The sequence below is a fragment of the Poromitra crassiceps genome (genome assembly GCF_964638095.1).
Source record: "Poromitra crassiceps genome assembly, chromosome: 7".
NCBI classification, from domain to species: domain Eukaryota; kingdom Metazoa; phylum Chordata; class Actinopteri; order Beryciformes; family Melamphaidae; genus Poromitra; species Poromitra crassiceps.
Genome location: NC_139628.1, coordinates 19567263 through 19639351, shown reverse-complemented (window position 1 = coordinate 19639351; position 72089 = coordinate 19567263). Strand labels below are relative to the sequence as shown.

Below are 72089 nucleotides of genomic sequence, written 5' to 3'. Positions count from 1 at the left end.
AGCGGCCCGGCCTCGCGCCCGTCTGCTTGCCGGGGACCCGGCAGTTCCACCTGTGCCTCTCACCTCCCACGACCAGGGTCAGGTCAGCACGGCGGCTCCAGAGCCAACAACCCAAACTACGGAACCCACTGTTCCAGTGCCAATGCCACCAACACTCCCACCTAGGACATGTCCGCCGACAAAGGTCGCCGACCCTGAGCATGCAATAGAGTGCAACGGGGCGGCCGAGCCCGCCACTGGGATACCCCACACTCAGGTAGGCATGGCGAACGTTGGGACCAACAACACGGGGCACAGTCAGCCGGCCGGCATCAACCACCCCAGGATAGCCGGGGTCGAGAGCTGGGACCCCCCCAGAGGGCGGGACCAGCCACTACCTATTCCCAGAATTCACCTCCTGGCCCTGCCCGGGCTCATGGAGACAACTCCAGCCAAGGCCTCCAGGGAGGCCAAGAAGTCTGAGCAAGTGGAGCAAGTGGACATGCCTTTGCGGACGGCGAGGCAGGAGCCCCAGATGCTTCACGGGGTGGCCGTCTCCCTCATCGTCTCGCCGGCAATTCGCTCAGAGCAGACCTATTGCACCAAGAGAGCCTTTACGGAACCGAACCTTGGTCTAGGCGAGCAACCTTACCCCGTCACCGCCCTGCAGCAGGAATCCCGCCCGAGGAATTTGCCCCTCCATCAGTTCGGGAGGATCCATCTTGTCCTGCTCATACAGCACCTATGGAAATGGGAACCAGGCTGGGATGACCCAGTCCTACCCGAGACACTGCTGCAGGCCTGGGTAGAGTGGGAGGACGAGCTACCGCAACCGCAGGTAGCCGCTGCGGTCGACATTACGCGGGGAAGGCCCCTCCCCGCACTCACCACCAGCAGTCGGGGTTGCGGATCCCCCTTCCCTCTTCTCAGCCCAGATCGCTGGCCAGAGACACCCCGACTCCACACGACCGCGGATCAGAGCGAGGAGTTGAAGCCAAGTTACGGTGGCCTCAGGTCGGCTCCCCCCATGCCGGAGGAGTGTACGACCTTCGGTGCCCTCAGCGAGGATGCCACACCGGCGCTCCACGGGGCGGCCAACGAGGCACTAGGGGCAGAGGCCTCCCTCCAACGAGGGCAGACAAACTGCTTCCTCACCGACCCTACGCCGCTGAGTTTCCTCAACTGGAAACTCAAGCCACCAGAACCAGAGGCCCCTCACTGCCGCAGTAGCTGGGCAGACCCCCAGCTCCTGAGCGGCTCCCACGCTGACCTCACGCCGCTGAGGTTCCTCAACTGGAAACTCAAGCCACCAGAACCAGAGGCTCCTCACTACCGCAGTAGCTGGGTAGACCCCCGGCTCCTGAGCGGCTCCCGCGCTGACCTCACGCCGCTGAGTTTCCTCAACTGGAAACTCAAGCCCCCAGAGGCCACTACAGCTCACTACAGCAGTTCTGGGTAGACCCCCAGCTCCCACACACATCCTGGCCAACGAGGACAGTCACCAAATCTTGGCTCTTGTGATGTACGGGACTGGACAACAACGTGTAGACCCGTACCTACACCCGGCCGGTGGCCAAGCGGACCACAGCCCCCCTCACTGCCAGAATAATCAACCAAGCCCTGCCTATACCAGGTGGGACTGGAGGGCCATTCCGGCCATTTCTGGAAGAATACAGATTCCCCACAGGAATCTGGGAGCGGCTGTAGAAAAGGGTCCATAATGACCCACCGTCAGGCCTGTTCTTGGGGCAGTCGATGCCCACGAACCGGCGCGCCAACGACGTAATGACGATGACATCATCAACGATGACAATGATGACGTTGACAATGAAGAGTTCACCTGTGAGGTCATCGGCGATGTCAGGCGGTCTAGGCTGACTGTGATGGCAGACGGGACTTTACGGGATCACCGATGATGTCATAGCTCCCTGGACGTTGTGACATCACAAATGCGGGGATATAAACAAAGTGTTCTGTGACGCTATATACTTCCTTATACTTCCTGCTCTACTTCATAATGTCTACCCTTACCACGACCAAATCCGAACCCGAGCTAAATCCTGGCTGTCTTACAACTGGCCAGGCCCTGGTGACTGGCTGCCTTACAACCAGCCAGGCCACGAGTGGTATTCCTTCAACCGCGTCCGAGGACCATCATCTCTGTGGTTCTGATCGACCACTGCCCGTGAGCCCTCATCTACGATCCAGCACACTTCACGAGGCAAGCCCACAAGCTTCCCAACAGTGGTAATGATGAAGATTTGGAACACAGCTCATCCTTCTGTGGTTGTGTGCGTCCTCATGCAGCCTTTCTGTCTTTGCTGCCATCACTGACTGTGTGTCAGCTGTTAGCCGTGTGTTAGCCTTAGCCGTGGGTTCCCCAGGTGCGTCCACTTAATCATCATGAACACTATCAAGCTGACCAACAGAAGGACGTCACACCCAGGAATCATGGGAATTGGAGTCTTTATCTCCCAGTGACATCACATACAGTAACAAGCTGTGCATCTTATATCAGCTGCACAAATCATTGCTCCATAAGTAATAATAAAAAGGAGGGGAACTAAAGGCAAAAATGGACGTCATCTGGTGTCCGGACCGTAACAATACTTATCAAACAGAGGGAATTAGAAATAAAGGCCTGTCTCTAATGTAAGCCTGCTTCCAATAAAGGTTGAACAAAACACCCCATGTCTTCTCGTTAAGGTTTGCTTCGAATGTTTAATCTTAAGGAGAAGACTTAAAGTGATAATACGGAAGATTTTCATGTAAATAAATGTCTGTAAAGTCACTACAGTATATATATCGTCAAGTGAGTTAACACAATGGTGATTGAGCCTATGGACCATTGATGAAAGCCCTTGCATTTCTCTGTATTGCAAGACTTATGAACTTGTGTCTGTGGTGACACTTTCCCCGCCCCCCAAACAAAAAACCCCAGAAATATATCACAAGCGGCTTCACAGTTCTTGACGTGTTTCGCCTCACCCAGCACCATTGTCCGGGAGGGAGCAGGTAGGCGGAGTAGGAACATGTTTGACTACCAGTGTTGCCAGATGCAGGTGATGGTTTCCCGTCCATAGACTGCCAGAACACACACAAAACGGCACAACGGAAACGACCCAATCTGGCAACACTGTCAACGTCCTACCAGAGTAATATACATGTAGAAGAGAGAGTGGGCCAACGGAAGTCCAAAATGCGTGACTCACGTAGCCTCACGTAGTGGGGGTATAGCCAGGAAGGGCTCTCATGCTACGTTTTAATGCAAAAAATAAAGCTGATAATATACCATTTGATTCTTTAAACATCTTAAACACTTTCAAAAGTACATCACAAATTGTCCATTCTGCTGCAACCCGACAGCGCTGCTTAATTAATGCAAAAATTGGTCCATTGGAGGGAATGAGATGTCGCAACTCTTCTATTATATAGCTCTGCTAACTACCGGAGACCCACTTCTTCTTTTGAGATGTGTGCGCGGTTGGCGTCCAAGCGTTGCATTACCGCCCCCACTGGCCAACTTGAATATATTAAGAAGAAGAAGAAAAAACCCTTCATGTCCCATATGCGATGCAACACTGTGTGGATCTCATCTGCAATTACTGCTCATGGCCATAGGTGTTGTCAGAGACAAGAAAACTGAAATCTTCCATATTATCACTTTAACTCATTGAGTGCCAATGACGACTATCGTCGTCAATTCAAATACTAACGTAGAGTGCCAATGACGACTAAAGTCGTCAATTGCGTTTTTTGACGGTGGGACGTGGATCAAAGCCTGATCCATCTCCTGTGAAAGTATGGTGGATGTTGAATGTGTAAAAGCTATTTTACGGACCCATTAGGTGGCGACAGTGCTCTCCAGATTAGAGAAAGGCGAGGAAAAAAGAGAGAAGAAGTCATGGGGAAACGGAAATCGCATCGGTATGCATCGATATGCATGAAGCATAACGTTAGCTGTGCCTGCAGCAGCCAATCTGCTGCCACAATTGAGCCCCTCCGTGTCCGCTGCAATAGCCCATCCGCAATGGGAGCTGGTGACAAATACACGCGGAACGCTGTAAAAAAACTGGATGTAGCGCACTTTTCAGTGCAGAGCAAACTCAGCAGAGAGCCACCAGAACCACCAGAGACACACCCACGGAGGAGGGGTTTGCAGTTGAGGGGGGGGGGGGGGGGGCCCAGACAGACCCAGACAGCAGGACAGGATTGGCAAACACAAGCTAGAATATCTGATGCCCACCAGCAGTAAATCAAGACCAGCAAGAAGCTGCAACCAGCAGCGCACGCAGGGGCCAGCGCTGCTGGTTGCAGCTAAAAAATATTATTTTGCCAAACAAAATTCCTTTGTTTTGACTGTTTTATTGAAGGAAATTATTTTTGAGGTGTCACATCAGAAAATATTAGCTTCAGAGTCAGTCATGTGCTTGAAATGCTTCATTTCACAAAAGGCTAATTATCTCAGCTTCTAGTTTGAAACGTCTCTTTTTGGTGAAATCAACCTATCTCCTCCGGCTCATAACTAAAGAACGGAAAATGATATCAATAAACTTTGTTTTGCTGATGATAGAAGAGAGTCTCATCGTTCTTTGGGCGTGTTCAGTGTTTACATAGTAATATCACACAATATTCTGTGGGCCTCGAGAAATCACTGAAAACGCTCTGAAACTCTGGCACTGGGAGCGTCCGTTCTCCAAAAGTGGCTGGCACTCAATGAGTTAAGGGTGTTTTGCGCAAGTGATTTTATTTGAAGGAAAACTTAACTTGGACTTTAAGGAAAATCTCAAGGTGTTTTGTGCAACCAGCCCCTCTGCAGCTGAGGTAAATAAAGGCCTGGGCCAATATGAGAGGAAATACGATAAAACAATGCATGAAGCCATGAATGAAAATGCTCTTAATAACACAATTCTGCCTAATAAAGTAGGAGCACCTGTGGTATAGGCTTTCCATATCTGATGCTGGAGGGCAGTATGATGGGTTCTTCTATCCTGTTGTCCCAGATGCCAAACGAGTCCCAGGTCACCGGCCTGCCGCTCCCGTCCGGGTCGAACCGGGGCGTCCCGCCGGCCCGGCGCACGCACCCCACCCCGCACCATGACAGGTTCGCCCCGCACACCGTTACAGGGAGGGTCTGCAAGACAGGGGGAACGATCAGAATCGGCAACTGTCCTGGATTCATGGTTTCACAAGCTGAGAATAAAGCAAAAACACAGCTTTAAAGTGTACATATCAGCAGCGTTTTGGGGGAGAATTAAACAGGACAGCAGTCGTCCTCCACGAATGATGTGGTCTTTGTCTGAACCAATCAGGAGCCACCAGGAGACAACAATAATTTACCTCTTGATATTATGTTTGTACAGTCATGCATGTATATATCTGTGTGGACCGTTTCCGCGGGTCATAGGGTCAGGATTCCCATGTGGACCATCCTGTCTTATCTCTGTTGATGGTCAAATGTAAAGAGGACCTTGTTATGGTGAACTCTGTTACCTGGGGCCTTTTACAATCTGTATGTGTTTCCATCATGTAGCCTAAGGTTGAGGATGTATGTCGCCACGTTTCCAGCGTTAATTTGAAAATGTTAGACAAATCAAACAAGTTGGGTTGCCATCAACTAAAACCACTTGCTTGTGTGTGTATGTGTGTGTGTGTGTGTGTGTGTGTGTGTGTGTGTGTGTGTGTGTGTGTGTGTGTGTGTGTGTGTCAAGTCAAGTCAAGACAAGTTTATTTATATAGCACATTTACACAACCAAGGTTGACCAAAGTGCTGAACAGGCAAATATCAAATAGACACAGACAGTTGATACAGTAGAAATAAAAGAAGAAAACAACATACAACAACAACATACGTAATAGGCACAATCTCAACCCGAATTGAAGGCTAATTGGAATAGATGAGTCTTAAGCAATGACTTAAAAATTCCAAGGCTTTGGGCGCAGTTCTTATATGGATGGGTAGGCTGTTCCACAATTTGGGGGCAGCTACCGCAAAGGCTTGGTCGCCTCTGTTTCTCAATCTAGATCTCGGGACATCCAAGAGCACCTGGTTAGTTGACCTCAGAGCTTTAGTGTGTGTGTGTGTGTGTTTGTGCACATGCGTGTGTGTTTGTGCGTGTGCGCGTGCGCCCGTGTGTGTGTGTGTGTGTGTGCTCGTGCACATGCGTGTGTGTTTGTGCGTGTGCGCGTGCGCCCATGTGCGTGTATGTGGGCGTGAGAGGCAGAAGTGCGGCTCACCAGTATGGTAGTTTCAGGAGCAGGGCGTGCAGACAGGAGGGCCTGTCTGGCCCCAGAGCGCCCACAGCGGACCAGGCTCAGCAGCACTGCAGACGGCATCACTGTCCAACTGACTTCTCTAAGAAAGACAGAGAGAAAGAGAGAAAGAAAGAAAGAAAGAAAGAAAGAAAGAAAGAAAGAAAGAAAGAAAGAAAGAAAGAAAGAAAGAAAGAAAGAAAGAAAGAAAGTGCATTGAAAACTTGTTCAATGCCAAAAATATGTAAAAATGTAATGAAAAAAAAAAAACCTAAGGCTGCTTTCTCACTGGGAATGATTGCTTTCGTTCCATTCCGTTCCATTCCGTTCCACATCCGGGAACGATTGCCCCCCCTGACCTCTCCCCCGCTGGTCAGCTTTCACATTACAACATTTCCTCTGCGCTCGGAAACAGAACGGAGTGCACTTACGTCATCAACTATCCCTGCAGTGGATCCTGTCACGGTTGCCTGTTGCGTGCCCGGGCGCGGAATGGAACGGAACGCAACGTTCACACTCATCAAATGTTCCGAAACTGGGGTCAATTTGGGGACAAGTGTACTCAGGAACGGTACCTGGGTGCCAGTGTGAAAGCACCCTAAGAAAACAGGTAATGTCACTCCTCAGCGGAAATGTTCTGAGGGTTGTCCAAGCAGGAGGAGGCACAAAACCTGCAATGCTCCTTCTGGGCCTGTGCACGGCTCAAAGCAGCAATGTTTTTGTGTTAAAATGTTGTGTTAAATAGAGAGGCAAAGTGACCGCCTACTTCCTGCTTCAGCACTGTACCAGAGATTTTCATCCGCCATTTATTTTCCCATACACATTTAGTAAAATGCTAATGCGTATAAAATAGTTTTACTGGTTCAAACCAAATGGTACAGATATATTTAGAAACAGGAGAGATCGCATAACATTTCAATGGGACCAAAACGTTTTAAAGAAAATATTTTTTCAATGTTTGTTTTGGTCCGAGTGAAATGTTCTATGGTCTCTCCCGATTATAGCATTGGCGGAACCGTTTGGTTCGACGAAGTACAACTATTTTATAAGCATTTTACGAAATGTCTATGGGAAAATAAATGGCGGATGAAAATCTCTGGTACAGTGCTGAAGCAGGAAGTGACGTTCCACTTTGGCTCTCTATAGCTCGATATTCTGACTAGGGATGTTCATTTTGAAAATTTTCCAAAATCGATAATCGGTGAAAATGAACGATCAATTATCGATTATCGATCATATTAATACTTAGAAAATTTTCAATTTTTTCAATTTTTTCATCTTTTTTTTTTTACAAAATGAATGCCTATGGCAGAAAATACGAAAGACAACGTGTTCTCCTCAATTAACTCTTTATTTCAATGTGTCTCCTCTCCAACACTGCTGTCCCCGGCGCATGCCGGTGTGAATTTCCCATGTTTAAAACAGTTTTGTTGGCACAAAGGCCCGTGCCCAGCCAGAAAACTAGAGACTATATGAAGCTCCACCTCACGTTAGTCGGCTGTGCAATGGAGTGTGGCGAGGAGGAACGAATTCCACCCAAACCTAGTCCAAGTTTTTTTTTTTTTTTTTTTTTAATAATTAAAAAATCGATCCAAATGCCACAGGATCGATTCCAATCCTTAACGATCAATTATCGATTTTCGATAATTGATGAACATCCCTAATTCTGACAGCAATCACTGAAAGTGTTTGGTCAGTGACTTGAAACCCCCAACCCTCCACTGTCCTCTATCTCTCTCCTCCATAGTCCTGCATGCAGGGCGGACGTATCTCCACAACCGTAAACATGGCATCATGGATGGCATCATTGGATTTGGGGTGAAAAAATACATAGGCTATAGTCCTTTATAGACATTGCGATCCGACCTTCCGTTTCCCAGAAAATGTCAACTTTTCTCTGATTGGATAGTTTGAGGTCGCCGCTAATTTTTATCCAATGATCCCTGAGTCTCTACACGTTACAGTTGCAGAGATACGTCCGCCCTGCATGCATGACTACAGGAGACAGATAGAGGACCGTGGGGGGTTGGGGGTTTCAAGTTACTGACCAAACACTCTATTTCAGTGATTGCTGTCAGAATATAGAGCCATTTAACACTTATTTTAACACAAAAACATCACTGAATGCACCTTTAAAGGACTTTATTTTGTTTTTTCATTGCTTTGTATTCTACTGGGACCACTGCGCTGCATATACCTGCTAAATCCAATTCCTCGTTTGTAATCTGAAGTGATTACTTACTGTGGCAATTAGAGTGAATCTTGAATAGCTTACAAAAAACCCACTGAAATCCAGAAAATGAAGGGGGGGGGGGGAACTCGCACAACTCTCTATTCAGAGAACCTTCAAAATGGCGGCAGCAGCTCACCTGTTTCTGGAGGTTTTCCTGCAGATTTTCCCGCCTGTCTCCAGGGCAACAGGTGGCCAGAGCGCGAGCAGCTGTCGGTGTCCCTCGCACTGCAGAACAAGGAGGCTCGGCTGGAGGGGGTTTAAACTGAGCTCTCCAGCCCTCCAATCAGAACCCGGGACTGCCCTGACGACGTCAGTGGCCAGGAGAGCGCGTGCGTGTTCTGGCACCGAGCCAGGTGAGATGAAGGAACTCTCTCTCTCCTCTATGTATCTCTCTCTCTGTAAGTAAAAAAAGAAAAATCACTTGTAGGCTACCTGGAATTTAGAATAGTTGTGAAGGTGAGATAAAAAGGAGGGGGGGGGGGGGGGCGTGGCTTATGGTGTATCCCAGAGCAATTTAGAGAGAGAGTGGCATCAGCGTGACTCATTAGCCAATGAACAGCCAGGAAGGGGTCTCGCGCTCCTTTTGAATGCTAAAATAAAGCTGATAATGTCCAATTTGATTACAACAAAAACCTTCAAAGTACAACACAAACTGTCCATTTTGCTGCAACTCGACAGTGCTGCTTAATCCAGGAGCTTACGTCCTGGAACTCTTGAGAGTAAAAAGGTGGTCCATTGGAGTGAATGGAGATATCGTACATTAGTAACTAAAGATAAAAAAAAAAAAAAAAATCCAATAAATAAAGCCTATAGCCCAGGGGTGTTAAACATGCGGCCCGGGGGCCAGATCCGGCCCCCCAAAGGGTCCAATCCGGCCCAAAGGATGACTTTGCAAACTGCACTGAGAAGTCCTTCAATCCAATGTGATGCACTTGTGAAGGCTAAGAGGTAGCAGGTTTCAGGAGCAAGTTAAATATTAAGTCGCCTATTCATGTTATCTATTAATCACTAAATAGTCAGCTATTTTCATTACCTTTGCTTGACTATAGAGAATTGCACCATTGCCATCAATTGTAATCAGGGGTGTAGTGATAAATACAGAGGTGGGTAAACTATCCAAGGTGAGTAGTTACCCACCTTGTTTGCCCTCATTGATTGATACAGTTGAGCTGAAAATAGGTGAGTAAATGGTGACCAAAGTGACCAGGTGGGCAAATTGCGTTTACTTGTGTTTACCCTCGACTACACCCCTGATTGTAATGCACAGTACAGACAGTAGATTATGTGCTTGATGGTATCTGAGATAACCCTACATATTGTATGGTTGTACCTGTCATTCTTTACACTAAGATAAACGGGAAAAATTTGAGGTTTTGTTATTTATAGGTTATTATTGATTATTGATTTTCATTGTCTGGCCCACTTGACACCAAATTGGGTCGCATGTGGCCCGTGGACTAAAATGAGTTTGACACCCCGGCTATAGGCTACAGTACATACTATACATTACATACTATAGGCTATAGGCTACAGTACATACTATACATTACATACTATAGGCTATAGGCTACAGTACATACTATACATTACATACTATAGGCTATAGGCTACAGTACATACTATACATTACATACTATAGGCTATAGGCTACAGTACATACTATACATTACATACTATAGGCTATAGACTACAGTACATACTATACATTACATACTATAGGCTATAGGCTACAGTAGGCTACATACTATACATTACATACTATAGGCTACAGTATATACTATACATTACATACTATAGGCTATAGGCTACAGTACATACTATACATTACATACTATACGATACGATACGATACAACTTTATTGTCAGCAGGCTGAAATTTGTTTTGCATCCAATGGCATTCTCCATTCAAGAGTTACACATGAAAGACACAACAGACAAAGACAAGACATCCAGAACTAATCCACAGAATTACAGAAGGCAAGCAGTTCAAGAGGTTTACCTGTTCTGATTGAGCAGACCAATAGACAGGTGTACAAAAAATTCTTCAGTCTATTGCGTCTAAATTTCAGGACTCTAAAGCATCTCCTGGAGGGCAACAGTTGGTATTATCCATTCAGAACATGCAAGGGGTCCGAGGATATACTGGTAGCTAGTCTAAGCATGCTATAGGCTATAGGCTACAGTATATAAATAGGACGAATCAGCGTGACGTCACTGCCTCCCAGAAATGCGTAACCCCGCGGCAGTTAACTAGTATGAGTTGTGCCAAACAAACGTTAATATCTCAAAAGGTATAGCCTACATCACATCGCTTATACTTTGACATTTTGAGTGAGTGCAGAAGTAGCTCAAGAGTTTGATGTATAATATATGCATGTCATGTTAAAGTTGTGTGAACTGTCACCGTTTTTAAATTGTAAACACGGTCACGGTTTGTTTACCAAAATGCTGCTCGGCTGATCCCTCCTATAGTGACAACTTGACAAGCTATAGTGACTGCATGGTGACTAAAAAAAATTCAGCTAAATATGATAGGCCTACTAGTTTAGACTGCTGACGTGCTTTGGTATGTGGGTACAGACGACACACACACACACACACACACACACGCACACACACACACACACACACACACACACACACACACACACACACACACACACACACACAGATTGACCTGGAAAACCTTGTGACCGGCTGTCTACCCTCCAGATAATGTAGTCATGTCAGGGACCCTGTGTGTGTGTGTGTGTGTGTGTGTGTGTGTGTGTGTGTGTGTGTGTGTGTGTGTGTGTGCGTGCGTGCGTGCGTGCGTGCGTGCGTGCGTGCGTGCGTGCGTGTGTGTGCGTGTGGGTGTGTGTGTGCGTGTGGGTGTGTGCACATGCACCGGCTTCTTGGTCTAATTACATTAAAAACCACATTAACTAGCTACAATTAGTGTATGATCAACTTGATCAAGAATAAACCTAATTATATAATTTAATATCTCATCAATTCTATCAATAAATGACACTATAAGTAGCCTTGATACAGATGCAGTAAACTCGTCATGTCGCCCTCTGCTGTTCAAAACTCAGTCTGGGGTTCAGTAGCCTATATCCCTCCCTCCCTGGTTGTCTGTTGATCAGCTGTTTGCCGCCCTTTCAGCTCGTTTTCCATCTCGTCAAGCCAGAGCCGGCAGGACGGGTCACCGGCCATTTGGTGGCAATGCCAGTCCAAACAGACTTTTATGCTCAACCCAAAACAAATATCAGTAGCCTATTTTTCCCAGAGATTAATCAAAATAAAAAAGTAAAATAAAGTCACATCGTGACACAGGGGGGCGGGAATGTTTCCCCGGATCTTCTACTCCGTTACACGCTCTAAAATATTAGTTCCGACCATAGATCTCCTTAAGATCACGTTTGATCTCTGCAAATGGTAACCTAATAATAATGTCACGTCTTGATCCGACGTCGATTGGATCCGTCAACCTGGAAGCAGGTGGAGGAAATGAATGTTTCCTGGGTAACTAAATCCACACAATCCATATTAGAGAAGGCAGCCTCTAAACAAGTCGCTTGGGACGCCACAGAGACCACATTGCATTGATATGTGGGAGGGGTGTATAGCAATGGGATTTGGGTGAGGGGGGTGTTAAGCCATGCATAGCGGAATCTAGATTCGTTGGACCACTTTTATGACTTTAAGTTAGTTTTGAAGCATTTCTTTTCATCGCGATTTTCAGAAAACGCTTCAAAAGTCATAAAAGTGGTCCTCATTTGTGAAGATTCTCTTGCTGAACACAAATTTGGCCATTTCATACACTTTTGTTAACCACAGACCTTATTTCAGGCATTTCACCAAAATCCCCATACAAAAACCCCATAGATAGGACCGAACCGGAAATGCTAACATCGATCTTCTGCACTCATTTCTGCGGTAGGCTACTCTTCACAGCAACCTTTTGAGGTGGTAAAGCAGGAAGTAACACAGGTGTAATCATTAGCATTATTAATGAGGGTAGCCTACCTACCTGGCACTGGAACACTTAAACCGAATGCATAATGAATGGTATACAGCTGCTTTACTTCCTGCTTTTACCACCTCAAAACGGTTGCTGTGAAGTGGGTCCATAGCTAAACTGTCATGAACTCTTTGTGCCTTTGTCATCTCTTGTGTAGTCTGGGCACCTTTCACCCCGCTTTTTGTCATGGGGGCGTAAACCACGGAACCAGAATGAACACCGGAAGGAATTGCGCCAAAAAACGTATTTGTTGCCGTTAGCTTGACCTCTCTTGCCTCGATTAATTGTCTGATGCAAAGCTTCTGTATTGGCTTAAAAGATGTGAGATTGTGAATCCGCAATGTTTCTACAAGAACTTCTTCAAAAACTTTGTTCGGTACGTCCATCTTTTGTTTTGTTGTTTGCCGTTCTGATACGTTGTGTCTAATTGTCAAGTTAACGTAAAAGTTGACGAGCTATATTTGCTGTTACTTCCTGTCTAGGGCGGGCTCTAGGCCGGAACCAGGCAGGGTGACAAAATCAATTGTGAACGGTTCTCGCCGAGAAGAGCCTGGTGACGCGAGGTTACTCTTGTGTGCTCCTTCCCTCCACACCTGCCTTCAATGTGTCCTCGTAGCCCCGCCCTGCTCTCTGTGCTGCTCACAGCTGCCCCTCATGTGTCTGATTAACTCTGTCGACCCTTTAACCGTTTTGAGGTGGTAAAGAAGGTGTAACCAATGACATTAACGAGGGCCCTGGAACACCTGAATGGAATGGAGCCATCATGAATGGTGTTGGTTACGCCTGCTTTATGTCCTGCTTTACCACCTCAAAATGGTGGCTGTGAAATGTGTCTACATTCCGCCCTTTTCACTTCCCACCCAATTCAACCACTTTGTGTTTTAGGTGATCCAGTGCCAGTGTGAGTACCGGATCTGCTCGCCCTATACCGGATGTGCTCGGCTCGGGGTCGACGACTACAGATGTTAAGCTCTCAAACCACATTTATTTTCAAAAAGTAAAGCTCATGTTTATGAGAAATGGTCCTGTACACTTGAATCATGCTCATTAATGTCTGTATGATTCATATTGTTAATGTATTCATGTTCCCAAAAGTCTGATAACATCAGTAGCTTTGCTTGTTAGTTAATCTAAAGCTGTCATGGCACATTTTGCCCACGTTAATCCCACATGTCCGACATACAGCCAATCACAATGCGTGCGCGAGCCGATCTGGGAGGCGAGCAGATCTTATGCTGCCTTCCAGACAACTGGGACCTTCGGATTTTCTGGCCTCCTATTAGGAAAAGTGCGCTGGAACGACACTCAAAGTGGGAGCTCCGACTTGAAAACTGGGAGAAAAAAATCTACCCCCACTAGGCTGGGAACCAGTTGTCTGACGTCACACAACAATGGCCGCAACCATGGAGTATGTAGTCCAAAGTATTAAGTGCCTAAATAAAATGTATAATAGAGTCTGTTACATTATGTGTCATTGCTGCTCCTCATTTTCATTTAAATATGTAAGGAGGGTGCTCTGCTCGTTGTTAAGCTGTCTTGCTATTTGCCAAACAAAAAAAAGTTTGTTGCGGTCCGCCATGTTTCTTGGTTGCATTTTGCCTTTGTGCTCTGGAATCGTTTGAAGGTGGGGGGTGGGACTTTTCCACTGGGAAACGTCCCAGGTGTCTGGAAGGCAGCATTACACCCACACCGGGGCCCTCGCTAATGCTTTGCGTGCACCTGGGTTACGTCCTGCCGCCTTTTAGACACAAAATGGGTGAATTGGGTGTGAAGTGTCCATGCTGAACCCTGCCTGCTGACTTGTGTGTCCAGTGTTTGGGTCCTCCTTGTAGGCTGCCGACATCGACGAGCTTCTGTCATGATGTTCCATGATTGGCTGTTTGGAGGAGCAGCAGGTGTACCTCATAAAGTGGCCGGTGTTTGTGTGCACATTTCTGTGCAGCGTGGAACCCTAAAGAGCAGCTAACTGCAGATCACAGGTATCTTTACTCCTTACTTGACTCACTGACTTAACATTCGTGCTTGCAGGAAGGTGTAGGCTACTGAAAACAGTGCAAAATGTAGGCTACATATACCCCCCGCCCAAGAAAATAAAAAATAAAAAGAAAGTAATTATAAATTAAACGCGAAACAAGACAAAGTACAAAATAAGTCTATTTGCTTGTGGTGTTGTCGTGGATGTAGGTGAATTCTACTGTTTCTACTGTCTGTCTGGATGATAACGTGACTGGAATGTGAAATGTAAAAGTGACTTGCAGTGCTGTGGTTTGCCCAGTAGATGGAGGCACTGCATTGCACGCATTCTCTCTGCTATGTTGCATTATGAGTTTATTTTATACATCCATATCACACACATGCACACACACACACACACACACACACACACACACACACACACACACACACACACACACACACACACACACACACACACACACACACACACACACAGCAGGGCCCTTTCTGCCTATAGGCATTATAGGCGAATGCAATGGGCCCCCATAACCACCAGGGGCCCCCGTGGGAATAAGAAGAAGTGGACGCCACTTTCTTTCGACCGTGAGTTAAGCTAGCGCTGTAGCAAGGACCCATAACAAAGAAGGATAAAGACATCCCTCACATAGCAGCTTTCAGACTTTGCATTGGGGCCAGACTTTGCTGCCAGTTCTATTGAAGTGAATGGGCGAGAGCAAAACTAGACTTGTTTTTGAGTGTGTTTGGGGGGTGGTTAACATGTTGGTTTTATTGGCTATTGTTTCACAGTTTCGTGCAGAAAACTGCTTCTCTTGTTTTGACGGGGTGAATGGCCCACAGCTATAGACATAGACCAGGGGTTCCCAACCTTTTTTGGCTTGTGACCCCACTTTGACGTGCCAAAAATGTAGGGACCCCAGACGTTCAAAATTTGGTAGGCTACAACATTGGTAACCATCAGTGACATCATCAGTGACATCATCAATGAGGTCACATGTAACAGTAGGCTATGCGTGGTGGGAGTATAGAGAACCGCAGGAATGAGTCCGGAAGTATACTTCCGGGTTCGTAAGAGGAAAAGTGAATGGGGTTTTAGAATGGAGATTTCACTTAAATGCATAAAATAAGGTCTGTGGTTAACAAAAGTTTATGGGAACGCGGATTTGGGTTCAGCAGGATAATCTTCAAAAACGTGAATCACTTTTATGACTTTAGTTTGGAATGTAAATGTGTGTTTTGTTTTATGCTTCAAAAGTTAAGGCATACAAGTGATTAACGTCCGTGAAGATTATCCTGCTGAAGCCAAATTTGCGTTCCCATAAACTTTTGTTAACCACAGACCTTATTTTATGCATTTCAGTGAAATTCCCATTCTAAAACCGCATACTTTTTCCCTGATGAACCAAAATGTCGCAGATTTATGGTTAACCCTAACAAGAGAAGATGACAAGTGGCGCATCATCTCCAGAGTCCCCACCCTACCGCCCCGGGGTCCCCATGGCTGTGGGTCTGACAGGTGCTTCACCCACCTCATCCATGGATTCAAAGGAAACACAATAACTTCTGCTTGTGTGAGCAGATAATCAGGTTCCCTTATTATCTCATCATCATCATCACTCAGATCAGCGTCAGAGTCTTGAAGATCTTCTGGTACAAGGGCCAGAAAATCCCATGGCCTTGAGTTGAACCCAGTGGTGGGAATGGCCAGGTTCTACTCTGGGAACCCTAAGCAGGATGGGGGTCCCTGGACTGTTTTTTTTTTAATTGATTGACTTGTACCATTACAGCTATGTAAAAAACATCTCTTTAAAAAGTTCCTTAAATAAGATTGCGGAGCTCTGATTATTTCCCCTTGATTTTATTCATGACAGACTTGATGACACATTGATATTGACGCAGCTTATTCAGCTTCCAAATACATGTTCTCCTGCTATTCTCTGCTCCTTTCACACACACACACACACACACACACACACACACACACACACACACACACACACACACACACACACACACACACACACACACACACACACACACACACACGTTTCCTTTTGTCGTTTATCTCGCTCACCCTATGTTATTTCCATCTTGCTCTTTGTTAACGGCGAGTTTCTCTCACTGATATTATTCAAACTACATTTATCACCCTGAGATTCTTCACATTCTTCAAAAAAAATTCTGTTGGAGCTTTATTTGCAAATGCCATTAAAAATTAACTACGAGAGAGAGAGAGAGAGAGAGAGAGAGAGAGAGAGAGAGAGAGAGCGCAAATCCATTCTGTTACAAACCAACAAAATAACTGATCTAACAACAAGGTAAACAGTATACAGTAGTAAATAGGACAGAATCGGTTCATCAAGTAAGATACTGATAGAGCAGGAAGGTAATACTCTTACAATACACTACTACAAATACAACAATATTATGAACAATACAGTACATACAGTGTGAGAATGATATAACACAGTGATAAACAGACAGTGGATGAAGTAAAACAGGTCAGAAAGGAAAAATAAAGTAAGGTGGGCCAGGTCATTGTGGGCTGTCTCTCAGTTTCATCCAACATTTACAAAAGTGAGAGACACCCACTGCCCTTCTCCCTACTTCTCTTATCGTGACGTAACAAGTCATAACACAGCAACTCTCTCTCTCTCTCTCTCTCTCTCTCTCTCTCTCTCTCTCTCTCTCTCTCTCTATCCTACAGTCACTTGTTTCATGGTGTTGGATGCATGTCAGCGGCTCTGTTTTGGTCTTTTTGACAGGTGAGTGATATTCTTCGTGCTATAAATGTGAAGACAGATTTATTTAAATATTTCATACATGTGAACAAATCTGTGGTTCATGTCAAAGTTCAAACTTTATTTGAACCTTTTATTTACTGTGTGTGTGTGTGTGTGTGTGTGTGTGTGTGTGTGTGTGAATATATATATATATATATATATATATATATATATATATATATATATATATATATATATATACGGTATATATATATGTGTGTGTGTGTGTGTGTGTGTGTGTGTGTGTTTTTCCACACACACAGACACACACACACACACACACACACAGAGTAGGTCCGGAAGAGCTGGATATTATTAGCACTTCTGGTTTCTACGTGTAAAAGTCAATGGGATCTCTGCATGGGGATTTTGGTTAAATGCATGAAATAAGAACGGTCAGTGGTTAACAAAAGTTTATGAAACAGCGAAGTTTGTGTTCAGGAAGATACCGTAATCTTCACAAATGAGGACCACTTTCATGATTTTCGAAGTGTAAATGTGTTTTTACACGATTTTCTGCAGCTCACTGAGCTGACCCACAATTTGCCAACTTTACATCACTGATGACATCACAATGATGTCACAATGTCTATGACATCATCAGTGATGTCACGAAAACACAATTGCGTGAGTGACATCAGTGATGTCACCATGCCTATGACATCATCAGTGATGTCATAAGATGATTTTGGTCAATAATGATGTCACTGATGAATTCCTAGGCTAGTCTGCTGCACGGGCTCGCCAGCCCTGCAGCTCGACCGCTGTGTGGGATCATATACTCTTATGACATCACTGATGATGTCACAACTTCACATCACTGATGACATCAAAATTGCTCTCATGACATCACTGCTGATGTCACAATGCCTAGGACATCATCAGTGATGTCACAATGGCTATGACACCATCAGTGGGACAAAAATTTAAACAGAGAACAGACAGACAGAGATTGCCCAGAAATGTGGGGTCAGCGAGTGTGGACTGGGGTAGGTGTCTGTGTAGACAGGACGAGAAGATCAAAAATGCAAGGAAACAGTGGATGGATGGATCCAGAAGAAGGCGGTAATACGTCATTAAGGCTGCCATAAAACACCAAAAAGAAGAAGAAGAGGAGATTGCCCACTTGCCCCTTTTATATATAGATAGATAGATAGATAGATAGATAGATAGATAGATAGATAGATAGATAGATAGATAGATAGATAGATAGATGCATAAGTTCCCATACAAAAATCCCATTGACTTTTAACCAGGACGTGCAGGGACTTCTGGGTAAACCTACATACTGAGTCATCCCTGCAGGACTCTATTCTCATTACAGAGAGCCAAAGTGAACGTCACATCCTGCCTCATCATGTGTACCACCATCTGAAAACATATGAATGGTGGTGAACGATCAGACGTTTGAATTGTGCCACTTTGCAAGTCAAGAAAGTTACAGTTTGTGGTAAACCTGTGGCACTATCCACCTTATTTCTAGCTGCCATGATGCCTTTACGTGTGGGTGCTTCTTCCGGTGTAATCCTCCCTTAGGTTTCAGTTTCAGGACAAACTGCAACTTTCTCGACATGCATAGTTGTCTTTTAATTTGACAAAATGTACATGTGTACCCCGTGGCACAATTCAAACAGGAAAAAAGTAACCGTCTGATCGTTCACCACCATTTGCTGGTACTGTACACAGAGCAAGGCAGGAAGTGAAAACTCTTTAAAGTGCTGAGTCATTTCTCCCTCTCCTTCCTTCCTCAGTTTACTTCATCCATGTGGTCTAAAAGTTTGCATGCAGTGTCTCTGGAGTTTTTCTTCTGAATTTTGAAAGCCAGAAACGACTGAGTCACTGGTCACCAGCCATAACAACCACGCAGGCAGACATATTATGGTCTGTTTGTAAAAGTCTTCCTTGCTGTCTTGTTGCCATAACAACCACGCAGGCAGACATATCATGGTCTGGTCTGTTTGTAAAGGTCTGCCTTGCTATCTTGTTTAGGCTGAGGGCACGTGAAAGCCGGACTTGGATCTCCTCTGCAGGAGGAAGAGAGGGAGAGGATGACGGACAGACGCATCTCCACACAGCAGGTGAGACAGTAAAGAGAGAGGAGAGGATGATGGACAGACAAATCTCCACACAGCAGGTGAGACAGTAAAGAGAGGGAGAGGATGATGGACAGATGAATCTCCAGGTGAGACAGTAAAGAGAGGGAGAGGATGATGGACAGATGAATCTCCACACAGCAGGTGAGACAGTAAAGAGAGGGAGAGAGGATGATGGACAGATTAATCTCCACACAGCAGGTGAGACAGTAAAGAGAGGGAGAGGATGATGGACAGATTAATCTCCACACAGCAGGTGAGACAGTAAAGAGAGGGAGAGAGGATGATGGACAGATTAATCTCCACACAGCAGGTGAGACAGTAAAGAGAGGGAGAGGATGATGGACAGATTAATCTCCACACAGCAGGTGAGACAGTAAAGAGAGGGAGAGGATGATGGACAGATGAATCTCCAGGTGAGACAGTAAAGAGAGGGAGAGGATGATGGACAGACAAATCTCCACACAGCAGGTGAGACAGTAAAGAGAGGGAGAGGATGATGGACAGATTAATCTCCACACAGCAGGTGAGACAGTAAAGAGAGGGAGAGGATGATGGACAGATGAATCTCCAGGTGAGACAGTAAAGAGAGGGAGAGGATGATGGACAGATGAATCTTCGCACAGCAGGTGAGACAGTAAAGAGAGGGAGAGGAGGATGGACAGACGAATCTCCACACAGCAGGTGAGACAGTAAAGAGAGGGAGAGGATGATGGACAGATGAATCTCCACACAGCAGGTGAGACAGTAAAGAGAGGGAGAGGATGATGGACAGATGAATCTCCAGGTGAGACAGTAAAGAGGATGACGGACAGATGAATCTCCACACAGCAGGTGAGACAGTAAAGAGGATGATGGACAGGTGAATCTCCACACAGCAGGTGAGACAGTAAAGAGGATGATGGACAGGTGTATCTCCACACAGCAGGTGAGACAGTAAAGAGGATGATGGACAGATGAATCTCCACACAGCAGGTGAGACAGTAAAGAGCAGACCTGGGCAAAAGGCGGCCCGCGGGCCACATGCGGCCCGCGAGCGCCCCCTGTGTGGCCCGCGCTGGAATTGCAAAAAAAAAAAAAAAATTTTTTTTTTTTTTTTTTACAATGCACCTGAATGCAACATGCAAGGTACCCGCTGAATAAGTGTCCAAATGTTCATGTTATTCTGGGCAATACTCCACTTCCGTTATAACATTTCAGTCTGGTATGGAATATCTTTCAGTAATCTTTATGACTAAAAGGCTAAAAGTAATCTAATGTGTAAGAAATGACTGTTCTACATTGAAGTAAAAATGGAAATAATTAACTTGTTGGTTTTGGATTTATTTAGCTTCAAGAGTGCATTTTTGTTCGTGTGACCCTCAACACAGGCTTTGAGAATCCCGGGCCACTTACTGATAGTTATGCTTAAATTAACACTCATATTCTGGTTGATTTAAAGAAAAACATTTTGGCTAGTGCAATGGACAGATCTAATTGGCTGGTAACTTTAAAATATAGCAGCCATATTGGCAGGTGGTCAAAAAAGTTAATGACATAGGAGTGAGTGAGAAAAGGATCAAATATTGGTGTTTAAGACTGAATAATGACATCACAACTGTTAATTTAAAATGAGGTATTCCTCTAAACCTGACTTCAAATGCCCCCAAAAAATTTGCGCCGGCGCCATTCGGCCCCCAACGCTCAGCAAAATCTGGCCCTCTGGTAGCGAGGACATTTTTTTGTAGCCCTCTCTATCATCAAAGTTCCTGGGTTATGGCATGACAATATTTGTTCGGCCCCGGCAACAATCTGGGTTTCTCATGTGGCCCCCCATGAAAAATAATTGCCCACCCCTGGTAAAGAGGATGATGGACAGATGAATCTCCACACAGCAGGTGAGACAGTAAAGAGGATGATGGACAGATGAATCTCCACACAGCAGGTGAGACAGTAAAGAGGATGACGGACAGGTGAATCTCCACACAGCAGGTGAGACAGTAAAGAGGATGATGGACAGGTGAATCTCCACACAGCAGGTGAGACAGTAAAGAGGATGATGGACAGGTGAATCTCCACACAGCAGGTGAGACAGTAAAGAGGATGATGGACAGGTGAATCTCCACACAGCAGGTGAGACAGTAAAGAGGATGATGGACAGATGAATCTCCACACAGCAGGTGAGACAGTAAAGAGGATGATGGACAGATGAATCTCCACACAGCAGGTGAGACAGTAAAGAGGATGACGGACAGGTGAATCTCCACACAGCAGGTGAGACAGTAAAGAGGATGACGGACAGGTGAATCTCCACACAGCAGGTGAGACAGTAAAGAGGATGACGGACAGGTGAATCTCCACACAGCAGGTGAGACAGTAAAGAGAGGGAGAGGATGATGGACAGGTGAATCTCCACACAGCAGGTGAGACAGTAAAGCGGATGATGGACAGATGAATCTCCACACAGCAGGTGAGACAGTAAAGCGGATGATGGACAGATGAATCTCCACACAGCAGGTGAGACAGTGGACAGTTAGGCCTACTTCCAAAAACACAGATCTAATACAATCAACCTTTTTCACAACGACCCCTAATTTAATCCTCATTAGGACGGAGGTGATCTGATTTTGTCTCTCGAACCTAAATCTGTGATTTTCTTTTTGTGTGTCATATATATATCGATATAATTTTGTCCAGAATTCCATGACTATCTGTATGTGCAGAGACAACAAAGAAGCTATGGTCACAACAGTCCTTGTACATTGTGTAAATTAAATAATGCTGAAGTTTAACAATCCATCAGTGTTCACTCCTCATCCGCTTTATAATGATTCAAACAGCTTATATAAACCAAATGAATGGAAACCAAAAGTCCAGGAAGTGTCTTATAAAAGTATATTTAAAGCCATAACATTCTCCTCTAAACTGCATTAGAGGAGGACTGAATCTCAATGTAAATACATATTGCTATGCATACAGAGTCCGGAATATTCAGTGGCGACGCCACAACCCGACATGCACTTCATAGGCAAAGGAAGGCAGAGAGAAACAGAGAGAGGAGGGGTGATGACTTGACTTGGAGCCTACAGGGCTGCCTGTCTGTATCAGCGAGGTCAACCTCATGCAGTGGGTGAAAGTTTGTTTTGACCTCCGTGTGCTGTGGAGCAGAGGGTGAAGAAATCTCCTCCTATGTACAGTATGTGCGTCTCCATTTCTGCATGTGTGAGATGTCTTATGACTAATAACTCATACCATTAATTATGTGTATGCAATTATAGCTTATTGATTATGAAATGCCAATGGAACTTCAATTTTATATGACAATCAGTTTGCTGGGCATCCTCACAATCCCTTCAAGGACCCACGAAACACAAGTTATTTTGCACCTGATCTCACTCACACATATCAGAAAACTGTAAACAGTTTTGCAGGCATTCATTTAGTTTGACAGTGATTGAGAGTTTATTTGACTTAAGTTGTGGACAAGTGATGTTTGTGCATGAATGACATCACCGTTCCACAATTGACCTTGTCATGTGCAAAATAGTGGTTATTCAAGTGTCCCTTGAAGAACCACAGTATTTATTTGCATCTTGTCAGATTCGGTGTAACTTTGAGTCTTTTGGAGTTTTGACTGTTGTTCCTTCAAAATAAAGGTTCTTAATGTTAATTGTAATCTTAATCTGCAGTCTTCAGGCCCGGGCCGGCCGCTGCAGGGGGCCACGGTCAGCTTCCACAACATCCACTACAAGGTGAGGGAGGGAGGAGGCTGCCGCTGCAGGAAGGTCTCCTTCAAAGACATCCTCATCGACCTCAAGTGAGTGAACGTCTTCTCGTCAAACGTTCCTATGATATCTGCACAAAGTATTTCCCACCTATAATACATGAACGAGTGATGAGTGAGTCCGCCTGTTCAAGCCCCTGCCACACTATAGCGACCGGTGTGCCTCCGCAAGCCCACACATTCTGTTAAAGGATCAGTTCATGCAAAAATCAACATTCTGTTATAATCTATGCGATGGAAGGATGAGTTTTTTAGTTCACAAAACATTTGTGGAGTTTCACTACAAAACAATGTTGCGCAATTCTTGTAAACAATTGAACTGGATAGTGACCAACTTTCAAACGTGTAAAAAAAAAAATGCTTCCATAGGCCTAGGCTACTGCAAACCTGGTGTAATCCAAGTCTCCAGAAGCCCCGAGATCCTGGACTTGACTTGAAAATATGTAATTTACACCTCTGTTTTTAGCTGAAATCTGCACTGTGGCCAGGTGCTCCAAGAAGGTGGGCGTCGCATACTGTAGCCTGCTAGAGTGACAATTTCAGCTAAAGCAGAATGACAAACCGCCTGAGCGAGTACACTGCTGTTTCTAAAGCTGCGGCTCGGGACGCAGAAATGGGTCACCAGGCTGTTTCTGATGAGGATGATGAGGGGGGGCTGGTGTTTTTAACGAGCCAGGTGCTCGTCCAGGTGTCCAGGTGTGATGGACTACAAAAAATGTCAACATGGTGATCGTCAACCGAAGATGCTTCTCAATGTCAACGAAGGATCCTCAAACGGATGAATTTCAAGGATACTACGTCGTTGGAGGCCGCCACATTTTTCCGATCTTCACATTCTACAAAGGACATGGGTCACATTCGCTTTTGCTTTAAAGGGCCCTCTAGTCAGTTTCCCTACCTGTACAACCGTTGGTGTTGTTTGAAAACGTTCTAATATACGTTTCATCTGATTCTGCGGCAAAAAAGCGTAGGCAACTTAAGAAGTGAAGGCTAATCGGTTGTTCCACTGCAACATCATGGTGGCCGCACTGTTGTCAAAAAGGCGCAAGAGCTTTGTCTCTTGCCTTCAGTACTCTTTGTCTGCGCTACAGCCGAGAAACCACAGATCCTGTACCAGCACAGATGTAACGTTAGCTTAGCTGCAATACTCATTATTGCTTTATTATCAACAACCGCCCAATGGATTTTAAAGCTGATGCCCTCATGGAAATAATCGTGACTCGCACTGGTTAACAGGCGCAAGTTTTGGTCACTTAGTGGCATATTCAGCCAGGTTTAGCTAACATAGCTAACAGCTAGCTATAGCTATTTAACAGCACAGAGGTAGAGAGAGTGGACAGCTTCAAGTACCTATAGGTGTCAACATCCACCAGGACCTAACCTGGACTAGCCACACCACCTCTGTTGCCAAAAAGGCGCAACTACGCCTGCACGGTCTCAGGCTACTAAAGAAGTTTGGCCTGAGACCCAAGACACTCAAAGACTTCTACAGAGGCACCATCAAAAGCGTGTTGACCAGCTGCTTCACTTCCTGGTACGGGAGCTGCCCTGCGATGGACCTCAAGCGCTGAGGAGAGTGAGGCACGCGGCCCAGCACGTAACAGGCTGCGAGCTGTCGGAACTGCAGGACCTATAAACCCAGCGCTGCCTCAAGAGGGCCTGGAAAATAATCAAAGACTCAACCCACCCACTCAACATGTTATCCTTGCTACCATCAGGGAGACGATACAGAACCCCAAAAACTCGGGCAAGCACGCTGAGGAACAGTTTCATCCCTTAAGCCACCAGACTCCTAAATAATCTACATAAAAAAGGGAGCTAGGACTCTGTTTGTTTGTTTTCTGTCTGTCCGACTGATCACACCATCAGTGATGTCATAAATTCTCTCTCTCTCTCTCACACACACACACACACACACACACACACATATTCACACATATATATATATATATATATGTATATATATATATATATAATTATATTAGGGCTGTCAAACGATTCATTTTCTTAATCGCGATTAATCTTGCGATTAACTATAGTTAATCGCGATTAAACGCATCTTTGTATCGCATGTTTAAAATGCCATTATTTTTGCATTTCAAAGCATTTTAATTAGATATTAATAATTCTTACCAGTGTGTCGTGATTGGGAATCAAATGAATACAAATAAATGTACTTTGTGATCTTGAATTTTAGATTTATTTTCAATTCAATAGAAGTGCAATGTAGACAGGAGGTAACAATGTCTACAAAATATATCTTGAATAGAAAATAAATGCACAATTGTAAACAGTGTACTGTAGTACACGCTCCAGAACCGATACTTCCGGCGGTGGCGCTGTGGAGCAGTCGAAACCCAAAATGACACAGCCGAAGAAGGCTGTGTCTGAGCTAAAAACATTGGCACTTCCATGTGAATAATGGCTCACTTGGAAACTGTGTATATGGATGGTAAATGGTAAATGGACTGCATTTACAGTATATAGCGCTTTTATCCAAAGCGCTTTACAATGTGCCTACATTCACCCATTCACACACCGAGGGCGGCCAGCTGCCACGCAGGGTGCTGGCACAGCCATCGGGAGCAATTTGGGGTTCAGTGTCTTGCCCAAGGAACCACCAACCTGCTCTACCTCCTGAGCCACAGCCGCCCCATGTATATTGATAACGTGTATATTGCGTGAAGCCATTGGAGCCGACCTCCCAGTGGTTAGAGGACCCGCCCATCCGAGACTCTGAAGGAAGAATGAGTGATGAGTCTCACGCTAGCTAGCTGGCCGCTAACTGCTCCGGTATGCTTAGCTTTTAGGTGATCGCTCGCCTCAAACTCGATGTACTTTTACACAAGGTGCAAACTACTGTTGACTTGTCCACTGTGCCATTTGGGAGTTTTGTAAAGTAAAACAAGCCGTTTAGAAGCCTATGCGATTAACGCGATAAAAAAAAAAACGCGTTATGGTCGACCCTTAATCGCATCACGATTAACGCGTTAACGCTGACAGCCCTAATATATACAGTATATATATATATATATATATATATATATATATATATATATATATATCATAATTGATAAGTTAGCACTGATACAGAGGCATGTACAGTAGGGTAAACTGTGGTACAGAGATTACATGTGTGATGACAGTTATATTGCTGGCTTTCTACCCCGGCGAGATGCGTGCGCATCTATGTGATGACGTTGCACAGAAACCCGTCTATGGGTCATGTAGTTTAGGTGGCTACAAACAAAATATTTAAAAGTAATCTCTAGTTTTATGAACTCAGCGAGGCCCTTTCTTAGGCTTCGCTATTGGATATGGTATCCCGGCGTGAGCAATGTTGAAGACTTTTTCATTGGCACCAGTTATGGCCACACCCCTTGCCGGTGAACCCGGCACCCTCAATAAAAGGAGGGCGCCGTCAGAAATTCCGCTCTTTAGCAGTTTCTTTCCATGCTGTGGAGCAGTGAGCCAAGACCTAAGAAAGGGCCCCGCTGAGTTCATAAGACTAGAGATTACTTTTAAATCTTTTGTTTTATTTCATCTCCGCTTCAGCCCTTTCTTAGGCTTCGCTATTGGATAGGGGCGGAGCTTGATGGGTCCACGCTCAATGTGACACATTCCCACAGTGGCCCACATCAGCCCAATATCCAGCGGTATGATGCATAAGAGAGGCTTATGTAGGCCCTACATAAGCCTCTCTTATGCATCATACCCCTGGATATTGGGCTACATTGTAGGGCCGCATTCCCAAGAAGGGAAGACCCGACTCGCCTGGGCGCCTATAGGAGCAGATATGATCTAGGAGTGAGATGCAAAATGACCTCGACACCAGTGTCTAAGGGGAACTCTCCTTTAGACCAGGGATGATGAGCAACTTTGATGATAGAGAGGGCCACACAAAAAATACCTCGCTACCAGACACACAGAGTGAGGTCGGTGGCCGCCAGTTGCCCAACCCTGCTTTAGACGGACAACGGTGCACATGTACAGGAGCTCCACGGGGACTCAACCCCGGGGTGTAATACCCCTGATCCGACCAAGTTTAAGGGTGGGAATTTGCCCGAAGCAAATACACTGGTACGTGTGTAGAATGTCTAATCCAGTGGTTGGCCCCCGCGACCTGTCCTCCCCGAGGCTCGTTGCCTATACGGGGTGACGTGCGTGACCCCGGGAGGGGAGGGGGGACCCTATGTGTAGGTTGAGGGGGGACCCTATGTGTAGGGTGAGGGGGGACCCTATGTGTAGGGTGAGGGGGGACCCTATGTGTAGGGTGCCACATGGAGAGAAGGCCGCCATCCACTACCTGTACAACAGTAGTGAGAAACAGGCTCTCAAGGTACTGTAAGGCTGTGGAATGCCATGAATGAATGCCATGGGCACAACATGCATGATGTAGTTTGGATGTAGCTGAACGACTTTTTGACAGTAGTTTTAAATTGACAAGCTAAAGTTTTTTGAGAGTAGTTTAGATGTAGGCTAGTTTCCTCATCAGTACTAGCCTAGCTATAGGTAAGCTATAGCCAGCTGCTGATGTTCAACATCATGAATGCCACGGGCATGCATGGATGAAAACAGATGTAATTGACATTGACATGACATTTTGAGCAGAGTTCCTTTTTCGTCCTCCAAGTTTGCCAGTTAGCTACTCTGATTTTTTTTTAAATTGTGCTTGATGAACAACCTGATACATTATCTTGAAAATATAAATTGGTTCTAAAAAGGATTATTTTTGTCACTTTTTAGAACTTATTTTTCTATAAAGTTTTACTAACAAGTGAAGAACCCAAAACATTTCCTGGTATCAGTTTGTTTTGAGTCCGTTCATATCAGACCTCTGTCCTTGCAGAAATAAAACCTGCTTTCTGGTTTGAGGCGCTGACTGGCTCTACATGTTCAAACACTCACTGTGAACCTTGGACTGTAGATAACACCTACTCACATGTGCATCTCCAATAAGTATAGCACAATGTCACATACAATAAAGTGCTGTGTGTGTGTGTGTGTGTGTGTGTGTGTGTGTGTGTGTGTGTGTGTGTGTGTGTGTGTGTGTGTGTGTGTGTGTTTTATTGAATGTAATGATTGACCAGTGTGTGTCGTGTCCAGGTGCAGAGTGGAGCAGAGAAGCGTCCTTGTGAAGGCAGGATATTTATTGGAGGTGCTGTGGACTAAAGTTCAGGATGAGCTGTGTTCACTGTCTGCACGTTCAGAGGAGTCATTGTTCCCAGGGATGCTATGTTCCCCAGATTATAGCACATCATCAGAACATGACAAAGGGTCCTATGTTCCCTGGGTTCTATGTTCCCCACAGCACATAATGGGAACCTGAAAAAGATGTTCCCCAGCTCGGTCTGTCAAAAATAGGGCAACATCTGACCCACAGAACATTTGTTTTGTTGTGTAGTTGTTTTGAAGCCATGTTCAAAAAGAAGGAGAAAACAATTATAATATTTATGAAATATTGTATCTTGCATCAGGTAAAGCACTGCACTCTTGGAGTGGCAGAGCGCTCTCTGGACACTGTCGGAGGAGACGGCACAAACAGTCATAGCGAAATGCTCCAACTGTTGACTGATAAGTGCATTAAACAACAGTTAGCTAACTGCTAGCTGCTGCACATCTAAAACCTATTTCTATATATTGTTACAATAGTATGTCTCATCATCTCTGGGCCAAACACCGGACGGCGAAGCGACGCACAACTTCTGGAAGCGCAGTCAGTTTTCCTTGCAGCACCTTGTTAACAGTTTGGCGGTTCAGACCGACCGCGGCTCGGGCGGCTCGCAGCCTGCAGCCATACTTTCCACGTCTGGTCTATTTTTTGCGCGAGCCGCCAGCGATTGTGTGAAGGGCACGAAGTTAGTGTGAAGGCAGGCAGGAAGTTAGTGTGAAGGCAGGCAGGAAGTTAGTGTGAAGGCAGGCAGGAAGTTAGTGTGAAGGCAGGCAGGAAGTTAGTGTGAAGGCAGGCAGGAAGTTAGTGTGAAGGCAGGCAGGAAGTTAGTGTGAAGACAGGCAAGTCACTGGGGCAATCCATGTGGCGATCCATGTGTGGATTGCCACCATATGGTGGACAGGTTTTCTTGCGTTCACTGGGGGTGAGGGGGTGCCGCTGTGTCCCGGCCTGGCCTTCCCTCCCACGCCTTATGTGGGCGGGGGCCGGGTCGGGGGGCATCGGTGCTCTTCATCACTGGTCGAGGGCTGCCGGTTGGTTTAGAACAGCTTAGGTAGGCGATAGATTAGCTACAGCCTAAGGCTGACCTGTTAGTGTTCAGGCTAAAATCAGACTAGAGCAGGGTAGGATAGGCCAGATTAGGCTGTAGATTAGCTAGATACTATGTCCCAGTTAGCTCTGGTTAATGCTTAGAGTAGTCAGTTGTCTGATCTCCCCCCCCCCCCCCCCCCTCTCTCTTTCCCCCTTCCCCCGCTTCTTCCCTTCTTCCCCCTTCTTGTTCTCCTCTCTTTCCATGCTCTTTCCTCCCCCACATCCCACCGCCCCCCCCTCCCTTCTCCTGCTCTCTCCTCCTTCTCCCCCCCTCTGCTCCTTCTCCTCTTCTCCCCTATTTTCCTGAATCCCTGCCACTTCCTGCTCTCCCTTCTCTCACATTCCCCCTGCTCTCCTTCCCCTGCACCCTCCCACCTCTCCTTATCTGCCTCTCTCCTCCTCTCTGTCCTCCCCCCTCTCTCACATTCCCCCTGCTCTCCTTCCCCTGCACCCTCCCACCTCTCCTTCTCTGTTCTCTCCTCCTCCACATTTCCCATTTTCTCCCCACCCTCGCCCTAATCCGGGCCCGTATCCTACTCCCTCCCTCCACCCTAGACCCTACCTCTACTCTACCTCCCCTGTACCCTTCCACCTCTCCTTCTCTGTTCTCTCCTCCTCTCTGTCCTCTCCCCTCTCTCACATTCCCGCCGCTCTCCTTCCCCTGCGCCCTCCCACCTCTCCTTCTCTGTTCTCTCCTCCTCTCTGCCCTCTCCTCCCTCTCACATTCCCCCTGCTCTCCCTCCCCTGCACCCTCCCACCTCTCTGTTCTCTCCTCCTCCACATTTCCCATTTCCCCCCACCCTCGCCCTAATCCGGGCCCGTATCCTACTCCCTCCCCTCCCCCAACCCTAGACCCTACCCCTACCCTGGCTCTCCCTCCCCTGCACCCTCATCTCTCCTCCTCTGTTCTCTCCTCCTCCACATTTCCTATTTTCTCCCCACCTCCCCCCTCTCCTCCCTCTCCCTCCCTCCTCCACTCTCCTGCTTTCTTCAAATATTCAAATGTTATCTTTATTCTGTATATTCTTGTTACTGTGTGTTAGCTAGAATCAGCTAGACATACTTTCTGTGAAGCCCTCTGAGACATGCTTGTGAATTAGGGCTATATAAATAAACTTGACTTGACTTGACTTGAAGTTAGTGTGAAGGCAGGCACGAAGTTAGTGTGAAGACAGGCACGAAGTTAGTGTGAAGACAGGCAGGAAGTTAGTGTGAAGGCAGGCAGGAAGTTAGTGTGAAGGCAGGCAGGAAGTTAGTGTGAAGGCAGGCACAAAGTTAGTGTGAAGGCAGGCAGGAAGTTAGTGTGAAGGCAGGCAGGAAGTTAGTGTGAAGGCAGGCAGGAAGTTAGTGTGAAGGCAGGCAGGAAGTTAGTGTGAAGACAGGCAGGAAAGTTAGTGTGAAGGCAGGCAGGAAGTTAGTGTGAAGGCAGGCAGGAAGTTTGTGTGAAGGCAGGCAGGAAGTTAGTGTGAAGGCAGGCAGGAAGTTAGTGTGAAGGCAGGCAGGAAGTTAGTGTGAAGACAGGCAGGAGGTTAGTGTGAAGGCAGGCAGGAAGTTAGTGTGCAGGCAGGAAGTTAGTGTGAAGCCAGGCAGGAAGTTAGTGTGAAGGCAGGCAGGAAGTTAGTGTGCAGGCAGGCAGGAAGCTAGTGTGAAGGCAGGCAGGAAGTTAGTGTGAAGGCAGGCAGGAAGTTAGTGTGAAGGCACGCAGGAAGTTAGTGTGAAGGCAGGCAGGAAGTTAGTGTGCAGGCAGGCAGGAAGCTAGTGTGAAGGCACGCAGGAAGTTAGTGTGAAGGCACGCAGGAAGTTAGTGTGAAGGCAGGATGGAAGCTAGTGTGAAGGCAGGCAGGAAGCTAGTGTGAAGGCAGGCAGGAAGTTAGTGTGAAGGCACGCAGGAAGCTAGTGTGCAGGCAGGCAGGAAGTTAATGTGCAGGCAGGCAGGAAGCTAATGTGAAGGCAGGCAGGAAGTTAGTGTGCAGGCAGGCAGGAAGCTAGTGTGAAGGCACGCAGGAAGTTAGTGTGAAGGCACGCAGGAAGCTAGTGTGAAGACAGGCAGGAAGTTTATGTGAAGGCAGGCAGGAAGTTTGTGTGAAGGCAGGCAGGAAGCTAGTGTGAAGGCAGGCAGGAAGATAGTGTGAAGGCAGGCAGGAAGCTAGTGTGAAGGCACGCAGGAAGCTAGTGTGAAGGCAGGCAGGAAGCTAGTGTGAAGGCACGCAGGAAGCTAGTGTGAAGGCAGGCAGGAAGCTAGTGTGAAGGCACGCAGGAAGCTAGTGTGAAGGCAGGCAGGAAGCTAGTGTGAAGGCATGCAGGAAGCTAGTGTGAAGGCAGGCAGGAAGCTAGTGTGAAGGCAGGCAGGAAGTTAGTGTGAAGGCAGGCAGGAAGTTAGTGTGCAGGCAGGAAGTTAGTGTGAAGGCAGGCAGGAAGTTAGTGTGCAGGCAGGAAGTTAGTGTGAAGGCAGGCAGGAAGTTAGTGTGAAGGCAGGCAGGAAGTTAGTGTGAAGGCAGGCAGGAAGCTAGTGTGAAGGCAGGCAGGAAGTTAGTGTGAAGACAGGCAGGAAGTTAGTGTGAAGGCAGGCAGGAAGCTAGTGTGAAGGCAGGCAGGAAGTTAGTGTGAAGACAGGCAGGAAGTTAGTGTGAAGGCAGGCAGGAAGCTAGTGTGAAGGCAGGCAGGAAGTTAGTGTGAAGGCAGGCAGGAAGTTGGTGTGCAGGCAGGAAGTTAGTGTGAAGGCAGGCAGGAAGTTTGTGTGAAGGCATGCAGGAAGCTAGTGTGAAGGCAGGCAGGAAGCTAGTGTGAAGGCAGGCAGGAAGCTAGTGTGAAGGCAGGCAGGAAGTTAGTGTGAAGACAGGCAGGAAGTTAGTGTGAAGGCAGGCAGGAAGTTAGTGTGAAGGCAGGCAGTTAGTGTGAAGACAGGCAGGAAGTTAGTGTGAAGGCAGGCAGGAAGTTAGTGTGAAGGCAGGCAGGAAGCTAGTGTGAAGGCAGGCAGGAAGTTAGTGTGAAGACAGGCAGGAAGTTAGTGTGAAGGCAGGCAGGAAGCTAGTGTGAAGGCAGGCAGGAAGTTAGTGTGAAGGCAGGCAGGAAGTTAGTGTGCAGGCAGGAAGTTAGTGTGAACGCAGGCAGGAAGTTCGTGTGAAGGCAGGCAGGAAGCTAGTGTGAAGGCAGGCAGGAAGTTAGTGTGAAGGCAGGCAGGAAGTTAGTGTGCAGGCAGGAAGTTAGTGTGAAGGCAGGCAGAAAGTTAGTGTGCAGGCAGGAAGTTAGTGTGAAGGCAGGCAGGAAGTTAGTGTGAAGGCAGGCAGGAAGTTAGTGTGAAGGCAGGCAGGAAGCTAGTGTGAAGGCAGGCAGGAAGTTAGTGTGAAGGCAGGCAGGAAGTTAGTGTGAAGGCAGGCAGGAAGCTAGTGTGAAGGCAGGCAGGAAGTTAGTGTGAAGACAGGCAGGAAGTTAGTGTGAAGGCAGGCAGGAAGCTAGTGTGAAGGCAGGCAGGAAGTTAGTGTGAAGGCAGGCAGGAAGTTAGTGTGCAGGCAGGAAGTTAGTGTGAAGGCAGGCAGGAAGTTCGTGTGAAGGCATGCAGGAAGCTAGTGTGAAGGCAGGCAGGAAGCTAGTGTGAAGGCAGGCAGGAAGCTAGTGTGAAGGCAGGCAGGAAGTTAGTGTGAAGACAGGCAGGAAGTTAGTGTGAAGGCAGGCAGGAAGTTAGTGTGAAGGCAGGCAGGAAGCTAGTGTGAAGGCAGGCAGGAAGTTAGTGTGAAGACAGGCAGGAAGTTAGTGTGAAGGCAGGCAGGAAGCTAGTGTGAAGGCAGGCAGGAAGTTAGTGTGCAGGCAGGCAGGAAGCTAGTGTGAAGGCACGCAGGAAGTTAGTGTGGAGGCACGCAGGAAGTTAGTGTGAAGGCAGGCAGGAAGCTAGTGTGAAGGCAGGCAGGAAGCTAGTGTGAAGGCAGGCAGGAAGTTAGTGTGAAGGCACGCAGGAAGCTAGTGTGCAGGCAGGCAGGAAGTTAGTGGGCAGGCAGGCAGGAAGCTAGTGTGAAGGCAGGCAGGAAGTTAGTGTGCAGGCAGGCAGGAAGCTAGTGTGAAGGCACGCAGGAAGTTAGTGTGAAGACAGGCAGGAAGCTAGTGTGAAGGCACGCAGGAAGTTAGTGTGAAGGCAGGCAGGAAGCTAGTGTGAAGGCAGGCAGGAAGTTAGTGTGCAGGCAGGCAGGAAGTTAGTGTGCAGGCAGGCAGGAAGCTAGTGTGAAGGCAGGCAGGAAGTTAGTGTGAAGACAGGCAGGAAGTTTATGTGAAGGCAGGCAGGAAGTTTGTGTGAAGGCAGGCAGGAAGCTAGTGTGAAGGCACGCAGGAAGATAGTGTGAAGGCAGGCAGGAAGCTAGTGTGAAGGCACGCAGGAAGCTAGTGTGAAGGCAGGCAGGAAGCTAGTGTGAAGGCACGCAGGAAGCTAGTGTGAAGGCAGGCAGGAAGCTTGTGTGAAGGCACGCAGGAAGCTAGTGTGAAGGCAGGCAGGAAGCTAGTGTGAAGGCATGCAGGAAGCTAGTGTGAAGGCAGGCAGGAAGCTAGTGTGAAGGCAGGCAGGAAGTTAGTGTGAAGGCAGGCAGGAAGTTAGTGTGCAGGCAGGAAGTTAGTGTGAAGGCAGGCAGGAAGTTAGTGTGCAGGCAGGAAGTTAGTGTGAAGGCAGGCAGGAAGTTAGTGTGAAGGCAGGCAGGAAGTTAGTGTGAAGGCAGGCAGGAAGCTAGTGTGAAGGCAGGCAGGAAGTTAGTGTGAAGACAGGCAGGAAGTTAGTGTGAAGGCAGGCAGGAAGTTAGTGTGCAGGCAGGAAGTTAGTGTGAAGGCAGGCAGGAAGTTCGTGTGAAGGCATGCAGGAAGCTAGTGTGAAGGCAGGCAGGAAGCTAGTGTGAAGGCACGCAGGAAGCTAGTGTGAAGGCAGGCAGGAAGTTAGTGTGAAGACAGGCAGGAAGTTAGTGTGAAGGCAGGCAGGAAGTTAGTGTGAAGGCAGGCAGGAAGCTAGTGTGAAGGCAGGCAGGAAGTTAGTGTGAAGACAGGCAGGAAGTTAGTGTGAAGGCAGGCAGGAAGCTAGTGTGAAGGCAGGCAGGAAGTTAGTGTGCAGGCAGGAAGTTAGTGTGAACGCAGGCAGGAAGTTCGTGTGAAGGCAGGCAGGAAGCTAGTGTGAAGGCAGGCAGGAAGTTAGTGTGAAGGCAGGCAGGAAGTTAGTGTGCAGGCAGGAAGTTAGTGTGAAGGCAGGCAGGAAGTTAGTGTGCAGGCAGGAAGTTAGTGTGAAGGCAGGCAGGAAGTTAGTGTGAAGGCAGGCAGGAAGTTAGTGTGAAGGCAGGCAGGAAGCTAGTGTGAAGGCAGGCAGGAAGTTAGTGTGAAGACAGGCAGGAAGTTAGTGTGAAGGCAGGCAGGAAGCTAGTGTGAAGGCAGGCAGGAAGTTAGTGTGAAGACAGGCAGGAAGTTAGTGTGAAGGCAGGCAGGAAGCTAGTGTGAAGGCAGGCAGGAAGTTAGTGTGAAGGCAGGCAGGAAGTTAGTGTGCAGGCAGGAAGTTAGTGTGAAGGCAGGCAGGAAGTTCGTGTGAAGGCATGCAGGAAGCTAGTGTGAAGGCAGGCAGGAAGCTAGTGTGAAGGCAGGCACGAAGCTAGTGTGAAGGCAGGCAGGAAGTTAGTGTGAAGACAGGCAGGAAGTTAGTGTGAAGGCAGGCAGGAAGTTAGTGTGAAGGCAGGCAGGAAGCTAGTGTGAAGACAGGCAGGAAGTTAGTGTGAAGGCAGGCAGGAAGCTAGTGTGAAGGCAGGCAGGAAGTTAGTGTGAAGACAGGCAGGAAGTTAGTGTGAAGGCAGGCAGGAAGCTAGTGTGAAGGCAGGCAGGAAGTTAGTGTGAAGACAGGCAGGAAGTTAGTGTGAAGGCAGGCAGGAAGCTAGTGTGAAGGCAGGCAGGAAGTTAGTGTGAAGGCAGGCAGGAAGTTAGTGTGCAGGCAGGAAGTTAGTGTGAAGGCAGGCAGGAAGTTCATGTGAAGGCATGCAGGAAGCTAGTGTGAAGGCAGGCAGGAAGCTAGTGTGAAGGCAGGCAGGAAGCTAGTGTGAAGGCAGGCAGGAAGTTAGTGTAAAGACAGGCAGGAAGTTAGTGTGAAGGCAGGCAGGAAGTTAGTGTGAAGGCAGGCAGGAAGCTAGTGTGAAGGCAGGCAGGAAGTTAGTGTGAAGACAGGCAGGAAGTTAGTGTGAAGGCAGGCAGGAAGCTAGTGTGAAGGCAGGCAGGAAGTTAGTGTGAAGGCAGGCAGGAAGTTAGTGTGCAGGCAGGAAGTTAGTGTGAAGGCAGGCAGGAAGTTCGTGTGAAGGCAGGCAGGAAGTTAGTGTGAAGGCAGGCAGGAAGTTAGTGTGCAGGCAGGCAGGAAGCTAGTGTGAAGGCAGGCAGGAAGTTCGTGTGAAGGCAGGCAGGAAGCTAGTGTGAAGGCAGGCAGGAAGTTAGTGTGAAGGCAGGCAGGAAGTTAGTGTGCAGGCAGGAAGTTAGTGTGAAGGCAGGAAGTTCGTGTGAAGGCATGCAGGAAGCTAGTGTGAAGACAGGCAGGAAGCTAGTGTGAAGGCAGGCAGGAAGCTAGTGTGAAGGCAGGCAGGAAGTTCGTGTGAAGGCAGGCAGGAAGTTAGTGTGAAGGCAGGCAGGAAGTTTGTGTGAAGGCATGCAGGAAGCTAGTGTGAAGACAGGCAGGAAGCTAGTGTGAAGGCAGGCAGGAAGCTAGTGTGAAGGCAGGCAGGAAGCTAGTGTGAAGGCAGGCAGGAAGTTAGTGTGAAGGCAGGCAGGAAGTTAGTGTGAAGGCAGGCAGGAAGCTAGTGTGAAGGCAGGCAGGAAGTTAGTGTGAAGGCACGCAGGAAGTTAGTGTGAAGGCAGGCAGGAAGTTAGTGTGCAGGCAGGAAGTTAGTGTGAAGACAGGCAGGAAGTTAGTGTGAAGACAGGCAGGAAGTTAGTGTGAAGGCAGGCAGGAAGTTAGTGTGAAGACAGGCAGGAAGTTAGTGTGAAGGCAGGCAGGAAGCTAGCTGTGAAGACAGGCAGGAAGTTAGTGTGAAGACAGGCAGGAAGTTAGTGTGAAGACAGGCAGGAAGTTAGTGTGAAGGCAGGCAGGAAGTTAGTGTGAAGACAGGCAGGAAGTTAGTGTGAAGGCAGGCAGGAAGTTAGTGTGAAGACAGGCAGGAAGTTAGTGTGAAGACAGGCAGGAAGTTAGTGTGAAGGCATGCAGGAAGTTAGTGTGAAGACAGGCAGGAAGTTAGTGTGAAGGCAGGCAGCAAGTTAGTGTGAAGGCAGGCAGGAAGTTAGTGTGAAGGCAGGCAGCAAGTTAGTGTGAAGGCAGGCAGCAAGTTAGTGTGAAGGCAGGCAGGAAGTTAGTGTGAAGGCAGGCAGGAAGTTTGGGTGAAGGCAGGCAGGAAGTTTTTTTTTTTTTTTTTTTAACCTTTATTTATACAGGGGGAGTCTCACTGAGAGCAATGCTCTCTTTTTCAGGAGTGCCCTGTTCACATTCACACACACACATTCATACCTGGAAGCTGCCCAGTACAACCACAGTCTGATCTGCTGGCCACTGATCAGCTCCACTGGAGCAGTTGGTGTTAAGGGCCTTGCTCAAGGGCACCTCAGTGGTGGTAATGAGGGAGGGGCAAGCGCTGCCTTTTCACTTTCTCCACCCTGATTTATCCTGCCGGTCCCGGGGATTGAACCGACGACCTTCCGGTCACAAGCTCGCTTCTCTAACCATTGGGCCACCACTGCCATTAGTGCCAGTTAGTGTGAAGGCAGGCAGGAAGTTAGTATAGGCCTACAAGTTGGGCAGAGCAAAACAGAACGCTTCTGGCTACTGCTCGAGCTGATCTGACGCGTGCCACCGCTTTCTGATCCAGTGTGTTTGTGACGCAATGCTTTCATCCTCCACACTGTCGACAAGCTCGTGGGGGAGAGTTTGTATCATATATTGATAAGAAAGTTTGTCTTTTATCCTTTTTAAAACTGACCGTTGACGTTCATATTCATTCATACAGAAAGAGCTACTGATACTACAGCTGCGCTCTCATTTTAGTGTAGAGCGTCGGACTGGATTTACGAACGCACCCAGATCACTACCGTTCAGATGGGTTTATTCAGACTCTGCAGCACTTCCTCTTTTAGTTTTGGTTGGTTTGTAACGGCACTGAGACGCCTGACAAATCTCAGTGCTCTAACAGGAGGATGGTTCAGAAACGACCCTAAAGCACAGCTTTACTGTCAGCTCTTTGTCTCGCAGGTCATCCGCTCGGCTGTCATTGTGTAACTTTCACTTCCTCTTCCCTCTGCAGTCACGCAGCCTTCAGGTCTGCACGTCATGTTTAGCACTTCGCACCGTCATGTTTAGCACTTTGCACCGTCGTGTTTAGCACTTTGCACCGTCATGTTGCACCGTCATGTTTAGCAGTTTGCACCGTCATGTTTAGCAGTTCACCGTCATGTTTCGCAGTTTGCATTGTCATGTTTAGCAGTTTGCACCGTCATGTATAGCAGTTTGCACCGTCATGTTGAGCAGTTTGCACCGTCATGCTTAGCAGTTTGCACCGTCATGTTTAGCAGTCTGCACCGTCATGTTGCACCGTCATGTTTAGCAGTTTGCACCGTCGTGTTTAGCAGTTTGCACTGTCATTTTTAGCAGTTTGCACCGTCATGTTTAGCATTTTGCACCGCCATGTTTAGCAGTTTGCACCGTCATGTTTAGCACTTTCCTGTGTCATGTTTCAGTTTGGGTTCATGTGGGTCTAAAGCCCATATGGCACACGAATCAAACATTCTACAACAAACAGAGTTGTTTGTTTGGTGTGACATGGCTGTCTTTCCTCGTTTGGGGATGTTTGGTCAGGTGGGTCGCAGGAGATTTTATTTGGGTCGGCAAATAAATGAGCAGCCTTTCTTCCACAGCCTTTCGTTTAAAATGTGTATATTTACTGAGAGGAAATAAGAACAATGAAGACTGTTAACGCCTCCTAAATGCATTTATTTGGTCTAATTTATAAAGCATTTGACGTGGCATGTTTTCAATAACATATATATAAAATGTATATCACTTCAAAATGAGTGGTTCACCTATTCAAGAAAATAAGGTGCACAACTGGCAGTGAAAAAACAGTGACACTTTAGCCACAGCAAAATTAGAGGAAACACAGGCATAAAGCGGCTCATTCATAAAACTTACCGGCGTGCCAGCCATCGCGTTCTCATGGTTTTGTTATCTAGCTAACATAGTAGCAGCTAGCGGTAGCATGTTTACGTTAGTGTCAGCGTGTTTGTGACAAAAGAAAACCGCATTGTCATGGTTGCCGTGTTAGAAATAAGATGCAGTCATGTTTTATGAGATTGCAGAGTCATGACAGAGCTTGGGAGGAAGGCCTGACACATACGCACGCACGCGGGTGCACACACGCATACACACAGGCAGACACACACACACACACACACACACACACACACACACACACATATTCAATTCTTATGAAAAAGTAAACTGGTAATGAGAATGAATTCCGTGTTTCTCTCGCTCTCTCTCTGTCTCTCTGTGTGTGTGTGTGTGTGTCTCTCTCTCTCTCTCTCTGTCTCTCTATGTGTGTGTCTCTCTTGCTCTCTCTCTCAATTCAATTCAATTCAAAGGGGCTTTATTGGCATTATAAGATGCATCTTACATAGCCAAAGCATACATTAGCAACACAATTACAAATAATCAAAAACAGAAAACAAGACATCTTGTTACCCAGTAACATAAATCACAAAATCTGAAGATATTCTAAGAGGAAGAGAAAATAAAATAAAATGGAATGTTATAAGATATAATATAATAAAGACTATTGTTGACCGGAATCTATTCAGAATAATAACAGAACAGTAGTAAACGGGCAGTTAAATGGTGATAGTGCAAATAGTGAGCAATTACAGTATATTAACAAAACTCCAAAGAATCTGTAAATAACCGTTGTTATTGTGACTCTCTCTCTGTCTCTCTCTCTCAGTGGGATGATGAAGCCTGGTCTGAACGCCATCATGGGCGCCACGGGAAGCGGCAAATCATCGTGAGTGTGGTGTGTGTGTGTGTGTGTGTGTGTGTGTGTGCGCGTGTGTGCGTGCGCGCGCACGTGTGTGTGCATGGTCCGTGGGAGAGAGGGGAAGCCAACATTGGTCCCATGCTTTGCTGATTCAGATTATTTGTTAACCTCTGTGTGTGTGTGTGTGTGGGGGGGGGGGGGGGGGATTTCGCATGAATTAAGGGGAAAATTGATGTACATTTGAGGATCATTTTAAGGGATTACTGGTTTGTAGTGGTTGAGGGTGGAAAGAGTACCAAAAAAATCTACTTAAGTAAAAGTACTGTTACTTTCATTACATTTTACTTAAAGCCCCAATCAGTAAGATTTTTGACATTTTTTACTGTAATATGCTTTTTAGTCATAGGACATGATAGATTGACTTGTAATAGGGAGACTCTCGCCTTTATTTATCCCACACCGCCCTCCATTGGCCAGCCCTGGGACTAAGCAGTTTGTCTGCCACGTCCCGTGGCAAAAAAAAATAAAAAAATAAAAAGATGCGCGCATGCGCTGTACAGTGGAAGCGCTGTCTTCATGAAAACAAGGAAGTAACTCGGTGCGGATTTGCTACGAAAATGATGTTTCACGTAACTATGGATTATTATTTCATCACGTGGTGAGTACCCAACATCACAACATGTACATAGAGCTTTCTGCCGCTGTGTTTTGTTGACTTTGAACGGCGATATCGATATCGATACTAATGCACGCAGAGGGCGCAGTTTCCCCAATAGCAAAACTTGGAAAAGTTGCTGAATGGGGCTTTAAGTAGAAGTCAAATTACTGGTTTAAAAATCTACTTGAGTAATAGTAAAAATTTGGTCATTTAAAATGTACTCAGAGTAAAAGTTACTTAGTTACTTAGTTACTACTCGTCAATGTATTCTCGCTGCTTTCTGACTGACCGTTGTTCAACTTTTGGTGAAGAGTTGCGTTTGGTTTTGATGGCGGTTTGCTCTACGTGCGCGTCATCCAGAGAGGTCTTATGATCACAGTGCTTCCCACACACATCGTAGCGCCCCTTCCCTCGTTGTGATGATGTCATCTGGCGATTTCTAGTGACTTTTTGATCAGCCAATAGTTGCTTTCCTTGGGACTGTCTCCTTGGCCGAATGGTTAGCATGTTCGACTTTAGAAGGCCCCACACCAAATACCCGGGTTCGATTCCCTCCTACAGCCATGTCCACTGCAGGGGGAGGTAGTGTGACTACTAACCCGGGTATATGAGGGCACGCTGGCCCTTGGCCAATGGGATTGTCCGTTAAAAATTTGTTACAAGGGTCAATAGATTGGACTGTTTTTGGTGCACAGTTCACAGTAAACTCGGGGAAACTTTGGATGTATTTTACTCTGTACTCTGAGGCTATTTAAAATGTATCAAAGTACATTACTTCTAGCAAAATTTACTTAAGTGAAAGTAAAATTACTGATTTTAAAAACTACTAAAAAAAGTACAAGTACACAGAAAAGCTACTCAATTACAGTAACTAGAGTAAATGTAATTAGTTACTTTCCACCTCTGAGTAAATGTACTTCAGTTATTTTCCAGCTCTGTTGATGTCATCACTGTGACAAGTTTCAAGAGCGTTACACTGTAAAATATAAGATGCCAAAAGTCACAGTGCAAAATTATTTGCATATTCTTAGTTTGTGAGTGAATTCAGATGCAGATATACTTCGATCTTACATTATGCACTATTGTGAATGAACTCTGTGTTTTTAATAGTTTCTATATTAAATCCTATGTTTTTCCTAAATCTACTTTGAACCAATCTAAGTCACAGAATACTTTATCTTGGTTATCTTACCTCATCGCTGCTGCAGTCAGATCACTGCTAAATTGCAGATGTGATTGTTAGAAATGTGGTTCAAAGCTTCTGCCAGACTCTTGGTTCATCTTTCAGAACCTCATTGGCATGTGTGCACAAAGGCTGCATGGCTGGTGATACACTAACAAGTCAATACCCACACAAATCCACTTTATACATTGCAGACGTGAAATTTGGTGCAAACTTTAACCAAATCTAAGTAACAGTCAGAGTATTATCTCTTGGTCTGTCATACCTTACGTCAGTTCAAGACCTCACTGCTGCTCTCTGCTGGCGTACAATAACACAACTTACAGAATTCCATCACAGTCAGTGCCAAGGGTCTATATTAAACAGGCTGATGTCATGTTGTCATTCAGGTTCCTGGACGTGCTGGCGGCCCGGAAGGACCCGTCCGGCCTGACAGGAGAGGTTCTGATCGACGGAGCGCCGCAGCCACCCAACTTCAAATGCCTGTCTGGATATGTGGTCCAGGTAGGAAACCTCTGTCCCTGATCCAACATATTCTAACTCAAAAGTTTGTTCAAATGTTAAACGTAGCTTACAATTGAAATGTGCTTTGAAAACGCTGGGAATGAATACATTTATATACATGTACATATTTTATAAACGGATCAATAGAAAATGTATCGCACAAAAAAATAAAACGTTGGGAATTGAACCCCATCAGTGGCAATGAAGGCAACTACGACCAGAACGCCTACTGGTTTTATCCACCGTGGCTTCAATTTCACACGTTGTGGGAGTTCTATAGAAGCCTAGACTACCCTGCACATTGTGGGAGTTCTATAGAAGCCTATTGGACTACCCTGCACGTTGTGGGAGTTCTATAGAAGCCTATTGGACTATACCTGCATGTTGTGGGAGTTCTATAGAAGTCTATTGGACTACCCTGCACATTGTGGGAGTTCTATAGAAGTCTATTGGACTATACCTGCATGTTTCTGGGAGTTCTATAGCAGTCTATTGGACTACCCGGCACATTGTGGGAGTTCTATAGAAGTCTATTGGACTACCATGCATGTTGTAGGAGTTCTATATAAGTCTGTTGGACTACCCTGCATGTTGTGGGAGTTCTATAGAAGCCTATTGGACTACCCTGCATGTTGTGGGAGTTCTATAGAAGCCTATTGGACTACCCTGCACATTGTGGGAGTTCTATAGAAGTCTATTGGACTACCCTGCACATTGTGGGAGTTCTATAGAAGTCTATTGGGCTACCCTGCATGTTGTGGGAGTTCTATAGAAGCCTATTGGACTACCCTGCACATTGTGGGAGTTCTATAGAAGTCTATTGGACTACCCTGCACATTGTGGGAGTTCTATAGAAGTCTATTGGACTACCCTGCATGTTGTGGGAGTTCTATAGAAGTATATTGGACTACCCTGCACATTGTGGGTGTTCTATAGAAGTCTATTGGACTACCCTGCATGTTGTGGGAGTTCTATAGAAGTCTATTTGACTACCATGCATGTTGTGGGAGTTCTATAGAAGTCTGTTGGACTACCCTGCACGTTGTGGGAGTTCTATAGAAGCCTATTGGACTACCCTGCATGTTGTGGGAGTTCTATAGAAGCCTATTGGACTACCCTGCATGTTGTGGGAGTTCTATAGAAGCCTATTGGACTATACCTGCATGTTGTGGGAGTTCTATAGAAGTCTATTGGACTACCCTGCACATTGTGGGAGTTCTATAGAAGTCTATTGGACTATACCTGCATGTTTCTGGGAGTTCTCTATTGGACTACCCGGCACATTGTGGGAGTTCTATAGAAGTCTATTGGACTACCATGCATGTTGTGGGAGTTCTATAGAAGTCTGTTGGACTACCCTGCATGTTGTGGGAGTTCTATAGAAGCCTATTGGACTACCCTGCATGTTGTGGGAGTTCTATAGAAGCCTATTGGACTACCCTGCACATTGTGGGAGTTCTATAGAAGTCTATTGGACTACCCTGCACGTTGTGGGAGTTCTATAGAAGCCTATTGGACTACCCTGCACATTGTGGGAGTTCTATAGAAGTCTATTGGACTACCCTGCACATTGTGGGAGTTCTATAGAAGTCTATTGGACTACCCTGCATGTTGTGGGAGTTCTATAGAAGCCTATTGGACTACCCTGCACATTGTGGGAGTTCTATAGAAGCCTATTGGACTACCCTGCACGTTGTGGGAGTTCTATAGAAGTATATTGGACTATACCTGCATGTTGTGGGAGTTCTATAGCAGTCTATTGGACTACCCTGCATGTTGTGGGAGTTCTATAGAAGTATATTGGACTACCCTGCATGTTGTGGGAGTTCTATAGAAGCCTATTGGACTACCCTGCATGTTGTGGGAGTTCTATAGAAGTATATTGGACTACCCTGCACGTTGTGGGAGTTCTATAGAAGTCTATTGGACTACCCTGCACGTTGTGGGAGTTCTATAGAAGTATATTGGACTACCCTGCACGTTGTGGGAGTTCTATAGAAGTCTATTGGACTACCCTGCACGTTGTGGGCGTTCTATAGAAGTCTATTGGACTACCCTGCACGTTGTGGGAGTTCTATAGAAGTCTATTGGACTACCCTGCATGTTGTGGGAGTTCTATAGAAGTCTATTGGACTACCCTGCACGTTGTGGGAGTACTATAGAAGTCTATTGGACTACCCTGCACGTTGTGCGAGTTCTATAGACGTCTATTGGACTACCCTGCACGTTGTGGGAGTTCTATAGAAGTCTATATTGGACTACCCTGCACGTTGAAACATGATGAAAAACCCAGTGTCTTAACTAGTGACACCAAGGGGTCCTGACCAATCGTCAGTATTTGACCAGTTGAGAGAACGGGTTGACAAACTGACAAACCTGCTCCCTCCATCAACCCCCCCCCCACCCACCGCCCCACCCCCTCCAGGATGATGTTGTCATGGGAACGCTGACGGTCAGGGAGAACTTCATCTTCTCTGCAGCGCTGCGTCTCCCCTCCTCCGTGTCCCAGAGCGAGAAGGAGGACAAGGTCAACCGGCTCATCCAGGAGCTGGGCCTCAACAAGGTGGCCAACGCCAGGGTGAGTGTGTGTGTGTGTGTGTGTGTGTGTGTGTGTGTGTGTGTGTGTGTGTGTGTGTGTGTGTGTGTGTGTGTGTGTGTGTGTGTGTGTGTGTGTGTGTGTGTGTGTGTGTGTGTGTGTGTGTGTGTGTGTGCATGCATGCGTGCGCTGATTTTGGGGGCAGGGCTTAACATTAGGGTTATGTTAAGGTTAAGGTTAGGTTTAGGCCAGTAGCAATCTGGGATCCCAGAGTCTATTTTGATTTGAAAAATAGACTCTGGGACAGCCCTACCTTTCTTCCCAGCTTCCTGTACAGAGCGCCTCTCCTGCCACCGTCTCTTCCTTTTCCGTGTCCGTTTCTAATAACGTTAAGGCAAAAACACACCTCAACTCGTCTCACAACAACAGTGGAAAAGGACTGGAGGTGTAGTTGTTGTGACTAGTAGTATCGCCAAAGTCGCTGTGCAAGTTGCTATTCAGACTGTGTACAGTGGAGCACGGACACGGAAAAGGAAGTGACAGGAAGCCGGGAAAAAGGTAGGGCTGTCCCAGAGCCTATTTTAATTTTTCAAATAAAAATAGACTCTGGGTTCCCAGATTGGGCCAGTAGAGTAAGTCTCCAGGGAATGTATGTACTGTAAATATAGGCTACCCACAAAGTGACCTAAGTAAGAGTGTGTGGTTGTGTGTGTGTGTGTGTGTGTGTGTGTGTGTGTGTGTGTGTGTGTGTGTGTGTGTGTGTGTGTGTGTGTGTAGGTGGGCACCCAGCTGATCCGGGGTATCTCTGGCGGCGAGAGGAAGAGGACGAACATCGGCATGGAGCTGATCATCGACCCACCTGTGCTTTTCCTGGACGAGCCCACCACCGGCCTGGACGCTAGCACCGCTAACTCTGTGCTGCTGCTGCTCAAAAGGTACACGCGTGCACACACACACACACACACACACACACACACACACACACACACACACACACACACACACACACACACACACACACACACACACACACACACACACACACACACACACACCATACTTGCCAACCCTCCCATTTTTCCCAGGAGACTTGTGATTTTCATTGCTCTCTCCCTGTTTCCTCTCGATGTTAACTTAACTCAAGTCAAGTCTAGTCAAGTTTATTAATTAATTAATTTTGTCCTAATTCACAAGCATGACTCAGAGGTAGGGATGCACCGATCGATCGGCACGTGACCGGAGATGGCCGATTTTCACGTGATCGGCCTCAATCGGTGATCTGCGCCGGTCACTCTAAAATGCTGATTCTGTGAGCCGATTTTCAAGTGACGTGTGCGCACACGAAAGCAGCGAGACCGAGACGGATGAGTTGCAGCCAAAACAAAAGCTGCCACTACACACATGCCACAGCATGTCTTCGTCGGTGTGGAGCCGCGGAGGGGCAGGGTAGGTTGGAGTCCACGTCCAGTCTGAGCGGCTCGCTTCCCCTTCCTCCTCTGTCTCTCGGCACACGCAACAGTCAGTCAGTGCCATGGGCACACCCCACTGCAAACGCTCTCTCTCTGACTGTCACTCTCTCACCGTCCCCTCTTCCCAGACCAGCATCCACATCACCGCTGCCTGCTGCTGCTGCTATCTGTCACTCACGTTGTAACGTGCATACAGCCAGGAGAGGACTTATGTTTCGTATTGCGAATAGAACGACGAACATAATAATAAAACGCATCCGCCACTCTGTGTGTAAACTACGATATTCAAACTGAGTCAACTCAAACTCATTTCCTCATCTAGGCTACTCAATAACAGCCAAATCCACAACTGTAGAGTGGGCATGGCTCCGAAGGTCTCTGGGCTCCAGAGCTATAGGCTACAAACTCCTTGTCCATGGATAACATTTTGATGTTTATTTATTTTAGTTTATTAGTTTATTTGGCAGGGACATATACAAAAAAAAAACATTAAACCCCATAGGGGAAGAGATGCTTTGTAACAGATTTAGCCATAGGCTACTTTCCATCTGAAGCTCCTGTTCTGTTGCACCTTTTTTCTTTTGGAAAAGTAAATGCATGATAGCTGTGGGATATACTGGAATTAATTGTTTTATATTCATTGTATTTACACAAAAAAGAAAAGCTCTGTCCAGTAACCTGGAACACTTTTATTTTGAGATGTTTTTGAGTGAGATGTCCTACCTCATGCAAATGATAAGAAATGTGACATGAATGTTAATTTTCTATTAAAGCAAAGTAAAAAAATAACCCGCCAATTATTGTTCTTAGAAAAAAAATCGGAATCGGCAAAAATCGGTATCGGCAAGTCAGACTATTCAAAAATCGGAAATCGGAATCGGCCAACAAAATCGCAATCGGTGCATCCCTACTCAGAGGGCTTTACAGAGAATATGTCTAGCTAAAACTAGCTAAGCACAACAATAACAATACTAGTAATGATAACATGATTGAGCAATCTTATATTAGAAAGGGACAGAGGGAGGGGGAAGGGGGGAGAATGGAGGGAGAAGGAGAGAGCAGGGGAAGGGAGGGAGGAGAGAGAGAACAGGGTATACTGGGTCAGTTTCGAAACATGCTAATGTATATCACAATATGATACGTATAGGCAAAGTACATTTTAGTAATCCAATTATCATATTATCATATATTACAATTACCTGGCAATATGATGCCACTGAATAGACAACAAACGATTAGTCTGACATCCATCGCCGAGCCCTATGGGGCAAACAGCTGTTACAGTACTCATTCCATCTGGCCATCCCGCTGCAGCGGCCAGTTAGTACAACAGGGCCAGGTTTTCCTGGCAGGGAAGTGGGGGGGAGGGGTCAGGGAGCTTACATATATCTGGCATTCATTTATGGCATTGTTTTTCATAATTAGATGTTAAAATCATAACAATATCCCATCAGCTAGACACCATAATGCAGGATTTATTCATTTTGTCCTGGGGGTTTATTTTAACCAATTGAATTTTGATAATTATGGAATGTGCTTCTGCTGTTTTATGGGGTTTTTGACAATGTGCCTTTATCCTTGAAACGTCTCTCTCCCTCCCCCTTCTCTCTCTCGGTCTCTCTCTCTCTCTCCCTCACCCCTTCTCTGTCTCTCTCTCCCTCCTGCTTCTCTCTCCCTCTCTCCCCCTTCTCTGTCTGTCTCTCTCTGTGTGTTGTTGCCTCTCTCTCTCTCCCTCCCCTTCTCTCTCTTGGTCTCTCTCTCTCCCTCACCCCTTCTCTGTCTCTCTCTCCCTCCTGCTTCTCTGTCCCTCTCTCCCCCTTCTCTCTCCGTCTCTCTCTCCCTCCCCCTTCTCTCTCTCTCTTGCTCCCCTTCTCTTTCTCTCCCTCTCCCCCTTCTCTCTATGTCTCTCTCTCCCTCCCTCCCCTTCTCTCGCTGTTGCTCTCTCTCCTTCTGCCTCGTCTCTCTCCCTCCCTCCATCCCCCCTTCTCTCTCTCTCTCTCTGGCACTCTCTTGCCCTCCCTCTCTGTCTTTGCCTCTCGCTCTCTCTCTCTCAGGATGGCAAACAATGGTCGCACCATCATCCTGTCCATCCACCAGCCTCGGTACAGCATCTACCGTCTGTTTGACAACCTCACCCTGCTGGTCAACGGCAAACAGGTGACGGTCACACCAGCTGCTAGTCTCACGTAGTCTCACATGGCCTCACGTAGTCTCGGTGGTCTCACGTAGTCTCACGTGGTCAGACTCAACACAGACAGAGCGATAGGGCGAAAATTCGCTCGTCGCCCGAGATGAAATATCCCAACTCGAGCGAAATTTTGCTGCCAACAGTCACTTGCTGCTTAACGCTGTTTGGCTGCCGTAACCCCAGAGTATTTATTCATTCTTGCATCCGGGGAAACAGTTGTGTTGTTTGCGTTTTCATCCTAACGTTAGAGTTGTGTGCTGCTTGTTTCTTGACAGTGAAGATCTCTCTCGAAGCTCGCTGCACCCCGCCCACATCTATCAGCGGGCCGACACAGGTGCTGCCAATTGTGCACAAATAGTCTATAGAGTATGAACTAGGGGTGTCACAATATATCGTCCCACGAAATTTCGCGATAGTAAAACGTCACGATATGTATCGTTGAGATGAAATCTCATATCGCAAAAAAAAAAAAAAAAATCAAAACTTTTTTTTTTTTTTTTTTTTTTTCAAAAATAGACTAAGAAACGTCTTTGTTTGTTGAAGTTCAATGTGTGGAAAGTAGTTCAGTTGAACAAGTCTCTGAAGAGACACATGAGAAGTTATACAGGAGAGAAACCATTCAATTGAGTTTCTGGCAAAACTGTTTACTTGACAGGAAAAACTGGAGATGCATAAAAAATAGACTAAGAAAAGTGTTGTTGTTTGAGTTTGAAGAAAAACTGAAGATGCATAATGAGAATGTATACTACTGATAAACATTTTAGTTCAAAGTAAATCTAAGTGACGGTGTAACTCATTCTATTTCAAGATAAGCCTTATCTCCAATCTCATGTTTTTTCTAGTTGTTATTGTAATAACAATTTCCCACAACAGCATGTTTTGTATCTGTGCATTTCAAATAAAATACTACTTTTCCAGTCATATATTGTTATTATTCAAGTTTAAAAAAATATTGTTAAAATCGTATCGTATCGTATCGTTATCGTGAACCCAGTATCGTGATACGTATCGTATCGTGAACTGAGTGTATCGTGACACCCCTAGTATGAACACCTCGGCCCGAGGGCGGCGCTCTGAGTATGAACACCTCGGCCCGAGGGCGGAGCTCTGAGTATGAACACCTCGGCCCGAGGGCGGAGCTCTGAGTATGAACACCTCGGCCCGAGGGCGGAGCTCTGAGTATGAACACCTCGGCCCGAGGGCGGAGCTCTGAGTATGAACACGTTGGCCCGAGGGCGGAGCTCTGAGTATGAACACCTCGGCCCGAGGGCGGAGCTCTGAGTATGAACACGTTGGCCCGAGGGCGGAGCTCTAAGTATGAACTAGTTTTACAATTATTGAGAGTTGATTTGAGTTAATGAGTTATTAATTTGAGTTAGTGTGGACCAGTGATGTCACTGGTCCACACTTTAACACTCAATAACTGTCAAATTAAATGACAGACTTCAAAACCGTTTACAGTTTTCTGATATACTACTGATGTTCTAATGATACAAAGCTGGTTGAAAATGGGCGGAGTGTTCCTTTAAGAATCGATGCCATGGAGCGTATTGTTGACTTTTGGATTTCTAGCTAACTAACCAGCAGGCTAATTGTTCAAACCAACTGATGTTAATGTTAACAGTAGCCTAGCGACTCATAGCCACTAAAACTAGCTTCTACTAGGGTTAGGGTTAGTTAGTAAGGCATAATTGAATAATATCATTATCATTATTGCTATTATCATTTTGTAACAGGTTTACCATGGTCCAGCACAGAGCGCACTGGATTATTTCTCGGACATAGGTAGGGACATGACCTTACATTTTAATCATTTTATTTGTATCTGGGTTTTTTTAACCATTATCAAACCATTACCTAATCCCAACTGTTAAAACAAATCAAGACAAATCAAACAAACTTTTTTTTTTTTTTTACAAAACAACTTTGATGCTTAATCACCCCATAGGCCACAACAGCAGGCTGTAAATGTAACTTTAACTCCATTTCCCAGGATACACCTGTGAGCCTCATAACAACCCTGCGGACTTCTTTTTGGACGTCATCAACGGAGACTCCACCGCCGTGACCCTCAACAATGCAGACAAAGAAGGTAGGAGGCTGTGTGTGTGTGTGTGTGTGTGTGTGTGTGTGTGTGTGTGTGTGTGTGTGTGTGTGTGGGTGTGTGTGTGTGAGGGTGTGTGTGTGGGTGTGGGTGTGGGTGTGGGTGTGGGTGTGGGTGTGGGTGTGGGTGTGTGTGTGTGTGTGTGCATCTGTGCGTCTTTCACCGGCCGTGGTGCCTTCTGTCTCCACCCTCACTCTCTTGGACATTTGAACTGGAGGGTGAGGCGCCTATAGGCTAAATCTCACCCACACCACATTGTATGAGAGTTAAGTTATTTCATACATACAACAAATTGGTGAATACATTTAGAGTCCAATCTAATCTAAAAGACCACGTATATTTCTGGAAATCCTAAGTACAACATAACTCAATTTTTATGTCTAATATTTGAAGTTAAAAAAAAAACTTTTTTTTCCAGGTTTACATGTCAACCCAGATCCAGATCCAGAGTCTACCTCCACACAGGGAATCGAGGACAGACTGGTTCATGAATACCGAACCTGCAGTCACTACAAACAGACCAAGACAGAGCTGGGTAGGTATGAGAGCAAAAAGGTCACAGGTTCGATGCCCGAAAGAAGTCACAGTCAGTGTGGCAGAAGCCTGTTTGTGTAGAAACATGATTTTATGAGAAAATATTATATGATGATTGATTGATTGATTTTTATTAAATGTGTCATGCACTTGACAGTGCCCAGCCCTCATGGGCTTACAAGACACACAAATGATACATTATACAGTACAACATACGCCAACGCCGCAGTAATAAAACTAAATCACAGCATAACATAACATACACCATATCAGCAAAACAAAATCATTACATCATTTTCTGAACAGAACATTTTGCCTTAACTCCCATGCCTGGGAAAGAAAATTTCCAATAAAGAAAGTGCCTTTCTTAAAACACAACTCAAGTTTTTCATAATCGTCCATCTCAAAAAAGTCATCATAAATAGAGGACATTTTACTGAACAGTATCTCCCTTACCTCATCATAGACAGTACAATAGAATAGAAAATGAATCTCATTTTCAATTTCACCCAGGTCACAGAGCAAACAAAGTCTGTCTTCTTCAGGGGTAGCATTAAACCTACCAGTCTCCAGTGCCAAGGGCAACGTTCCAGATCGTAACTGTGCACACAAGGACCTTTTTCTTCTGTCGAGATGGAACTTGACATAAGGCTCTACAGAAAAACTGTCTTTTATAAGACGGTAGGTTCTTAACTTAGGCTTAGACCATAAGTCAACGGACCATTTATCTTTATACAAAAGGAACATATTACTCATGGTCTCTCGGATGTCACAAACTAATCTATTATGGAAAATAAATGATAAATCATTCGCATAGAATAAAGACATACTGTAAGTTCAGTTGTCCAGGGATGTCTATGGGCAATGTCCCAGTTAAATATCTGTTTGGTCAGTCTCTGATCAGACATCCTCACAAGTCTGTTCCATAATCGCTGCATTTGACCGTGATGTCTGATGTTTGGAGATTCCCATCCCATATCCCCACTGATGGCCAGAACTGATGTGCATTTATGAACTCCTAAAAAATAACGGATAGCTCTATAATGCACAGTATTACAGCTTAGGTGTTCCCGGGAACCCCAAACACCAGAAGCATAATCCGACATAGGACAAACACATGAATTATACAGTTGCGTGTAAGTATGAAAACCAAGATTACTACAATATTGAACCTTGTTCAATACAGATCCCAGGGCTGTGCCCGCTGATTGAGCTAAGACATTAACTCCCTCCTTAAATGTCATATGCTCATCTAGTGTTAAGCCCAGATATTTATACTGATCTGTATATGCTAATACTATTGATCCAAAATTAAATACAAAAGAACTCCTAGGCCTTATATATATATATATATATATATATCTGACCCAAGCCAAGACACAATGAGCAGGTTTAAACGCAAGGTGCGTTGTTTTATTTAAAGTCTCAAATCAGGATCTTCCCTTATCGGGGCAGGTTTCAGAATGACGTGAAGCAAATTAGGCTAGGGTTAGCCTGCGGGCCAACGCAGGGGAGTTTTCCCCTCAACGTTTGCCAGGGCTCCGTCCTCGGTTACGAGCTCCAGTAGCGTGCCTGTGGGCGAGAGGAGACATGAGCGGTCAGAGCACAGCAGACAGCCAACCTCATATGCTTAAGGAGAGGAGTGGAAATAGTACATACCGCCCGACAGCAAAGAGAGGTCCCGTCTCGAGGAGAGCCAGCCACACAGTGATCATTCAGAGCCGCCCTGTTAACTAGTCAGACTGATTAGGAATCTGTCTCAGCTGGGTGCGCCACGCTTGACAGCGCGCGGCTGTCAGCGCTCCCACTGATTCAATAGGTAATTTGGGAAATACCTCTCATTGATGACGAGGCCCAAACAGCGTCTCTGTTGGGAACCCCAGGCTCTGATGTCACTGTGGTGGCTGGTCGTCCTCCCCCTCTCACCTGCTGGGGGGTAAGCTGCCGAGACTCCACAATATATATATATACGGTACCGTAAATCCTCTAATAGTGGCCTTTACTCCATTAAAGGCCTCTACTCTAATAATGGCCGGGGGCACTGTCTGCACGGACAAATAAAGGCCTCCCTCCAATACAGGCCTCTCTGATTTGTTTTGTTGCCACAGGGCGTATTTTCACTGTGAAGCTGAATCTGATTCTTATTGACTGTGCTGAAAACTGGCCAGTCTGCCATTTGTTTTGTTGTTATGTGACATTGGGCACATTTACCGGGTATGTTATATTTTGCTAATACCTGTGGTATTCCAGTTTACTGATCTGATCGTTATTAAGACAACTTATCGTAACTGTGAAGTTAATTTATTTGCTTTGTGTTTGGTTTTCTGCAATATTTTGCAATAAAAGTCAGGAAATTAAAGGAGTATGTCCATGAGAGTTTAATATTAAGAAATAAAGGCCTCTACTCTAATATAGGCCTCGCTCCAACAAAGGCCCGCGGCTCTCTGCGGCTCAGTAAATAAAGGCCCCGGTCACTATTAGAGGATTTACGGTATATATATATATATATATATATATATATATATATATATATATATATATATATATATATATATATATATTATAGATTTTGGCTGTTGGGGTTTCATCAGATTTTAGTCAAATAAAGCATTGGCTTTTATTATGTGTAAAGATTATTGTGAAATTTGAATGCTAAATATAGTTTTGAAGTTCATAAATTCAAGGCGCCTACACATGATATTGAGAGGTCTGCACTTTTCTCACCACAAGGTAGAGCAATCTGGTGAGCGGAGCGCAAATCTGCAGGACAAGAGGCGAGCAGTTATCTTCTTCTGCTCTGATTGGTTGTGCTCATGAAAGGTCAGCGATAAGTAGCTCAGCGTTGAGATATGAAAAAACAAAAAACTCCAAGGCACTCTCCTTTAAAAAAGTTAAAATGCCTTTATTTAGATGGCAATGTCATTTTAGACTTTAAAAATCAACTTCGACGCGTTTCGGCATCTAGCCTTCTTCAGGAAGTCAATAGTCAAACAGATCTCCTGCCCCACCGGGGTCTTTATGTAGAGGTGTTAAGCCAATGGGAGACTGCCACAGAAGGTGCTGTTGGTTAGAGGGTGTACAAATACACAAACTCCAATAGATGGCAGCATTCTGGCCTACATTATGTCAAAAACATACAAACACTACACAAACAACACAATGGTTTTGAGCCACAATGTTGAGCAGAAACTGAATAAATAAAACAACAACATGAATAAATCACAATAGTAATACATTTACATCAGAACAATGTTTACAAATCAAAAAATAATAAATGTTTACAAAAAAACAGTGGACGTGGATGTGGTCAATGCCAAAAGCCTGTAATGTAGATGGATTGCTGTTGTGGAACTCCAGATAATGTCTAGCTATAGGGTATTTTAAATTCCCTGTACAAATCGCATAATCATGCTCTGCTAGTCTGTCCTGTAACCGTCTTTTGGTTCTTCCAATGTACAACACTTTGCAAATAGGTTGAGGCCACGTCTCGTCATAGACGCTGGTTAGCTGGCTCAGCCTGGCTGGGGGCGTGGTCAGGGTGGGGTAAAAACCCCCGTTCTATCCATTCAGCAAATTTAGAATTTAGCTGATAGCCCAGCCCAGGCAGACACGATCGGGGATTTAACCACCGCAGTAAACGCACATCTGAGCAGACGTCTTGTGTTCTGCTCTAGAACCCCCAAACCTGTAGTTTAGAGCCGCAGCACCGTCTTTTGGTGGGTCAGCCCATGAGATATATGGGCGGTTTTACCCCACTCGCGCGCCAGCCGTTTAACATTTTGTGGGCGTTCCCAGACATGCGGACTGTCTCTATCGGGCATTCTAGCCTGTAAATAACAAAGGAGGTTTTACAATTGATGAAGTGATTGATTGTGAATTTGTTCTGAGATGTAAAATTGACAAATGTCTTGGTCTGTACGACATTTGTGCAGCGGTTACAATGGCCACATTTGTAGGAGCCCTTAGGTTTTGGACCCAACCATGTGTGTTGGGTGTTTGGTGAAGATGGCTGTGTACCAGTTTATCCTGTAAAGTTGGGCATCTTCTGAAACTGATTAGTGGTGGCTCAGGGAAGACCTGACTGAGCATACCATCGCACTGTATAATACTCCAATTTCTATTTATAATCCGTTTGATGTTTTCTGCCTCTGTACTGTATGTTGTGACAAACACCACTCTCTCTTTTGTTTGTGTAGGGACATTTCTTTGTAGTAAAGATTGTCTGTCTAGGTGTTTGGCTCTAGTGTAGCTTTCTCAAGGGTAGTGTTACTATAGCCCCGTTTTTGAAAGCGTAACACCATTTCCTTTGATTTGGTCTCAAAATCCTTTTCCTGGTCACAGATTCTCCTCACTCGTTGAAACTGGCCATAAGGTACATTGTCCTTGAGCTATTTGGGATGGAAGCTATTTGCATGCAGTATAGTATTCCTGTCTGTTGGTTTTCTAAATACAGATGTATGTAGGGAACCCTGATTGTCTTTAAAGATCGTGAGATCTAAAACATGTATTCTCTCCTTACTGTAATCTAGAGACAGCTTAATGTTGGGGTTGATACTGTTTAAAAAGACATGGAAATCTTATACATGTAGCTCAGTCTCTGACCCAGACCAAACCAAACAGACATCATCAATGTAACGTCCCCACCAGATAATGTGCTTAACACATTCACTGCCAGCAGTTCTTTTTTTACTGTAGGTAGCTTCTGCCAAGGTTTTTTTTGAGGATTCTGGCTCATCTTTCAAGAGCCGAGGATTATTTTCTGCTAGGATTTTGTGAATACAAAATATCTCAAAAGAACTAATAGAATGTGTGCTTTCTCTGTCTAAAAGAGTTAGTTTGTAGAGTTAGTAGTTATGGAGGCATTAGCAGTTGAATACAGCATGGTTTCAGCGTCTGAAAATTTAAGCTGAGATAAATGGCTTTTTGTGAAATTCGATAGAACAGTCACTTTAACCATTTATTTTTGGCATCAGTAAGACGTCAGACATCTAAACAATAGTTTTGAACAGTAATTTCCTCCATAACAGCAGGAAACCCCCCTCTCCTTCAAACTCCTCCCTCCGTGGGCGTTCTCCTCCTCCCTCCTTTGCTCTGCAGTGGGTGTGTCACAAGCGAGTTGCTGCTGCCTGTCTGCTGCCTGGCTGCCCCTCGTCGGGCGAGTCTGGATGGGCTCGCTCGTTTCTTGGGGTTTCGGTTGAGAGCTTTGATGAAGCTTTTGCGATTCTGGGCTTATTTATGCTGCGTGTTTCAAAGTGTGCACCCAGTCTATTTTTGGAACCCCCCACCGTTGTGCGCCACCGAAAGCGTTTTCGCCAAACCATTCTACAGTATGAGAATGGTTTCCTCGCGCTTTCCCCTGCAGTTTTGGCTCGGCTTCTACTCTGGAGAGCACTGTCGCCACTTAGTGGGTCGGTGGAATGGGTTGTACACGTTCGGTGGCTCTCATATTTTTATAGGAGATGTAAAAGGGTTAGATCCACGTCCCACCGTCAAAAAAAAAAAAAAAAATTTTGGACGAGATATCTCGTCCACGGCAGTCAACCGTTGGTTTCTGCTTGACGAGATATCTCGTCCACGGCAGTGAACGTGTTAAGAAAGATATTTCTTTCGTTGTTAAACACAAAGTCTTCTTCCCATTTACCCAGGTATAGACCTGCATAAGATGGACTATAACAAGCCCCCATAGCACATCCTTTTAAACATTTTTCAGTGTTGAGATATGTTTACTTTGAGCGCAGAGCAAAGTGGCAAAATCGAGCCGTGCGCGTCGCCAAGGGTAGTGCTGCCGCCTAGTGGATAAGCGCCGCTCTCCCCCTATAGGAAAACAACGGGACAGCGTGCGAACAGCTGTTTCACCGTGGATCATGTGTCGGCACCTTTAGGGTGACGAGCAGAATTAGCTTACTTTGTCAAACTTTGAGACCGTTTTTTCTCAAAAACATAGTTTGGAAACAGTCAAGGGGTGCGTCTCACTCAATCTTTGGAGTACAACGATAATTTTGATATCAGCAGAAAGCTTACGTTCTCCTGTTTCCAACGCTGTATACAACTCAAAATGTGTGTGTCCCATCAACAGCCATGTGTCCCGTGGAAGCGTTTGAGAAGACACTGAACCCTTACCTGCTACCTTTCCCATTTGTTGAGGATCACAGGATGTTGAATTAAGTACTAAATAATTCTGAGGTACCCTGTGGCAGGTATTGTCCATTCATCAATACTTACACTTAGAGCGAAAGTTGTCTTCACATTCTTCAATGCGTTAGAATCGGACAAGGATGCACCATGTCCCTAGCCTGTTAGAATCCATGTCCCTCACATTCTGTTTCCTTCTGCCGAGCCCTCTGGCCTCCAACCTGGGGTGGGCATTTCAGAAATGAGAAAGTGTATGGGCCAAAAAGGACCTTGCCCCTCATAGTTGACATCGTAATCGGCCAAACAGTAATGGCGGCTCCCGTGGCTCTGCGGCTCCCGAAGCAAGGAGCGGTAACCTTAAAGGATGGCCTTACCGGTAATCGACCCATTTTGTATCATTAATATTCTCTGTAATAGAAGCACATGGGCAGCCTTTATCTTCTCTCTCTGTTTACCTCACGGAGAAAAATGCTCTTGCTCCTGTCAGGCAGAAACTCCACCCCGCCAGCTGCAAGTCATTAAGGCTCGTTAAGGCTCTCAATGTGATTCTCCGCGGATGTGCTCATACTTAAAAAATAAAAATAAACAATAACAGCCGCCCTCGGAGCAGATTCCACGTCTCCAGCAGAACTTCCGCAGCTCCATTGTGACGCGTTATGATGTAAAACGCGTCGGAACAGAACGCTTTGCCAGAGGAGGAAATGGGAGATCTCTGTGAGGAAAACAGAGAGAGAAGGTAAACACTGGCCATGTGCTTATATTACTGAGATTATTAATGATACAAAGAGGGTTAATTACCGGTAAAGCCATCCTTTAATGTCCGTAGAGTTTACACAGCCGTAATTGCAATTAATCGGTGGAAAAGACATTTTCGCTGTTCTTCCAAGTGGATTTGGATTGGACTGATTGGCTAAATGACTGGATTTTGCGACGCTGACAACTCTGTCAAGGCAAGTACCCGACCCACTGAAATGACTGTGCACAGATCACATTATCAGAATGCTTATAGCCAGGCTACACTTTCCCCCTATATTAATGGACAGCATATCAAGTTGTTTGCGGATGATATCATCCTTTTGGCTTCAACAAGACTATGATCTCTGATGCATAGAGTATGACTTGTTAACACCAAATTCCGTGTTGGTGGCATGTAAAGTGTTGAAATTTGGTTTTGCCGGCATGAAACAGTTATGTGAGATCTTTGTCCCTCACTGATGATCCCGAGTTCTGAGTTCTAACTGGAAAAATTTGATTTGCGAATATAATCAGACGAAATAAAAAAAAAATCCGCGGGGCAGCTGACCTCAATCTTCTTATAGGGTGAGTTCAATGATGTTGGATTCAAGCTGCTGTTTGTCCACGGTGAGAAGAGTCAGCTGAGAGGTTCCCATGTGGATGTAAGAATATGGATGTAGGAAACAGGCTTCTTAAATGACTCAAAAGCAAAACAGCACCTTTGGCGCTCTTTATCGCTTTCAGAAAGAATCATTCTGGGTAAGCCGACGACCACGCGTCCTCCCTCCAGAATCGTCACCTACAACACCAACTTCCTGACCCAGTTCAGATGGGTTCTCAAGAGAACTTTCCGCAACCTCATGCTCAACCCTCAGACCTCCTTCGCTCAGGTAAAAACACCTCGCTACTTCACTTTCCCTGTCATGTCACTAACTCAAGTCCACTCAGTGCAGCAAAGGACAAGAAGGACATCAGGAAATTAACCAAAAAAATCACATTTTCTTTGGCAGTTTCACCATATTCTCGTTTTCTGTCACTTTCCCTTAGTTATCAATGCTTTGCTGCTCTTTCTCTCTTGGCAGTAAACAGTCACAATGCATTCTTCTCTTTCTGTGTTAGAATAGTATTCGGTTTTGTATTTACTTGAAAATGCCTTACTGACTTACTTAAGTGTATCCAATTAATTTAGCTCATCATATGGGATTGCAAATACTCACATATTCCCAAATCACATAGTGATAATTTACCATATTCACTATAGATAATTATTACATTGATGTATTATTACTGACTGTATTGGTATTCTGTGTGTCTGTCTAGATAGGGGTAACGATCTTCCTCGCTTTAATAGTAGGCGCCATTTTCTTTGACGTCAAGGACGATCAGAGTGGGATTCAGAACAGGTATTCTATTAGATTCAATTCTATTCTATGCTATGCTGCTTTTACTTTATCCACTAAGGTGGTGTGTCCACAGGAAGCTTATTTTTTTGGAGCTGCCAGGACCTTCCTGCAGTGCATTCTCTATGGTTAGGATGCTCTAGCAGCGCTGCTCCTCCCAGCACCACACCTGGCGTTTAAGCGGTCTCTGTGGCTAGTGTTCTTGCGTGGAGCACTCTGGGTGCCTCAAACAGAGAAAAGCTACACTTTTTGGCGAGGCACGCGGCTTATCAATGCCACTTTTTTGACCGCAACAAATAAGTGCTCCACGTGTGCTGTGTGTCTGGGCGCGTTGGAAGTGCTCTGGACATTTCCAAAGCACACCAACCTGAAAAAGCTGCTTCCTGCGGGCATGGCCCCTAGGCCTAACACTTTATTTCTCTTGGGTTTGGCATTCATCAATTGTATAAATATTGTTTATTGATGACATGTTGTAACTTAGTTTTGAGTGTTATTTATTTATTTGACAAAAATTCTAATTTATATATATTATGTTATATATTTAATAGCAGCAGCAGTAGCATCCTACTTGTTGTAAGTAGTGCTCTTTCTGTAATTCTGTAGTTGTATCATGGTAGGTTGTTTTTGATTGTTGCGATCAAACTGCTTGATTTTGCGATGCAATTAGCAATGTTTTCAGTAAAAAAAAATGTTCTCTGTAAAATTACGGGAACTGGCAAAAATTGCAAGTTAAGGATTTCTGGTGGTTGCCCCCCGACGCCCCAACGACTACCTAATGGCAACTTTTCTCAAAAATCACAATGTAATTGTTTTACTTTAACTGGCAAAAACTGCAAGTTGAGGAACCTGTTTTAGTATTTTGCCGTTTTGCAGAGAAATCGTGGGAATTTTGAAAAATTGCCCCTGCAAATGATGGCGGAGATTGGTTGAATTTACGTTAATTATTGCGAATGCAATACTGTCCTGGAGGGACTGATTATCTGTAATAAATCTGCTTTTCTGCTGTCTGTCAGGTTCGGTGCTCTCTTCTTCATCACCATCAATCAGTGTTTCAGCTCCTTGTCATCCGCCGAACTCTTCATCGCAGAGAGGAAGCTCTTCATGTGGGTCACACACACACACAAACACACACATGCATGCACGCACGCACACACATGCACGCACGCACACACACACACACACACACACACACACACGCACATGCATGCACACACATGCACGCACACACGCACACACACACACACACACACACACACACACATCCATGCACACACACACATCCATGCACACACACACACACACACACACACACACACATCCATGCACACACACACACACACACACACACACACACACACACACACATACCCCTACACAAACCTAAAAGGATGTATTTTCAACATTATGTCTATGACAGCATTTTCTTGTCTCAAATCAAAGTCAGTTGCTTTGTTTTTCAATACATCGTATGGTGTTGACATGCAGCATTTCGTTTAGCTTTTGTAAACACTAAAGGATAATTTCAGTATTTTTTAACCCCGACCCTATTTTCATATTTTTCTTAACACATTGACTGCCAGCCCTTTTTTCAATGCTGTAGGTAGGTTCTGCCAGGTTTTTTTTTTAGGATTCTGGCTCATTTTACAAGAGCCGAGGATTCTTTTCTGCTAAGATTTTGTGAACACACAATATCTCAAAACAACTAATAGAATGTGTGCTTTCTCTGTCTAAAAGAGTTAGTTTGTAGAGTTAGTAGTTATGTAAGCATTAGCAGTTGAATACAGCATGGTTTCACCGTCAGAAAAACGGCTTTTGTGAAATTCGATAGAACAGTCACTTTAACCATTCATTTTTGGCATCAGTAAGACCTAAACAATAGTTTTGAACAGTAATTTCCTCCATAACAGCAGGAAACTCCCCTCTGCTTCCAACTCCTCCCTCCGTGGGCGTTCTTCTTGGCTGCAGCGGCCGTGTCACTCACAAGCTTGTCACCAGTCTCACTGCTTTGCTGCTGCTGTGCGGCTGTGCCTGTCTGCGCGGCCGCTCTTTGAGGAAGTCTGGTTGGACTCGCTCGCTTCTTGGAGTTTTGGTTGAGAGCTTTGATGAAGCTTTTGCGATTCTGGTCATATTTATGCTGCGTGTTTCAAAGTGTGTTCCATCCGTAATCTATTATGCAAATTTGCAATCCCGCACTGCCAGCAATCAGCGCGAAAACGAAAGCGTTTTCGCCAATCCATTTTCATGAGAATGGCTTCGTCACACTGCTTTTTGCTTGCCTTCCTCTAGTCAGGAGTGCACTGTCGCCACTTAGTGGGTCGGTAAAATAGATTATACACATTCAATACCTCCAATTCTGGTATAGGAGACGTAAAAGGGGTTGATCGATGTCCCACCGTCAATTTTTTTTTTTTTTATGTAAGCCGAGATATCTCGTCATTGGCACTCAACGTGTTAATGTGAGAAGATGTTTTTTTTTTTTTATTGGTGCAGTTTTGACATAGATGACAGCCGCTTTGCCCACATGCCCCTCCGGCATCAGCAGCCTGCACGTACGTCCACTAAACAAGCTTATTTTAGCAACGGGCACAGGCTCAGATTGTTATTGTAAAAGAGAGAGAGAGAATGAACGCTTGTATTGACCTTGCAGCAGCGTGTTTGTTCACCCACTCTCTCTGTCTGCTGCTCGCTCCTCTCTGTCTCTCCATGGCCACGCCTCAGTTTGGATTCGCGTTACTCCGGCTCAACGAAATACGGGCGGCCATCAAATTTGAATGCTTCGTCCATCTTCTCGAGATCAGCGAAATGTTCAGCCATAGCTTCCGAAATCTTTTAGCTACACTTTCTTTTGCATTACCCCAAGCGAAACATGGCAGCCCAACTGTAGCTGATTTTTCCTGCCACAACACAACTCTTCGCGAGACTTTCAGGCTTACACAGTCCAGAGCCATTGAAGCAGGCAGATAGAGGTCAATGATAGGAGTGCTTCCACTTCTCTCTGTATCATATAATAACCAGTGGCAGCTGGTGACTCAAAAGATTGGGGAGGACAGGAGGAAAAACCAACCAACGAGTTGACCCGAGACAAAACCTATTAGTCTATATGGCTGGACTGTGTGTGATGGGTTTATACGGGTGTGTATCTTATATTTACCTCTCAGACGACACGATACGCATCTCCATAAATCGTCTGCGCTACAATTACAAAATTGATACAGTTGTAACGATTTGATACAGAACAATATAGCAGTAATCTGATAGGATTCGATGAATCTCAGATATGCTGCAATCCAGTTTAATTCATTATGTGTTGTGATGTGACATGTCATTTCCCAGAATGGCTTAATGCAGCTCATTGGTTATTGTTGTATTTTAATTATAATAACCTTTTATTTTTGCCTAACACTATTATGCTGATGTGGTGAAATACTGTGACTTATAGTGACATACGGCACAGTATTCTGAATCTAATTGAAACATTTATGCTTAGACAAAAGTGTTATTGCCAGCATCATCCATTGAAAATCACTGGGCATAAGAGACTGGGTTTTGTATTATCGAACTAGCTGCTGGCTAGCAACGACTGTTGTTGTTATGTATTCAGATATCGGCTATTCTCTCTATCTCTCTCTTTCTTTCCCTGTCTCTGTCTCTCTCTCTCCAGTCATGAGTCTATCAGCGGTTACTACATGGTGTCTGTGTACTTCCTGTCCAAGATCCTGTCTGACATCATCACCCTGAGGACCATCCCCACCATCGCCTTCACCTGCGTGGCCTACTTCATGATCGGTGGGCAGGAAACACATGGGCCCATAGAGCAGTTCATACAGCCCTTCAGAATAAGATACAAGCGAGGGCGTCTGGGTAGTGTAGGGGTAAAAGCACTTTCATATAGCCTACCACTGTGAGACTCGGGTTCAATTGCCAGCAGCAGGACATGCTGGCAGGGTGGAATAGCGTGATCCTCTCACGCGCTACGTCCTGCAGGTGAAACTCCTCGCTGTCAGATGAAAAGAAGGACAGCGGGGTAAATTGGCCAAGTGCAATTGTGTGTGTGTGTATATATATATATATATATATATATATATATATATATATATATATATATATATATATATATCTTCTTTCACAGGTTTTGGTATAACAGAGAGACTTTTATCCTGAAAGGCTGTGTGATGTGTGCTACCATTAGCGTTAGCTCCCAGCTCCTTATTATATTATATATATTATATTATATTATATTATATTATATTATATTATAATACATTATATTAGAGAGACTTTTATTCTGAAAGACTGTGTGATGTGTGCTAGCATTAGCTCCCAGGTCCTGTCCAAGTCTCAAGCAATTCAAACAAACTAGAGTCTAGCCCTGCAGCAATAGAAACCTCAATAAGTTGTCCCCGTGTGTGTGTGTGTGTGTGTGTGTGTGTGTGTGTGTGTGTGTGTGTGTGTGTGTGTGTGTGTGTGTGTGTGTGTGTGTGTGCGTGTGCGTGCGTGCGTGCCTGTGTGTGCGTGCCTGTGTGCGTATGCAGGTCTCAAACCCACAGCAGAAGCCTTCTTCCTCTTCTGGTTCTCTGTGACCCTGGTCTCCTACACAGCCACCGCCATGGCTCTGGCCATCTCCGCCGACCAGACGGTGGTCGCCATCGCCAACCTCTTCATTACCATCGGCTTCGTCTTCATGATGGTGAGACGCACGCACGCACGCACATTTTTTTTTTAAACAAATCTGACGCAAACACACTGGAAAAGGAAGCAGTGCCGCATGTAAATTCAGCTCGAGCAGGAGACTGACTGTTCACACCATAAGTGTGCTTTGCTCCGCCCCGTCACAACTTGTACTGACTTCCTGCCTGGCTGTAAAATAGACCTGACCGGTCTAATCTGTTAACAAGGACGCTGAAATGAAACTGCCTGCGCTTCCAGACGCTTCGCCTCACTTCCATTTCCAGTGTGTTTGGGCTGGGAGGATGCATGCCCCTGGACTCTGCCCCTGGCCTCAGCCCCTGGACTCCATTACTCCCCTTGTAGAGTGCCAAAGTCACACCCTCTTCCGGCTTCTGCATACGGCCTAGGGATTTCATCTGGCCTTATCTTTTTTCAAAAATCCTTGTGAAAAACAGTTTTACTTGGTCGAAATGTCTATGGAAAAATTAAGCGGTTCCAAACCTTTTCCGACTTGTCGCCAACTTGAAAATCTCACAAATGTTTGCGACCCACCAGCGTTGGGCAAGTTACTTTCAAAATGTAATATGCTACATAGTACTAGTTACTTTCATTTGAAAGTAATAAGTTACTTTACAATATTACTGTCTGTGTAGAGTAACTTTTTACTTATTCCACTACTTTTGCATTACTTTTACCAAAACAACAGCAGCAGCAGAATGACATCGCCCCCCCGGAACCATCTCGAAAAAGAATTTCAACCCCCTTGAAGTCAGTGTAGACAATGCAAAATGCAATTGTATTATTTTCCTTTTCTTATTGTCATCTATAGTGGTTATTTGCATAAAAACACAGGAAATGATTGTATCTTTATTTAAATAGGTGCTTTGATTAAAAACATTTAACTCAATTTGTAAGTTGAGTTACCGGTACTTGACAAAGTAACTGGTATACTGAACTCCTATAAGTAATAAGTTATATTACTGAGTTATTGTATTGTATATGTATTTTTTGTAATGAGTTACCCCCAACACTGTGACCCACAACTGACCATAAACAGTACGGAGGATAATGCGTTCTCAGAGCACTTTTTATTTGAACAATAAAAGGAGCTGTCCATCAGCACCACACTGACAACAGAAACTAAAAGTGAGAGGCTGTCTGCAATAGAGAGTACCGCAGGGATGACGTGTTTTTGTAGCATTACCCAGAAATCAGCGCCCTGGCTGCTGGTTCTTGGGGAAAAGGCTTTTTGTATGAGGATTTTGGTTCTGCCTGAAATCTCTACTGAATTTTTCCATTGGTTGGGGGTGAAAAGAAACCTATTGTAGGCAGAGTTCCCAGCATGCTCTGGGCTAGATGTGTTTATTAACGTGCTTTGGGAGGTTAGTTAAAGGACTTCCTCTTCTATATGCGTGATGTTAGTTATCTGCAAGGTTATGTGTCGACTAATAGTGCTGTTCTGCATGTTAATTACATTTCAACATTGTGAAGCAATGTTAGCACCATGGATGAGTCGGCTGTGCAGTTCAGTGACCCCCTCTGAGATGCTGTGTGTGGGCGAGTGAGTGTGTTCTAATGCAATACACAACATGTCCTGTAGTCTGAGATGCTGTGTGGGCGAGTGAGTGTGTTCTAATGCAATACACAACATGTCCTGTAGTCTGAGATGCTGTGTGGGCGAGTGAGTGTGTTCTAATGCAATACACAACATGTCCTGTAGTCTGAGATGCTGTGTGGGCGAGTGAGTGTGTTCTAATGCAATACACAACATGTCCTGTAGTCTGAGATGCTGTGTGGGCGAGTGAGTGTGTTCTAATGCAATACACAACATGTCCTGTCTTGTGTTACATGGGGCGCAGGATTTGCTAATAAAACGGAGATCTTCTCTTTTTGACTGTGCTTGTTGCAATATTTCCCAAACCTTTGATTGGGTGGGCAAGATTCATGTCTGAGTGGGCATTGCGGTTTCATAGTGACGGACGGGTTTGAGAGCGACACGCAGGGAGCGGAAAATAAATCCATTAATGGGTTAGGGTTAGGGTTCTTTTTTTGGGGGGGAGAATGGCCTGCCTGTACAGTTGGGCCCCTAAACTCTAACCTAAACTATACCTAAACCTAAACCCTCTCTCTCTCTCTCTTTCTCTCCCCCACCCCCCTCTCTCCAGATCTTTGCAGGTCTGCTGGTGAATCTTAACTCTATTGCTAGCTGGCTTTCTTGGTTGAAATACTTCAGTATACCACGATATGGGCTCGCTGTAAGTACACACGCACGCACAGCACACCCACACACACACACACACACACACACACACACACACACACACACACACACACACACACACACACACACACACACACAGTGATACTGGTCTGTCTCTTCAGGCTCTGCAGGTGAATGAGTTTGTGGGTCTGAAGTTCTGTGGGCCCAACAGCACCCTCATACCACCCGGAAACCTCCCGCCCGGACTCAAGTAAGACACACGCACACACACCAATCTTACTTCACTATTCCCTGGACTGGAGACTTATCCTAACCCTAACCATAGTCTGACTGCCTGGAAGCAGGCTGTGCGTCTAAGCTCTGCCACTGGTGCCCAGCATTTTAGTCGGCAGCGGAAGGAAATCCCTTTCCGCTCCCTGCAAGCTCTGCCATTGGCTCCGACCATTTCACTCGGAGGGAAGGGGAATCCGTTTCCACTCCCTGCGTGTCGCTCTCAAAGGCCTCCACCGCTGTGAAACAACAACAACGCTAGCTACCAAGCTAGCGTTGCGACATGCTGAAAATGACACGTTTTGACGAATATTTGGATTGTGCAATAAACAGGTCTGCTTGGTACTTTCGGTGGATGGATGTAAAGATAACGGAGCCTTTTTCCCCCGGTAGACCAGAGTGAGAGTAAGAGGAGCCAGACACTCACTCTCCTGCACTGATACAGTGCAAAACGGAGATAGTCTGGCAATCAATCAATCAATCAATCAAACAATTTATTTGTAAAGGGACAGTGTATTAATCAACATTTGACAATCAGTAATGTAAATGTACCCGAGTTCATGTACCATTCATCGGCAGTCCCTTTGCCCGGTGTTGATCGGCATCCTAGAATAAAAAAAACTTGCAATCGAGACTAAAGCCTAGGATACACTAGACAACTTTCAAAGTCTTCACAGATTATGAAAAGATTGGGGAGTATACCTCACCTGAAGATATAGTATACCAATCCTGAAGATTTTTTATGACGACTGAAAAACCGGGGGTCATACACTACACGACTGCCTCAGACGAGGGAGCACACGCCACACGACTTGTCAGGGCAACTGAACCCAACTTTAAAGGGGCGGCTGTAGCTCAGGAGGTAGAGCGTGTCATCCACTAATCGCTTTGGATAAAAGAGGTCGGTGGTTCGATCCCCGCCTCCTCCAGTCTGCATGTCGAAGTGTCCTTGGGCAAGATACTGAACCCCAAATTGCTCCTGATGGTGTGCCAGCACCCTGTGTGGTAGCCTGCCGCCATCGGTCAATGAATGGGTGAATATACCTACTGATTGTAAAGCGCTTTGGATAAAAGCACTATCTAAATGCAGGCCATTTACCATTTTACCATAAAGCAGAGGTTACACTATACGATATTTCCCCTGATTTTACACAGGATTTCCAATGGGCACAGTCTGTCCTGGTTTACTCTATCTGCAGCTGTTGTGCCAGTCATTACCGAAAATCGGTTAGTGGTTACTGGGGTACAGATTCTAATCGTCAAGTGTACACTGCCCCGCGACGCCAGTCAGAGACACAACGAGTATATGAAACATGTTTGAATTCCAAAGCCGATTCTGGACACAATCGTATAGTGTACACTGGTCAACAACTCACATGCATATGGATCCCAACAATATCCAATGAAAAACTATGAGGCAATGAGGCAAAAACAGTCAAATAGCTCGTCATTCTTCATACAATCGATATTTCTGATACCAAGGCACACGTGAATAATACAGGCACGAGTGCAATGTCTCAATTACAAAATCAAAGACGACACGCTAAAGCAGTTTGCTCACAGTTGTCAAGTCAGCCAAAATAAAATGGAAACTTCCCGTTACAACTTTCAAAATAAAAGTATATACCATTGCAACTTTTTGTGTGTGATCCGAAATACCCCAATACCAAAATTAGGAAATAAAGAATACATTTGCATAGAAACCTGTTTTACATTTAGCATAATGGTGTGCCTTATAAAAGTCAATTTTAAACCGTAGTGAGTCATGCAGTAATACATGAACGCTTTCATTTTGAAAGTAAAATCGTCTAACTTCCGTATGGTTAGTAGCCACGAAAGCTCATTGTTTTCACGTGAGTTTGCTGGGTTCAGTTGGGTTCAGTTGCTGTGAGAAGTCGTGTAGTGTATGGTCCCTCGTCTGAGGCAATCGTATAGTCAGTGTATGACCCCCAGTTGTTCAGTTGTCATAAATAAATATTCAGGAACCAGTCGGGTAGTGTATAGCCTACTCCCCAGTCTTTTCATAATCTGTAAAGATTTGTAGTTGTCTAGTGTATAATAGGCATAATGCAGTGAACTCACATGACAACAAGAGCTCTTGCAGCTACTGACCATACGGGAAGTTTTACCTTCAAAATAAAAGCGTAAATGTATGACTCATTGGCTTTTCGAAGGCACAACTTCATTTACAACAGGTCTCTCCGCAAAAGTTTTCTTTATTTCCGCTTTGGTACTTGGGGCATTTCGAATCACACAAAAGAAACGGTGCAATGGTATTTTCATTTAAATTTTATTTTGAAGGTTATAACCAGAAGTTTTGGTTTTATTCTGGCTGGCTTGACGCTGCTCAGGTGCTATTTTTAGTTTTGATGTTGTAAAGTAATTGAGTCTTCCATGTATTTTATTCGCGTGTGCCTTGGTATCAGAAATTTTAATATAAATGTATGAAGAATAACTAGCTAGTTGACTGCTTCTTGGTGTGGACTAAACACTGGATTAGCTTGACTCCATCAGCTGAATACTGTAGCGACCCAGAGTTTGACATGTCGGTGGCGATTATGACGTTACGTGAAGGCAGTAGTCTCTTAAAACAGACTGTCTCATCTACATCCGGCGAATGCAGCTATACAGTCTGTACGTTACACCCCCAGAACATGCACAAGGAAGTTGGGAAAAAAACCTTCAGACAGGAAAGAAGTTCGACGGAATCCGACCAATCACGACACGTGTGTCCACGAAAAATGCGGCATATTGGATTCTGATTGGACTATATGAGCGGAAGACCCGCCTTTCTACTTCCCATTCCGGTTGGTGCATGATTCTCCCCCACGAAGTACAGACGGTATGGCGGAAGCATTTGAAAATTGCGGAAGCCAAGAGACTATGAAGGCAGCGGACCAGCCAGTGTGTAGGGGACTTCCGGTCTCGGGTGGGGGGCCAGTCTGAAGATACGAGGAAGCGGACTGGACGTGTGTGTAGCTAGGAGCTGTGTGTGTGTAGCTAGGAGCTATGAGTGTGAACCGCGGGAATAAAGACTGTACCAAGTATTGCCTCTTCTCCTCCTCATTAATGATCCCGGGAGCGGATTATTACAATAGTTTTTCAATATTGACGGGGGATCGCACATTAGAGTTGTTGGTGAGTTTACACACGACAGACTCCAGAATCGGTGTAGAAATTCAAACGTTTGATATAATCATTATTGTGCCTCCGACTAGCGTTGGGAGGCAGTACACACTAGAGTTGACGATTAGAATCTGTACCCCTCATACACTTACAGATTTTGGTCACGCCAACTGCCCACAACAACTGATGACTAGTGTAGACAAAGACAGACAGAGCCCAACTGGGACTAACCTTAAAGTAAACTGAAACTGAAGTAGATATTAGCAGAGCTCTTTTTAGGGCTGGGCACACAGCTCCACAATAGTGAAGAAATTTGCTATTGGGAGACGAGCAATGGGCACGCCCTGGGTTATACCCAGCTTGTGGACCTAAAGGGGGAACGTCTGCAAAGGGGCGTGTCAGTGGTTGGTGACACCAAAGAAGAAAAAAACGTCAGTCTGACACTGGCACGTAAGGATACCTCCAGAAATTAAAACCTAAAAAGGGCTCTGCTAATATCTATGAACTTGAGTTTACTTTAAAACTTTTGCCTTCTGCTCAGGTGCACGGGGGAGCAGTTCCTGGACGATCAGGGAGTTGATTCCTCAGTCTGGGGTTTCTGGCAGAACCACCTGGCCCTGGGCCTCATGACAATCTGCTTCCTCACCATCGCCTACCTCAAACTACGCTTCATCAAGAAGTTCACCTAGACCTTCATCATCATCATCATCATTGTCATCATCATCATCAACAACAACAACAACATTGTCGTTGTCGTCGTCACCTTTATTCCCAAGTTTCTTTTTGATACCTTTCCTCAATGAAATTTTCAGTATGTGATCCTTTTTGCACCTCAAAACCGACATTACCAGACATTGCAGTATTGATGAGCATTGTTTTCCAATACACAGACTGATTCTCTGGACATGAAAATTAACTTAATATCGGCAGAAAACAAAAACAAAAATGCACTATCGCCAGAAAACAAAGAAAATTTACTTTTATATATCAAAGAAATATATCATAATATCATGGATCATGGAATATAATCATAACCCTGTATGCAGATATATATATATTTTGTCATTATTTAATTTTGCTTTGACTCCATTGTTGTTAATTAGCCAATTTGAAATGTTTTTTAAACTACAGTATTTGCCTCATTCATTCTAAGGACAGAGTTCACATTTTTACTGTGATTTTCTTGCAGATATGATATTTTTTGATAGGAACATTTTTTTTAACTTAATATCACAGCCTCCCATCTGAAGTTAGCATATTAATTTCCATTTACAGCTGATTCTAATATTGGAGCCCTCCTGATCTGATCTGATCTGATCTGATCTGACATGATTTATTTTTAGTCTTATATTCACTGTTTATGGACGATAAAAAGCTGTAAGTTGTGATTTATTTTTTCCACTCCTTTCTAATGTATTTCAATCTTTTCACAGCTGATACTGTAAACTGTAAAATGATATTTGCACTTTAAGCCTCACACTGTAAGAGCAAAAGAAGAAATTGTTCCACAAATGAGTGAATTATATGATTTGTTTAGAAGAATAAACAACTGACTTTGCATTCTGAAACTGGGTTCTGTTTGAGCGTATAAAGTATTTCTGTAGATTCTCTTTGTCCAAGATAAACTGAAGCCCCTCTACCTCCAAACGGACAGCAGCGCTGCCTTCAGGAGACGGTGGAAAGTTGGGAATTGTAGCATATTATTTTAAGTGAAAACAAAACTGTACGGATGTTAAAAAATCCCCGGAGAAAAATATATTTTTAGATTAGATTAGATAACATTATATTTCACTTTACAGTTGCAAAATTTGTATTGCGTCCCAAGACACTATTTCTCAAAGGTAAACATTTAGATAACAACACAAATACATGACATTATAGACATAATACGTGGCTGCAGTGTGTATAATCCCTGCCTTTAATATTCAGTGCTTTGTCCATATGGGCAACCCTGACAGACAGGAAGGCATGCATACAGACAGACAGGGAGACAAGCAGGCATACAGACAGACAGGCAGGCAGGCAGACAGACAGACAGAATCTTGAAAGGACCTTGCTTAGTTATGACAAAATAATGAGAGAGGATCATGAAAACACACACCAGATAACATTAGAGCACGAAGGTGTGTGAGTGAGTGTGTGTGCGTGCGTGTAAGCAGACACCGTCTCATGGTCACCTCCATGGCAACGGCTGGTAAACATGCATACTGTCTGTGTGAGTGTGAGTGAGTGATTGATCTTTGGAAAGCCCTTGTTCCACCTGACTAACGTCAGTAATTGCTGGAAAAAGACAGATACAGGTAGGGAACACACACATCATCAACTCTTTATTGACAGACACATAAGGTCCAATAAGAAGACACACAAGCAAAACAAACACTACATTTAAAACACAAAAAATAAGACAATCAGAACACTACAGTAAGGCACTATACCAGTGTTTCCAAATGCACGATTGGTATTTCACACTACTGAAACTGGGTTGAGTCAGCAGCATGATAATCAAATTATGAGATACATTCAAACGACAAATAAACTTAAACGTCAGATTTCTCAGAAGAGCATGAAAAGTGCACACTCCTACTTCACAAAACAATTGACTGGCACTCGACCATCTGGGTTTTCTAAGTAGAACCCTCATACAATCATTATAAGCAACCTGCAGCTTTTTAATGCTTGTCTGCTTATATTTTACCCACAAGGGGGCAGTATACAGAGGAGTGCAGTAAGCTCTGAACAAGTTTATCTTGACATCATTAGAACAGAAGTAGAACTTCTTCCTCAACATGTTGGCTGCCTGTATAGGTCATCATCATCACTCAGTTGGTCAGTAATGATGTGACCCAAATACTTTGTTTTATCACACACTGTCAGAACCTGACCTGACAGATAGAAAGAAGGAAAAGAAAGGTCCTTGTCCTCTTTTGTTCTACAGATCATGATGACACTCTTTTTAGCATTATATTTCACATCACATTTTACACCATAATCAGAACATATATTCAGCAGCTG

The 72089-nt window shown here is 45.2% G+C and overlaps 2 protein-coding genes across 2 annotated transcripts in view; one reads left to right on the top strand and one right to left on the bottom strand.

Moving 5' to 3' along the window:
• The window catches only part of ppm1ka (protein phosphatase, Mg2+/Mn2+ dependent 1Ka), a gene marked incomplete at both ends in the record, with an annotated part of 17252 nt that extends 12091 nt beyond the window's left edge, over window positions 1-5161 (bottom strand). The window contains one exon of the mRNA XM_083639994.1: window positions 4913-5161. Within this exon, the coding sequence (XP_083496120.1) occupies window positions 4913-5161 (249 nt within the window). The remainder of the gene's footprint in view (window positions 1-4912) is intronic.
• An 11993-nt stretch (window positions 5162-17154) lies between these two features.
• LOC310779276 (broad substrate specificity ATP-binding cassette transporter ABCG2-like) lies at window positions 17155-69766 on the top strand (the record flags this gene model as incomplete). Its single annotated transcript, XM_083639797.1, has 19 exons — window positions 17155-17209; window positions 19217-19305; window positions 22989-23116; window positions 39317-39376; window positions 41580-41694; window positions 44120-44272; window positions 45008-45165; window positions 47754-47856; window positions 49624-49672; window positions 49881-49979; window positions 50410-50526; window positions 58137-58282; window positions 58713-58795; window positions 59806-59895; window positions 62454-62578; window positions 63325-63479; window positions 65626-65715; window positions 65843-65931; window positions 69619-69766. Exons 2-19 carry the CDS (start codon window positions 19276-19278, stop codon window positions 69764-69766), a joined length of 1938 nt encoding a protein of 645 aa, XP_083495923.1. The 5' UTR covers window positions 17155-17209; window positions 19217-19275.
• Window positions 69767-72089: the final 2323 nt, after the last annotated feature.